A 57175-nucleotide genomic window follows, 5' to 3' on the forward strand; every position below is an offset into this window, starting at 1 on the left:
ATTTTTCACTCCGAGAAACCCTCAGCAAGCGAATGTGTCCCACTGATTATCTGGGTGAAAAAATAAGAGGAGAAGAATTGTCCTGTGTTTTTGATATGGCCTTCTGCAAAGGCCTGGATTACATGACAATGTGGAGGATTTTATCTGCTGTTTTATGGCAGCCAGTGATGATCATCTTCAGTTCAGTTATTTTAGATTTCTCCTTGGATGTTTGTGAATCTTATCTTTAATCACCTTTTCCTGTAATGTAGAGTGTCTCCTGAAACATCACATGATCATAATCATGGTTCATAGAGCATATAGTTTCAGAGATTGCTCTTGTAATATTCCTTATTATTTATATATGTATATCTATCCTATCTGTATACTTTTAGCACAGTATTAATCTTAGAAGATTGTTTTCTCTTGTTTTGCACACATTAAATTTCAGTGATTTAAGAAGTTGACCCTTAATGTATATCAACTTTCAATCAATGAATGTATATATATAAAGATATTACACTAATAATTTCTGTATTAATGTCTTCTAGTAAATCCATTTTGAAGACATCTTTTATATGTTGAGAAATAATCAAGAAGAATAGGAACACAACATAACCCAAACAATTGCATTTTAGTGAAAGCAGCAAACATTTCCTAAAGCCTTGTATTGGCTTTTTTTTTTTTTTATTAATTATGCCCACCTATTTTGTCATTTAAAACCACACACATTATCTCATCGTTTCTGTGCTTCAGGATTCCAGGCACAGCTTTGCTGGGTCTTCTGCTTAGGATCTTTAATCAAGGTGGGAACTGTGTTGTTTTCTTAACTAGAGGCGAATCTGAGAAAGGATTTGCTTCCAAGTTCATTTGGGTTGTTGTGGGAATTTACTTGATTATACTTGTAGGCCTGAATCTTTGTTCCATAATCATGGTGTATCTATCCATTTATTTAGATCCTTACAATATTTTTCAACAGTATTCAATAGGTTGCATTATAGAGGTCTCAGATTTCTCTTGTTGTTTTTTTTCTTAAGTATTCAGTATTATTCGATGCCATATTTAAATTAACTTTCTGATTATTGCATTTTATTGACCCTGTATCTCTTAAATTTATTAAAATAGTTACGGTAGTATTTTTGAGTAAATTATTGAGAATTTTCTATATAAATAGCAATTCAGTAAATTCTAAGGACAGTTTTGTTCCTTTCCAATCTGGACTTTTTTCTTGCCTCATTACATTGGTTAGAAACTCTAGTGCAATAATGAATAGAAGCAGTGAAATTAGACATTCTTATCTTGCTACTGATTTTAGAGGAAAAGGATTCGGTAATTTACTTATGAAAATGATGTAACTTGTATGTTATCTGTGTCAACTTTAATCCTTCATTATAATAGATTATCTGATTTGATATATACAATGTTAAAATTTTTTAAAATTTTGAAAGAAGTTTCTAGTACCTACTTTAAATACCTAGAACAAAGTTTTTTTTTTTTAACTTTAGTAAAAGATTGAAATTAGTAAATGTACTCTTTTTAAAAAATAGTTAAAATTTCAGCAGAATTTAATAAGAACTAGCCTCAAGTAATTTTTATCTTGAATAGTCTCTTCAGGTTAATGTGGCTTTGTCCAAAAATGAATGGCTGCTTGTACGTGAATGTGGGCAGGCTGCGCTTGTGATGACTCAGCCAAATAGCACTTATGAGACTCTCTCCAAACTTTAGGGATGATGTCTTACATTCATGGCCCCTAAAATAATTTAGCAAATGACGGGCAGTAGTAACTCAATAAATATGGCCTACCCAGATTTCAGTTGCTTTAGGGAATGTATTTCTGGGGATGAATTTTGAATTGTACATATACAACTTTGGGAGCTGTAAATAGGTCCATTTTTTTTTCTTTCTTTTGGTTTGCCTTTTCTAGGGCTGCTCCCGTGGCATATGGAGGTTCCCAGGCTAGAGGTCTAATTAGAGCTGTAGCTGCCGGCCTATTCCAGGGCCACAGCAATACAGGATCTGAGCCACGTCTCCAACCTACACCACAGCTCATGGCAAGGCCGGATCCTTAGCTCACTGAGCAAGGCCAGGGATCAAACCCACAACCTCATTGTTCCTAGTCAGATTCGTTAACCACTGAGCCACAACGGGAACTCCGTTCCATTTTTTTATGGCACGTTGAGGTGAGATTCTAGACTCATAGGAATTGGGAGGCTGAACAAAATTTTCCTGTAAAATGGCAAGGCATTTGTTCTCCATTTGTTATAAAATACTGTTGTGTTTTATATATAGGATTGTGAAGAGGAAGAGAGTAATAAATGCACAGGCATTTCAATTAGTGTCATATTTTCAGGTAATGCATTTTTGAATAAATAAATTAAAATTATGTCTGCTTTATATACCAAACAAAGGTGTTTTCTTTAAAATGATTTAGCAGGTCTTTAGAATGACCTTTAAGAAGATTTTAAACATTTTTATATGTCTAGTCATAATGTTGAACTGATTTTTTGTGATTGCCTTGAATGGAAAGCAAGTATTTCTCTGACTCTATTGCTTTCCTATGGCTGGATGAGTAGTAAAAGGAAGGGGTTTTTACACAATCTCTGCTATAAGAGTGCAGTGTTCACACTGTGCCTTTCTTTCTTAGCCTCGGTTTTCCCCCTAATTTCTAGTTCATGGAATTATTGTGTTGATGAGACAATCCATGCAGAATGCCTGGTAGATGGTATGTTAAAGCCACCACCCCTACTTCTTTCTCTCCTTCATTTTCTTCCTCCTGTTTTTCTTTTTGCTCCACAATTTGCTCTGACACTTATGCTAATGTACGAGGCCTTAATCTGTGGCCATTGCAGCTATTGTGTTCCTTTCTTGCATTTTTATGAAGCTGATGGACTTTGGTGTCTCTGGCAACCTGTTCAGTGTTCTGTAGAGAAATACTAAGGGAAGAGTTCAGAGACTACACTTTTGGACACAAGGTAATAGGTATTCCACTGTTCGTTCTCAGCTATCTTTAAGTAATTAATTGGGCAGCCATTTCCTTTTGTAAACGAAGAGTTTATGTCTTTACTTTTCCTCCAGCCTAAGGAATAAAGGAATTTTCCATGGAAAAACTGATTAGTTTTATATGAATTTTTTCGCTTAGTTTTTGCAGTTTCTCTAATCCACAAAAGACCAAAAGGTGTGTTCTCCTAACATCTGGTGCATCAAGGCATGCTATTTCTGTCAAGACAGTAGCAAGTAATGGCATCTGACTACAATCGAAAGGCTATTTAACATGGTTAATAGGAATCTCTATTAGAAAAAGGGCACTAATCAGTGCTCAAGGGAAGAAATAATTAACTGATGATCGAATACTGTTTAAGATAGCATCATAAAGGGAATTCAGCCTTCTGAACCAAACTGAAAAAATTCTGTTGCTCTTAGTGTTTCGTTGTGGCATCCTAAGTCAGAGCACTGTTCCTGATTCCCAAACTCTCCTCCCTTTCTGACCACCAGTTCTTATCTTCTGTGATACTGAGATATTATGTGAATGTTTTGGTAAACCACTTTCATTCAGGTGTATTTTCTGTTTAATATTTTTCAAGGGATATTTTGTATTTATAATTAGCTCACTATCATCTGATGTCAGTGACACCATTGCTGATAATTTGCCACTGTAATGAAGTCTGTTGTAGTTCTGTATGGGTATAAATGTGTATTGACTCAGAAGAGTGACATTGTAGGGTGGGTTACTTCTGTTTATTGCTCTGGTTCTTGTGAGTACTCGTGAATTCATTCAAAACATATTTATTGAGAACCTAGGATATGGCTGGTTCTGCTGTAGGTACTAAGGATAAAAAGAGTGAACAAGTAAACCTGTTGGTCTCTGTTGATAATGTAATAAATATTTCCATGAGTGGAACCCCTTCACATTTCTTTCTTCTAATAATAGACAACATTAGAGGTAGTATTTTCTTTTTCAGAGATATTTAATTAATGTATTGCTATCACAGATGTTTAAATAGATTAGTTTGATATCTTTTCTGAGACCAAGGATCTGGAATGTTGAATGAAGAAAAAAACTGAAATTACCAAAGAAGAACATACTTACTGTAATGGAAGGTAATCATGGCTTTAATTGATTGTATAATCCTGAGAATCCCAAAGATGAAACTGAAAGTTTAAGTGGACTCAAATACGGGCACATATATCCCTCTTGTGAAAACATACATATTCACTGGTAGTTTTCTATGGTAGATAGTGCCCTCTGAGTTGCCAACAGACTCCCATTAAAGAGTCTATTCCACTTTAAACCTAGGAAACAACTTCTTATAGCTCCAAGCTGCAAACAAAGTCATTATTTTAAATGTCTGAGAAATATAAGGTAAATTTTAGAAGATATTGACAAAAGTAATTTCTGATTTCTCTTGATTAAGATAGATGTTTACCCATCAAATAAGATGAATATTTCATTATCTCAGACTTATAGATGAGCAGAAGCTCTCTGTGTGGATAAATATAGTCCTTTGTGACTAAAGTTCAACCATGACGAAAGATTCTAATATGCATTGAAGTTTGGCAAAATACCTAATACAGGCAGCAGTGGGAATCATGTCCTTGAAGAAAATAAGTGGCAAAAATTTTATGGACATATGTGTAGTACAAAATAATAACTTTCTGATGAAATATATTTGTGGATACTCTTCAACTCATAGATAACAAAGTGTTAAGGAAACACAACAAAGTTTCTTTATATCTATGTTTTAAATTGAAAAAAATATGTACATATATATTTAAATATATATATATGTATGTATTTAAAAATATATACATATATTATAAAAATATACACATATATATAGTTGCTATGCCAATAACTGTAAATATTTGCATGGTAAAAATATAGGTTTGTATCATAATTTTTCTGTATTATATGCTTTATGAGTAATCCATTATTTAATAAAGTTTCTCATACTGAACTTGGGAGGTAGCTCTGCTCACCACTATACCACCAATGCTCTCTCTCATATTTAACATGTAAAATTATATGTTAAATACTTTATATATGCATCATTTGTTTCCTTAGTTTATATTATCATAAGAGGAATTCCTGAGGCAAAAGCCACTTAGATTTTTGAGGTACATTGTCACACTTTACTTCCAATTTATAATACCACTTATAAATACAGAAGTGTTTGGGTCACTCATTGACATCTTGGGATTATGGGACCTGAAGGAATTCCACCTTGATTCCTTACTTGAGTTCTGAGTCAAGTAGAGAGAGAAAGTAGGCAAGTAAATATGGAGTAAACTACCTGCTTTATTACAGAGGTATTAAAAACATGGCTTTGAACATCCCAATAAGAATATCTTGAATTGGTGATAGCTATCAGAGAGGCAGTGCTAGAAATCCAAGTCTACTTCAGCACCTTAGACAGACCCTTTTACTGCAAGATTTCCAACGGTGTGAAATGTGTAGAAAAGCTAGCATATAAGAGGAAAGGGAATAGGATGCATCCAATGTATCATATCCTTGTTCAAAATCCACCCATTAAGGGGGCAGACACCAGAAGTAGAAGAGGCTACAACTCCATTATCTGTAAGAAGGTCACCACACCAAAAACCTATAAAAATGAGAAGACAGAGAACCATAACTCAGATGAGGGAGAAAGGAAAAACCCCAGAAAATCAGCTAAGCAAGGAGGAGATTCTTAGCCTCTAGGAAAAAGACTTTAGATTGTTGATGCTGAAGATGATGCAAGACATTGGAAATAAACTGGAGGCAAAGATGGATAACTTACAAGAAACATGAAGCAAAGAGATACAAGATATCAAACTTAAACAAGAGGAGATGCAAAATACAATAACTGAAATAAATATTCACTAGAAGCAGCTAACAGCAGAATACAGGAGGCATAGGAATGAATAAGCGAGGTGGAGGACAGATTAGTGGTAATTATGGATGCAGAACAGAAAAGAGAAAAAAAGATTGAAAACAAATGAAGAGAGTCTCAGAGAACTCTGGGACAGCATGAAACGCACCACCATCCGTATTATAGGGGCATCAGAAGGAGAAGAGAGAGAGAAGGGGACAGAAAAAATATTCGAAGAGATAATAGCCAAAAATTTCCCTAGCATGGGAAAGGAACCACCAAATTTAGGAAGCACAACGAGTACCATATAAAATAAACCCAAGGAAGAATGCCCCAAGACACATGTTAATCAAACTAACCAAAATTAAAGACAAAGAGAAAATCTTGAAAGCAGCTAGGGATAAAGCAGCAAGTAACATACAAGGGAACCCCAATAAGGTTACTGGCAGATTTTTCAGCAGAAACTCTGCAGGCCAGAAGGGAGTGGCATGATATACTTAACGCGATGAAAAGAAAAAACCTCCAACCAAGATTCCTCTACCCAGCAAGGCTGTCATTCAGATTTGAAGGAGAAAGCAAAACCTTCACAGATAAGCAAAAGCTAAGAGAATTCAGCAACACTAAACCAGCTTTACAACAAATACTAAAGGAACTTCTCTAGGCAGAAAAGCAAAGACAGCAACAGGTAACAAAAATACCACAAATGACAAGGCTCACCTGTAAAGGTATATATACAGTAAAGATACGAAATCATCCATGTACAATTATACCACCAAAACCTGAAATCATGAGAAGAGGTGGGTACAAATGCAGGCACTGGAGATGAACTTGCAAATAAGAGAACATCAACTTAAAACAGTCTCATACACATATAGACTCATATATCAAAACTCCAGAATAACTGCAAACCAAAAATCTACAATTGATACACAAACATAGAAAAATCAGCTCAAATATAACAATAAAGGTAGTCATCAAACCACAAGAGGAGAGAACAAGAAAAGAAGGAAAGGAAAAAGAGCAGCAAAAACAAATCCAAAGTAATTAATAAAATGGCAATAAGAACATACATATCAATAATTACCTTAAATGTGAATGGACTAAATGCCCCAATTAAAAGACATAGACTGGCTGAATGGATACAAAAACAAGACCATATATATGCTGTCTTCAAGAGACCCACTTTACTTCTAGGGACACATAAAAATTGAAAGTGAGAGGATGGAAGAAAACATTTCATGCAAACGGGAGTCAAAAGAAAGCTGGAGAAAATGGACTTCAAAATGAATAGTTTGAGAGACAAAGGAGGTCATTACTTAATGATCAAAGGATCAATCCAAGAAGATATAACAATTTTAAATATCTACGCTCCCAACATAGGTTCACCACAATAAATAAGGCAACTGCTAACAACCTTAAAAGGACAAATCAACAATAACACAATCATGGTGGGGAACTTTAACACCCCACTTACAGCAATGGACAGATCAACCAGACAGAAAATCAAAAAGGAAGCACAGGCCCTGAATGATACATTAAACCAAATGGACTTCATAGATATTTATTGGACATTCCATGCAAAAGCAACAGAATACACATTCTTCTCAAGTGCACATGGAACATTCTCTAAGATTGATCACATCCTGGGCTACAAATCCAACCTCGGTAACTTTAAGCAAATTGAAATCATCAAGCATCTTTTCCAAACACAACACTATATGACTGGAAATCAACAACAAGAAAAAACTGCAAAAAAACATAAACACGTGAGGACTCAACAACATGCTACTAAACAACCAATGGATCACTGAAGAAATCAAAGAGGATATTTCAGAATACCTAGCAACAAATGACAACGAAGATACGACACTCCAAAACCTATGGAATGCAGCAAAAGCCATTCTAAGAGGAAAGTTTATAGCAATACAAGCCCACCTCAGGAAACAAGAAAAAGCCCAAATAAACAAGCTAATTTTACATCTCAAGCAGCTCGAGAGAGAAGAACAGACAAGACCTAAAGTTAGTAGAAGGAAAGAAATCACAAAGATCAGAGCAGAAATCAGTGAAATAGAAACAAAGAAAACCATAGAAAAGATCAATGAAACGAAAAGCTGGTTCTTTGAAAAGATCAACAAAATTGATAAACTCTTAGCCAGACTTATCAAACAAAAAAGAGAGGGGACTCAAACCAATCAAATTAGAAATGAAAAAGGAGAAGTAACAACGGATATCACAGAAATACAAAGGATCATGAGACTCCTATATGCAACTATATGCTAATAAAATGGAAAACCTAGAAGAAATGGACAAATGCTTAGAAAAGTACAATCTTCCAAGACTACACCAAGATGAAAGAGAAAAGATGAATGGACCAATCACAAGAAGTGAAATTGAAACTCTGATTAAAAAACTTCCAACAAACAAAAGTCCAGGACCCAGATGGCTTCACAGGCAAATTCTATCAAACATTTAGAGAAGAGCTAACACATATCCTGCTGAAACTATTTCAAAAAAGTACAGAGGAAGGGATACTTCCAAACTCATTCTATGAGGCCACCATCACCCTGATACCAAAACCAGAAAAAGATACCACAAAAAAAGAAAACTACAGGCCAATATCACTGATGAACATTGATGCAGAAATCCTCAACAAAATACTAGCAAACCGCATCCAACAATACATTAAAAGGATTGTACATCATGATCAAATGGGATTTATCCCAGGGATTCAAGGATTCTTCAATATCCGCAAATCCATCAGTGTGATACACCACATTAACAAACTGAAGAATAGGGAGTTCCCATCGTGGCGCAGTGGTTAACGAATCCGACTAGGAACCATGAGGTTGCGGGTTCAGTCCCTGCCCTTGCTCAGTGGGTTAATGATCTGGCATTGCCGTGAGCGGTGGTGTAGGCTGTAGACGTGGCTCGGATCCAGCATTGCTGTGGCTCTGGCGTAGGCAGGTGACTACATCTCCCATTTGACCCCTAGCCTGGGAACCTTCATATGCCGCAGGAGCTGCCCAAGAAATAGCAAAAAGACAAAACAAACAAACAAACAAACAAACAAACAAAAAACCTGAAGAATAAAAACCATACGTTCCTCTCAGTAGACACAGAAAAAGCCTTTGACAAAATCCAACATCCATTTCTGATAGAAACCCTTCAGCAAGTTGGCATAGCAGGAACCTACCTGAATGTAATAAAAGTCAAAAAAAAAAAAACCCAAAAAATCAAAAAAACACAAATCCGCCCATCAAGGGAAAGATAGGGAGGAGTGAATTTAGAAGATTGTACAAATATTTTATTGAAAAAAAGTCCATATCTTAGTAATAAAGGAGAAGAGTACCTGCCTGTCTTTACAATCTAATTGTAAATAGGTTCATCTAAAATTACTTAATTATAGATTGTGTATTTTCTCTATAGATTATAGGTTTTTAAATAACTAAAATTGTTTAATTTAGTATTGTAAATCTTACTGGTTTCATTGTTTAAATTAGTTAAGAACATTTTGCTGTATTCATTGAAAAGTTGCATGAATCCTGTATTTTTTAACTTTTGAGGAATTAGTCTATAATAAAATGCACCTCTGCTTGGAGAGAATATGAAGAGTAGGGACTCTATATTTCTTCCTTATATTAACCACATTTCTAATATTTTTTCTAAACCAAATTGGCTTAAATTTAAGTCTGTGGTTATCAAAGCATATGACTATCCCACTCAAGCAAGATGATCAGTTCTCCTTAAAGACAGACAACTTCCACTTTTCCAGTTTTCTTTTTATTTTACTTTTTTGGCTATGTCCAAGACATGTGAAAGTCTAGCACCAGGGATCAAGGCCACAGCAGAGCAGCCACCCAAGCCGCAACAGTGTCAATGCCGGATTCTTGACCCTCTATACCACTAGGCAACTCCTAGAAAGACACTGTTGAATGGCCGCCCTAAACCTGTAATTTAAAAGTTACCTCCTAATATTTTTCCAATACGAAGTTCTTAGGTAAGGTATCTAGCACAGGCCATCTAAGATCAAATGACACTATATATACTCTGGTAATAAAATATCATACCTTAGGGATATTCAAGATTTAGATGGGTAAAAATCTTACAATATATAGGTTTTTACAATATACAGGCTCAGAGGTCTTAGAAAATAGTTCTAGAATGTTAATTTGTGAAGTAAAATTCTCTAGCTCTTGTGCTTTAAATGTATAAAAAGTTGACAGAGTCTTCCTCCCCAGGTTTTCATACTGCCTATGTTTTTATCAGCAGCTTTACTGGACACATAATTGGTATACACAAATGCACACGTGTAATGGAGACAGTTCTCTGAGTTTGTAACTATGCCTACATCTGTGAAACCCTAGCCACAAGCAAAGACAAATGAACACATCCATCCTGTTTAATTTTAAGTAGAGTGTAGTTGATCTTTGGATAGAATTTGGATTTTTTTCCCCAAAACTAGATCCTGAATTGACATTTCTAAATTGACTGAATTCCTTCAAGGACTTAAATGATGTGAGTCTAGCTTGGCCAAAAGTTTCTGAAGTGTAATAAAACATTAAATATACTATGACACTCTCTTTATTCTTTATGCTGGCATACAGATAATTTATTACTGAAACTTCAAACTTTCTAGTAATTATGGCAAAAATATTAATTTTCCAGAAGTGTTTGTTTTGCAAAATCTCTATTTACCTGAAAGTTGTTTTTTTTTTTCTTTTTCCAGATGACATGTATTTAACTTTCCAATTTATTCTCTCATCCAGTGTTCTTCATTACTCTTGGCATCTTCAAGAATACACAGCATTATTTTTTCTAGTTTTAAAAAGCACTCTGTTACTATTATTTGTGTGTGTGTGTGTAGGTATACTGGCGAATTCGCTTAGGTTTTGTTTTCCTGGAAATTTCTCGGTTTCACTTTAATAATCTATTGATATTTAACTCATAACATGTAACAGCAAAAGTGTAGTAAGGGCAGACATTTAAGTTATACTGGTTAACTAATCTTTATAAATATATACATCCAAATATCAGCCCCCAGATAAAGATATGGACTATTACCAGCAATCAAGTGAACTCTCTTTTACCCTCTGTCAGTCAAGATTCTACCAAAGGTAGCCACTCTTCTAACTTCTGTTATTCTGTATTAATGTGGCTTGGTTTTGAGCTTGGTCTAAAAGAATTAATACACTATGCCTTTGTGGCCCTCTTTTTTTGTGCAGCATTTTTTGGAGTGTTTGTGACACCCAAAAACTCTTGGGATATAGCAATAGCTTGTTCTTTCTTAATGCTGTATATTGACTCCATGTATAAACATGTCAAAGTTTATTTGTATTGCTGGTGATGTACATTCAAGTTGCCAGCTCTTGCTTATTTTCAATAGTCTCAGGGTGAAGGTATTATACATAATTTTTGTTTCCATAGGCATAGATTTCTGGTGGTAGTATACCAAAGATTTTAATTGATAGCCATGTGGTATATATTATAAAGTGTGTGCACCAGTTACCTTCCTGTGAGTAGTGTGTAAGAATTCCACTTCTCCTTTGGACTCTGTGTAGATGCCTGTGTGTATCTGCAGTGATATCATTTTCATGTGCTTAATTACCATTTGGATTTCTTCATGTGATGTTCCTGTTGAAGATATTTGGCTCATTTTCTTTGCATTTTAACTAACATCATTGAAGTATCATTTATAATAAATACATCCATTTTTATTATAATATTTGAGAAATAGTGAAGAATATATCCATTCAAGTGCTTATCAAACCACAGGTTATATGAGAGGTCTCTTCCACCCCAAAACATTCCCTCATGATGATTTTCAGAGAGTACACTGAACAGACGGATTGTAACTAGACTTACTGTGGTGATGATTTCATCAGGATTAAGAATATGATGGTGTTGATGTGATGATCATTTTTTCATCATTTCAAAAATATTAAGTGACTGTGTTGTACACTTGAAACTCATATTGTGTGTCAATTATAATTCATTATGAAAGAATGACAGCTCTACACCAATACTGTAAAATAAGTGAGAAAAACATCTAAAAGTTGAAAAAGGAACGAATTAGGTAGATTCTAGGTAAAGGATTAAAACTGATATATTTGGTTCGTCACAATGCAGTGATCAATAATTAGTTGCTAAGTATATGAATTGAAGGGAAAATGAAGGATTAAATGCCAGTGACGTCAACCTGATTGGTGTAAAAGCTAAGAAACTATAATATTGGTTATCAGCTGTATGGAAAAATAAGGTAGATGTGCATCTTTTGAGTGCCTTTATCAAGAGACACATTTTACTTTCTTGAAAGAAATGCAATTTTTTTGAGTGAGTCCTGAAAGGCTAGTTTAACTTGCTTATTCCTCAGAGTATATATAAAAGGATTCAGCACTGGTGAAATGGAAGAAATAAGCAATGCCACTCCTTTATTGAGATTTACCTCTTCCTTGGCAGATGGTTTGATGTAGATGAAGATGCAGCTGCCATAGCTGATGGAAACGACAATCATGTGGGAAGAACAGGTAGAAAAGGCTTTTTTTCTTTGTTGGGCAGAAGGGAATTTCAGAATCGTCCTTATGATGTATATGTAGGAGAGAACTACACATATGAGAGTGGTGATGAGAGTGAGCACAGCACAGGCTATAACCATCTGCTCAATTAACCAGGTGTCTGAGCATGAGATCTTCAGGAGAGTAGAGGCGTCACAGGTAAAATGATCAATGACATTAGAATCACAGAATTCCAGATGAAAACACAAGCTGAATGGAGGGAGGATAATCAGAAGTGCTGCCCCCCAACAGCAGACAACCATTGTTTTGCAGAGTGTGTTGCTCATGATTGTCATATAATGCAGGGGTTTGCAGATGGCCACATAGCGATCATATGCCATGGCTGCCAAGAGAAAGAACTCAGTTATCCCAAAAAGATCTGTAGAAAATATTTGAGTGAGACATGCATTATAAGTAATTGTTCTGTCCCCAGTTGATATATTGTATAGGAATCTTGGAATACAGGCAGTTGTAAATGAGATTTCTAGGAGAGAGAAATTTTGGAGGAAAAAGTACATGGGGGTTTTAAGGTGGAGATCCAGCAGGGTGAGGGTGATGATGGTCAGATTTCCGGCTACACTCAATGTGTAGGTGAGAAAGAGGAAAAGGAAAAGCAAGAGCTGCAGCTGAGGATCTTCTGTCAGTCCCAGAAGGATGAATGTTCTTATTGCAGTGTGGTTTCTCATTATTGACTCCTGGATTTTGCCAACCCTACATGTCAATGTCAGAGAGATTTGAATGCAGAGTTCAATGACACCATCATCCAGTGATGAATACTCTCTTGTATATTCAACTCCTCCAACATCCATCAGTTTTACTTGTGGATCCGAGGAATGCATTTCATATTTTACAGTGAGCAGACCTTCCCCAATCTATTTATATATAATGACAAGTAAAATTATTTTATACCTATTAGTTGTTGACTTACAGTCTAACTGTTCCTTTAGTAAACTCCTAAATTCAATTCATATTGAATTAAGTATTTTTAGCTCCTACCCTGAGTTTTTTATTTTTATTACATTATGTTAATATTTCATTTTCTATATTGTAGCTAGGTTTTAATACTGCCCAATGTTTTCCTGCAGTTCCTTTTTTTTTTTTTTTTTTTTTTTTTTTTTTTTTTTTGTCTTTTTGCCTCTCTAGGGCTGCTCCCGTGGCATATGGAGGTTCCCAGGCTAGGGGTCTAATCGGAGCTGTAGCTGCTGGCCTACACCAGAGACACAGCAGTGTGGGATCTGAGCCGAGTCTGCGACCTACAGCACAGCTTATGGCAACGCCGGATCCTTAACCCACTGACCAAGGCCAGGGATCGAACCTGCAACCTCATGGTTCCTAGTCAGATTTGTTAACCACTGAGCCACGATGGGAACTCCATTTTCCTTCAATTCTTAAGTAATGTTTTAAAAAATATTAAGTTCTGTTTTATTCCTTTGCTTTAAAGTTTGCACCATTAAAATACTAAAATAAAGTTTTAGAGCAGGACCCAAAGAAGACATTTCAGCTCTCTTCAATTTTTTGTTTTACTTTCTAATGAGTGGGAGTGGTCATTCATTTTAAGGGCAAAATATGTTTTGACTCAAAAACATCCAATTTGTTGTTTTGCGGTTCTAGTCAAAGCTTCAGTTCCTATATTGTGTTACTTCTATAAAGATGACACTGTGCATTTTTTTATTATATAACATTTATTTCTCATTTCATATATTAATATAATTTTTAGTACTGCCAAATGCTTTACTCAATTCATAAGCAAAATTTAAAAAATATTAACTGTAGTTTAATTTCTTTGCTGTAAACTTTGGGAATTATTAACATCATAAAGTTTCATACCAAGACCCAAACTAGGCATTTCAATTCTCTCTTAAATGAATATATATATTTTTTGCTTTCTAACATTTGATCATTCATTATTTAAAACATGTATAGTTTTGAGATTCTAGTGGAGGCTTCACTTCTTATATCTTATGTGACTTCTTGGATAACACTGTGCAAGACAGCCTGGTTACTTTATTGCACTTTCATCACCTTGTGAGGTTATGCTGAGTGTAATTAATTGAGTTCTATAGGATATAAATCTATACTTTGATGCCTCATTTTACCACTCAGATTGAAACATATTTACATACCATGTGATGGAGAAAAAGTCCAGACAAAATTTGCTGAGTATCCTTTCCTTGAAAGTTTCTGGCCTCCATTCTATTTCTTTCAAGTCAACATTTTTGCCTCTATTTTTATATTTTGCATTTATTTCTCAATTGCTTACTCTCTGGGTTTAACCTCAGCATTATCAAGAAGTACTTTATCATATATCCTATGAATTAATTCAGTATCAGTCATAACCTAAATATATTTTGATATAATCATAATAATAATGCCTGCTTACTAGTCTCTTCTTATGCTCCAGGCACTGGTCTAAGTCTATGACAGACGTCATCATATAAGCCTTTTGATGTCTGGTGAGGTAGAGGTTTATATGTGCTCCACTTTAACAGTGGGAAATCTAGGGTGCAGAGAAATAAAAACTAAGTCCACTGTTTCCTAGATATTCAGTATCTACCCAGAAAGGCTCCAGAGTCCTGGCCGGAATCACTGCACTCTGGTCATTAGCGCACATTTACCTGAATATCTTGGTTTCATGATGACAGTATTTGTATGAATGATTAAAACAAAGGTAGTATTAATATATAATTCTTTCTCAAACAAGATACTTGAGAAGCAAATGGGGCAGGAGTAATAAGTAATTATGGTGATGCATCTGATGCAAATGTGCACTTGGAAAAATCTAAACATGTGCAGTCACTCAATTCATGTGGCTGATGGGGCTGCCCATCACCAAAGTGCAGCTAGCTAATTTTCTATTTTGTTCTTTGTTCCTGTGTGTACATTGACCCTTCCATGTTGGCTTAATATTTCTTTCAGTGAAATATTAAGTCGAAAGAGTAGGGACTATATTATTCTGGCTTAATAAGATCAACGTAGGTGGGAATCATTTCTCAATTATCCTCAATTATTCTGATTGATAATCAGTTTCTAACCTATAAGTAATGTCCTCAGGGCTCTAGTCCCTTACCTTTGCTAAATGCAAAGTGGATCTCCTAGGAATATGCCATTTTCTCGTGTTTTTAGAATATTTTTCTCAGAAAATACTGATACATGTACTATGAGAGCTTTTTTTTTCCAAAAAATTATTTCCCTTCATTTACTAATTTTTAAAAATATTTCTTCCACTAGCATCATCCAGATATGACCAAGGAGATTTTTTAAAAATAATGCATAATTGACATTTAACTTTATATTAATTTCTGGTAAACAACATAACAAGTCAGTGTTTGTATACGTGGTAAAATAATCTCCGCATTATGTCTGGTTAACATCCATCACCTTATATAGTTATCCACCATTTTTTTCTTATGATGAGAACTTGTAAGATCTACTTTCTTACTTTCAAATATGCAATACGTTACTATTAACTGTAGTCACTATGCTATAAATTCCATCCCCATGAATTTGTATCATTTGAGCCCCTTCTACCATTTCTCCTACTGCTCCCCACTCCCCACCTATGAAACCACCAATCTATTCTCTGAATCTGTGAAACTGGGTTTCTTTTGGTTGGTTGTTTTTTGTTTTATAGAGTTCACATAAAAGTGAGATCATACAGTGTTTGTCTTTCTCTGTTTAACTTATTTCACAGCGTTTTGAGCAACGTCTTTCTCTCTTTCATCTGAGCAAGGAAACTCTGTCTTCTGATACTATTGGCTCAGTATACAGGATGAAGTCTCCATGGTAGACAGATGCCATCATAGGCAGGGGTGTTGATTGAGGCTCAGGGTAGATAAAGTTTGATGGAAAGCTAATACCCTCTTAAACAGTGCATTATCATACACGGTGACCATAGCTCACATGAGAAGCTCTGTCCTGTTTTCTTCTTTTTCATGAGCTAAGTTCACCTCCCAGTAGTTCTCTTGGAATTTGACTCAGCTTTGCTTGGGTCTGGAAACGATTTCATTTTTAATAATCACCGTATTGTTTTTCCCTTATTCCAGTCTAACACAAATATTAAATATTTAACAATGCCAACCTATTCAGATTGACCAAGTCCTGCTTTAAGTATTTAACTTTCACAGAGGATTTTATTTGTGCAAAAGATGAAAAAAATGAATAAAATTTGAGTATGTGAGTCTGCAGTTGATGTGTGTGTGTGCACATGCGCAGTTGGATTTTATTTTTTGTGTGTTCGTGTGTGTTTGCAGGATGTTTTATTTCTGAGTGTTCCTCAGCCAGGCCTGCTAATGATTTCTAGGGCCATCATTCTAGAACAGAAACTGTATCTCATAAATGACTGTAGGGTAATCCCTTCAAATGCTGACTGTATTGGCTGTTTATGTCTAACATTTTGGTTAAAGAGAGAACTCTATCATGACATTTCCCATCCACCTCCTACCTTCTGCCAGAATATATGCAGACGTACAATGAAAATAGGTGAGGCACCAAACATTTTCATACTTACCCTTTAAGCTGTAAGTTATTTCATGGTATCTCTTGACAGTCTATTTGAGCATATTCTTAATGAGACACAGGCTGAACAGGAGTATGCTAGTGGAGACCTGAATGCCAGGTTTTCTCAGGAAACTACCTCAGCTAGAAATTCCCTGGAAATATCCATAGCCCTCCTATATCATATACCATGCCATATGCTTTCTATACCATAGAACATCTTCTATTAAGAGGTTCTGTGCCATTTTATATCAGGAATGCATGTTCTTCTCTGGCTAGCTAAAACAAAGTAATGCCTACTTTAAAGGGCTGGGTATATCAGGCTATTGAGTGATCAGGGGTAGGTAATCTTCTAAACTCATTGGTCAGGAAAACATATTTGGCACCAAATACTGTGGCTTGTTAATTTATGTATTCTATGCATAACAAGGATCATTAGACTCAACAAACAAAAGAGTCCTTGGAGACCCAGGTTTGAGAGTCACCAAGGAATATTAATATAAAGTTTTGACAGTGAAGCTGACAGAATGGGGACAGTGCCCTTATGGACAAGAAAGTGCAAGAATTATATTAAATACACTGTGATGGTGGTGGCTAATATAATCAAACAATAAAATGTTTAATTTTTTTCTTGTATTTTCTAAAGCAATGAAACTGGCAGATAAAAGCTTTCTCTACTTTCCTTATGTAACTCATAGGTATTATGAAGGAGAATGCGAAGGTAAAGAGACAAATAATGACATAGAGATTACCATTGTAAAGTATCTTATAAAAGTATTGTCAGAGTTTTTCTCACTCAAACATAAATACAGAAGTAAACTTGCAAAACACTGTTGTAATCTACTGTTTTCATGCAGCCTGTTATGGGTGTCTGTACTTAGTAACATATGGAGATTTACAGCAGTTTTTAATGACTGTATTTATATAATTTTATTATCTCTTTTATAATAATTACCACCAGTTTGGAAATGTATGTTTACATTTCTTTTTTTATAATGCAAAATACTATCTAAATGTTTTATATAAATATATTTGCACACATGACTGCATAAACTCCAGACAATTGCTCTATGAGAAATTCTTAGTTGTAGGTAGACAACTTTGTAAATTTGTATGGCTTTGATATAGATTTGTCATCAAATGAATTAAAAGCATATGTAGTCCCAATCTAGGAAAAGAAATCATTAGTCATGAATGTAGTTGGGTAGATAATCTTAATACATTGTCTTAGAGAAAGACTCAGCATCTTTCTTTGTACTGGAGAGAGTTCTCTGCAACTGCACAAATATGGAAGATCAGTAGACAGTTTGATTCATAATTTTGTTTTCCTCAGTTTACGGGGACATCAGGAGAGGATTCTGGGGAGAATTGCTTCCCATAAGCATTAGAGATGTCAGAGAATAGTGAATGAAGAAACTCCGTTCCTATTGCAGTAAACACTTGAGAGGCTGCGTGAGACCTTAAGCAACATGTTGGGAAAGTGCACCACAGCAGGAACTCCTCAGCTTAATTTTTCACTCCGAGAAACACTCAGCAAGTGAATGTGTCCCAGTGATTATCTGGGTAAAAAAAAAATTAGGAAGAAATGTGCTTTTGATGTGGCCTTTAAAGGCCTGGGTTCCACAGCAGGGTTTCTAGAAGCCTTCGTCTGCTGTTTTCCAGCGGCAGCGAGGATCATCCTCATTTCAATTACTTTAGATTTCTCCTTGGATGTCTGTGAACCTTCTCTTCAATCACTTTTTTCTGTAATGTCTAGTCTCCTAAAAAAAATCGCATGAAGGTAATCATGGTTCATAAAGCATAGAGTTGCAGAGGTTGCTGTTGTAATATTCATTATTACTTTATACATGTGTAACTATCCTGTCTGTACACCATTAGGATAGTTGTATTCTTGAAGATAGTTTTCTCCTGTTTTGGTTCCATTTTTATATTTTTCTCTGACTTAGGCATTTGAGCCTAAATGTATATCAACTTGCAAACAATGAGGATATGTAAACAAAGAAAGGTTTCAATATTAAAGTCATGGAATTAGTCCATGTTGAAGCCTTTTTTATATGCTGAGAAGTAAGCAAGAAAAATAGGAACATAAAATAATCCAAACGACTGCATTTTAATGACAGCTATAGACATTTCCTAAAGCCTCATATTAGTTTTTTATTATTGTATAACCCATGCCGACCAACTTAGTTGTTTAAAAGTGCATGCTTCTTTTTTTTTTTTTTTTTTTTTGTCTTTTTGCCTTTTTGCCTTTTCTAGAGCTGCTTCCCGCAGCATATGGAGGTTCCCAGGCTAGGGGTCTAATCAGAGCTGTAGCCACCGGCCTACGCCAGAACAGCCTACACTAGAGCCACAGCAATGCAGGATCCGAGCCATGTCTGCAACCTACACCACAGCTGACGGCAACGCAGGATCCTTAATCCACTGAGCGAGGCCAGGGATCAAACCTGCAACCTCATGGTTCCTAGTCAGATTCGTTAACCACTGAGCCACGATGGGAACTCCCAAAACTGCATGCTTCTTATCTCATAGTTTCTGTGCATCAGGATTCCAGGCACAGCTTTCCTCTGTCTTCTGCTTAGGATCTTTAAACAAGGTGTGAGCTGTGTTGTGTTTTCATCTGGAGGCTTAACTGAGAAAGGGTTTGCTTTCAAGTTCATTCAGGTCATTGTGAGAATTTATTTCATTATACTTGTAGGCCTGAATCTTTGTTCCATAATCATGGTGCATCTATCCATTTATTTAGATCCTTAAAATAATTTTCAGCAGTATTCAGTGGGTTGCATTAGAGAGGCCTTAAGTATCCTTTGTTGTTTTTTTGCCCTTAAGTATTCAGTATGATTTTATGCTATATTTTAATTAACTTTCTGATTATTGCATTTTATTGACCTTGTGTCTCTTAAATTTATTAAAATATTTCTGGTAGTATTTTTGAGTAGATTTTGAGAATTTTCTATATAAATAGCAGTTCAATGAGGATAAAGTCAGTGTTGTTTCTTTCCCATCTGAACTTTTTTCTTGCATTATTACATTGATTAGAAGCTCCGGTACAATAATGAATAGAAGTGGTGAAATTAGACATTCCTATCTTGCTACTGATTTTAGAGGGAAAGAATTTGGTAGTTTCCCTATTAAAACAATGTAAACTCTATGCTGTATGTGTCAACTTTAAGCCTTCATCTTAATAAGTTCTCTGACTTTGATGTGTACAATGGTAAATTTTATTTTACTTTTGAAACAGAAATGTCTAATACCTACTTTAAACACCTAGGGCAAAGTCGTTTTTTTAACTTTACAAAAAACGTTAGAGTTAGTATATGAGCTCTTTTATAAAAATAGTTAAAATTTCCAGCAGAATTTAATAAGAACTAGCCTCAAGTAAGTTTTATCTCAGATAGTCTCTTCAGGTTAATGTGGCTTTGTCCAACAACGAAAGTCTGCTTATATGTGAATGCAGGGCAGGATGCACTTGTGTGGACTCAGCCAAACAGCACTTATGTGACCCTCTACAAACTTTAGAGACAATGTCTTATGACACCTCAAATAATTGAGCGAAATGATGGGCAGTAGTACCTGCAGCAGAACCAGCTGTATCGTGGTTTCTCAATAAATATGGCCTACCTAGACTTCAGTGGCTTTAGGGCGTGTATTCCTGGGGCTTAATTTTGAATCGTACATATACAACTTTGGGAGTTGTAAATAAGTCCATTTTTTTCAGGGCAGGTTGAGGTGAGAGTCCAGATTCATAGGAATTGGGAAGCTGAACAAAATTTCCTGTAAAATGGCAAGGCATTTGTTCTCCATTTGTTATAAAATACTGTTGTGTTTTATATATAGGATTGTGAAGAGGAAGGGAGTAATAGATTAATTTTGAACTTCAAATGCACAAGCATTTCAAATAATGTCATATTTTCAGGTAATGCATTTTTTTTGTTATTTCTCAATGAATTTATTACATTTAGAGTTGTTACAGTGATCATCACAATCCAATTGTATAGGATTTCCATCCCACACCACCACTGCATCCCCCCACCCCCCAAACAGTCTCCTTTGGAAACCGTAAGTTTTTCAAAGTCTATGGGTCAGTATCTGTTCTGCAAAGAAGTTCATTGTGCCCTTTTTTCAGATTCTGTGTGTCAGTGACAGCATTCGATGTTGGTGTCTCATTGTCTGACTTCACTTAGCATGATAACTTTTAGGTCCATCCATGTTGCTAAAAATGCTGGTGTTTCGTTCCTTTTAATGACTGAGTAATATTCCATAGTGTATATGTACCATCTTCTTTGTCCACTCCTCTGTCAATGGACATTTAGGTTGTTTCTATGTTTTGGCTATTGAAAATAGTGCTGCAGTGAACATCGGAGTACATGTGTCTTTGCGAGTCATGGTTTTCTCTGGATAGACGCCCAGGAGTGGGATTGCTGGATCAAATGGTAGTTCTATGTTTCATTTTCTGAGGAATCTCCGCACTGCTTTCCACAGTGGTTGCACCAATTTACAATCCCACCAACAGTGTACTAGGGTTCCTTTTTCTCTAGACCCTCTCCAGCACTTCTTGTTTGTAGACTTTTGGATGATGGCCATTCTGGCTGGTGTAAGGTGGTACCTCATGGTGGTTTTGATTGGCATTTCTCTAATAATGAGTGATGTTGAACATCTTTTCATGTGTATTTTGGCCATCTATATGTATTCTTTGGAGAACTGTCTGTTTAGATCTTCTGCCCATTTTCGGATGGGTTGTTTGTTTTTTGGTATGGAGCTGCAGAAGGTGTTTATGAATTTTGGAGATGAATCCCTTGTCAGTGGATTCACTTGCAAAGATTTTCTCGCATTGTGTCAGTTGTCTTTTTGTGTTGTTTAGGGTTTCCGTTGCTGTGCAGAAACTTTGAAGTTTGATTAGGTCCCATTTGTTTATTTTTGTTTTTATTGTCAGTAGTCTGATAGGTAGATCTGAGAAGATGTTGCTGTCGTTTATGTCAGAGAGTGTTTGGCCCATGTTTTCCTCTAAGAGTTTGATAGTGTCTGGTCTTATATCTAGGTCTTGAATCCATTGGGAGTTTATTTTTTGTGTATGGTGTTAGGGAGTGTTGTAATTTTATTCTTTTCCATGTGGCTGTCCAGGTTTCCCAGCACCACTAATTGAACAAGCTCTCCTTTCTCCTTTGTATATCCTTGCCTCCTTTGTCATAGATGAGTTGGCTGTAGGTGCATGGGTTGAATTCTGGGCTTTCTGTCCAGTTCCACTGATCTCTATTTCTGTCTTTGTGCCAATACCATGCAGTTTTGACGACTGTTGCTTTGTAGCATAGCATGAAGTCCGGGAGCCTGATTCCTCCAGCTTCATTTTTCTTTTTCAGGATGTCTTTGGCTACTCTGGGTCTTGTGTGCTTCCAAACAAACTTGAAAATATTTTGTTCAAGTTCTGTGAAAAATGTCCTTGGTAATGTGATAGGGATTGCATTGAATCTGTAGATTGCCTATACTCTGATCTCTCTTGGCAAAGACAGGGTTTTTTCCCCCCATGAAGTAAGATGAATATTTCATTATCTCAGACTCTTATGGATGAGCGGCAACACTCTGTGTGGATAAATATAGTCCTTTATGAGCAAAGTTCAAACATGACTAAAGAATCTAATATGCATTGAAGTTTGGCAGAATACCTAACACAGGAAGCAGTGGGAATCATGTCCTTGGAGACAGGAAGAGGCAACAATTTTAAGGACTTATTCCTAGAGTAAAATAATAACTTTGTGATGAAAAGATATTTTTGGATACTCTTGAACTCATAGGTAGCAAAGTGTTAAGGAAATACAACAAAGTTGCTTTATGTCTATGTGTTCACTTGGAAAAAAGTATATATACATATGTATTTGAAATTTGTGTGTATATATTTGTGTGTGTATATATATATATGTATATATACATATATATATATATATAGTTTCTGTGCCAATAACTGTAAATATTTACATGGTGAAAATATAGGTTTGCATCATAATTTTTGCATTATGCTCTTTATGGAGAAAGCATTATTTAATGAAGTTTCTCATATTGAACTTGTTAAATTATATATTAAATATTTTATATAAGCCTCCTTTCTTCCCTTAGTTTATATTATCAGAAAGGGAATTCCTGAGGCAAAAGCCACTTACATTTTAGAACTTTGAGGTATATTGTTACACTTTGCTTCCATTGTGTAATATCACTTGTATACACAGAAATGTTTGTGTCACTCATTGGCACACTTGGGACCATGGGACCTGAAGGAATTCCGCCTTTGTTCCTTGCCTGAGTTCTGAGTCAAGTAGAGAAGGAAAGTAGGCAAGTAAATGATTAAATTACCAAATTTATTACAGGGTTATTGAAATCATGGCTTCGAACATCCCAATAAGAGTATCTTGAGTTAGTCATAGCGATCAGATAGGCAGTGATAGAAATCCAGATCTACTCCTGCATCTTGGACAGACCCTTTTGCTGCAAGATTTCAGTTGGTTTGAAATCTGGTCTGTAGAACAACAACCATATGCGAGCAAAGGGAATAGGATGCATCTAGCGTATCATATTCCTATTCAAAATCCGTCCATCAGGGGAAGTATAGGGAGGAGGGAATTTAGGAGATTGCACAAATAGACTATTGCAAAAATGTCCATATCTTGGAAATAAAGGAGGAGAGGACCTGCCTGACCTTACAATCTAATTGTAGATATGCTCCTGGAAAACTATTTAATTACAGGTTATATATTTCTCTATAAGTTATAGATTTTTAAATAATTTAAATTGTTTAATTTAATATTATATATCTTACTGGTATCATTGTTCAAATTGATTAAAAATATTTTGCTGTCTTTATTGAAAAATTGCATGAATCATGTATTTTTTAATTTTGGAGGAATGAGTTTATAATAAAAAGCACCTCCAGTTGGAGAGAATATGAAGAGTAGGGACTCTATATTTCTTCCTAATATTTACCACATTCCTAATGTGTTTTCTAAACCAAATTGGCTTAAATTTCAGCCTGTAGTTATCAAAGCCATGGGGGCTATACCACTCAAGAGAGAGGATCAGTCTCCTTAAGAGAGTACAACATTCACTTTTCCCGTTTTCTTTTTTTTTTCTTTTTGTCTTTTTGCCTTTTCTAGGGCCGCTCCCATGGCATATGGAGGTTCCCAGGCTGGGGGTCTAATTGGAGCTCTAGCCACCAGCCTACACCAGAGCCACAGCAATGCAGGATCCAAGCTGCATCTGCAACCTACACCACAGCTCACAGCAATGCCAGATCCTTAACCCACTGAGGGAGGCCACGGATTGAACCCGCAACCTCATGGTTCCTAGTTGGGTTTGTTAACCACTGAGCCACGACAGGAACTCCTCTTTTCCTTTGTTTTTGTCCATTTTCAAGATGTGAATGTTCTAGCACCAGGGATCAAAGCCACACCAGAGCAGCCACCTGATCTACAACAGTGTCAATGCCAGATCTTTGACCCTCTATGTTACTAGGCAACACCTAGAAAGACACAGTTGAATGGCCCCCCTAAACCTATAACTGAAAATTAACCTCCTAATATTTTTACAGGAGAAAGTCCTTAGGTATGCTAACACAGGCCATCTATGATCAAATGACACTGTAGTTACTCTGGTAATAAAACTTTGTATCTTAGAGATATTCTTAATATAGATTAAAAATCTTACAGTACACGGGTTCTTACACTATACAAACTCAGAGGCTTTAGAAAGTAGTTCTAGAATGTTAATTTGTGAAATAAAATTCTCTAGCCCTTATGCATTAAATATATAAAGAAGATGACAAAATCCTCCTCTCCAAATTTTAATCTTGCTTTTTCTATTTTGTCAGCAGCTTTACTGGGACACATAATTAATATACAAAACCACACATATATAATGTAGAAAGTGCTCTGAGTTTGTAACTATGCCTACCTCTGTGAAATCCTAACCACAACGAAAGTAATGTATGAGTCCATCACCTTTATTTTTAAGTAGAGTGTAGTTGCTGTTTGGATAGAATTTGGATTTTTTTTTTCAAAAATTAAAGCCTGAATTGGCATTTTCTATTATTTTTTTTCTCTTTTTTTTTTTTGTCTTTTTTTCTTTTGAGGGCCACATCTGTGGCATGTGGAGGTTCCCAGGATAGGGGTTGAATCGGAGCTATAGCTGCCAGCCACAGCTGCAGCCCCAGCAATGTGGGATCCAAGCCGCATCTGCAACCTATACCACAGCTCAGTGCAACTCAGGGTCCTTAGCTCACTGAGCAAGGCCAGGGATGGAACCTGCATCCTCATGGATGCTAGTCAGATTCATTAACCACTGAGCCACTAAGGAAACTCCTGAATTGGCATTTTCTAAATTCAGGAATTCCTTAAAGGACTTAAAAGATGTGTGAATCTAGCTTGGCCACAAGTTTCTGAAGTAGTAATAAAACAATAAATATATTATGACACTCTCTTTATCCTTTATTCTAGCATGCAGACAAGTCATTAAAAATCCTCAAACTTTCTGGTAGTTCTGTGAAAAATTCTAATTTTCCAGAAATATTTGTTGTTTTAAAAAATCTCGGAGTTCCCGTCATGGCCCAGTGGTTAACGAATCCGACTGGGAACCATGAGGTTGCAGGTTCGATCCCTGGCCTTGCTCAGTGGGTTAAGGATCTGGCGTTGCCATGAGCTGTGGTGTAGGTCGCAGACTCTCCTCAGATCCTGCATTGCTGTGGCTCTGGCGTAGGCCGGCAGCTGCAGCTCCGATTGGACCCCTAGCCTGGGAACCTCCATGTGCTGAGGGAGCAGCTCGAGAAATGGCAAAAAGACCAAATTAAAAAAAAAAAATCTCCATTTACCTGAAAGTTGTTTTATTTACGCAGATGATATGCATTTAAATTTCCAGTGTTCTTCCTTACTTATGGCATCTTCAAGAATACACATGATTGTTTTTATTAGCTGTAAAAAGCAATCTATTATAATTATTTAGTGTAGGTATACTGTTGATGAATTTCCTAATTTTTTGTTTTCCTGGAAACGTCTGTTTCACTTTAATAATATATTGATATATATAACACAAGAAAAAGTGTAGTGACGGCACAGAATTAAGTTATACTGGTTACCTAATCTTTATAAATATATACAGGCAAACTGACCACCACCCAGATTAAGATCTAGACTATTAACAGTCATTAAGTTTAACTCTCTTTTACCCACTGTCAGTCAAGATTCTACCAAAGTAGCCACTATTCTAACTTCTGTTATTCTATATTACTCTGGCTTGTTTTCGAGTTTGATCTAAAAGAACTAATACCTTTGTATCCCTGGTCTTTTGTGCAACATTTTTTGGAGTGTTTGTGACATCCAAAAACTCTTGGGATATAGCAATAGCTTATTCTTTTTTAATGCTGTATATTGACTCCACGTATAAACATGGCAAAGTTTATTTGTATTGCTGGTGATGTAAATTGAAATTGCCAGCTCTTGCTTATTTTCAGTAGTCTCAGTATGAAGATATTGTATATGTTTTTTGTTTACATATGCATGTATTTCTGGTGGTAACATACCAAAGATTTTATTTAATAGTCATGTGGTTTGTTTTTCAAAGTGCGTGTACCGATTACATTCCCGTGAGTAGTGTGTAAGAACTCCACATCTCATTTGGACTGTGTGTGGATGCCTGTATGTGTGTCTGCAGTCATATCTCATTTTCATGCGCTTATTTACCATTTGAACATTTTCTTTATGTGTTGTTCCTATTGAAGTTGTTTTGCTCATTTTCTTTGCATTTTAATTAGCATTATTGAAGTATAATTTAAAATAAGAAAATGCACCCATTTTTAGTGTAAATTTTGAGAAATATTGAAAAACATATCCATTCAAGTACTTACCAAAATGCATATTACATGAAAGGTCTATTTCATCCCAAAACATTCCCTCATAATGTTTTGCAGACAGTACACTCAACAGACAGTATGTAACTAGACTTATTGTGGTGATCATGTCATCATGCATAAAAATATTGAGCCACTATGTTGTATGCTTGAAACTGATATTGTATGTCAATTATAATTCATTATGAAAGAATGACAGCTCTACACCCATATTGTAAAATATGTGAGAAAATCATCAAAAGGGAGAAAAAGGAATGAAGTAATTAGGATAGGTTCTGGGTAAAGGATTAAAAATGATGTATTGGGTTTGTCACAATGCAGTGATCAATAATTAGTTGCTAAGTATATGAATTGAAGGGAAAATGAAGGATTAAATGCCAGTGACGTCAACCTGATTGGTGTAAAAGCTAAGAAACTATAATATTGGTTATCAGCTGTATGGAAAAATAAGGTAGATGTGCATCTTTTGAGTGCCTTTATCAAGAGACACATTTTACTTTCTTGAAAGAAATGCAATTTTTTTGAGTGAGTCCTGAAAGGCTAGTTTAACTTGCTTATTCCTCAGAGTATATATAAAAGGATTCAGCACTGGTGAAATGGAAGAAATAAGCAATGCCACTCCTTTATTGAGATTTACCTCTTCCTTGGCAGATGGTTTGATGTAGATGAAGATGCAGCTGCCATAGCTGATGGAAACGACAATCATGTGGGAAGAACAGGTAGAAAAGGCTTTTTTTCTTTGTTGGGCAGAAGGGAATTTCAGAATCGTCCTTATGATGTATATGTAGGAGAGAACTACACATATGAGAGTGGTGATGAGAGTGAGCACAGCACAGGCTATAACCATCTGCTCAATTAACCAGGTGTCTGAGCATGAGATCTTCAGGAGAGTAGAGGCGTCACAGGTAAAATGATCAATGACATTAGAATCACAGAATTCCAGATGAAAACACAAGCTGAATGGAGGGAGGATAATCAGAAGTGCTGCCCCCCAACAGCAGACAACCATTGTTTTGCAGAGTGTGTTGCTCATGATTGTCATATAATGCAGGGGTTTGCAGATGGCCACATAGCGATCATATGCCATGGCTTTGGTTTTATGCCATATGCCATGGTTTTAAGGCGGAGATCCAGCAGGGTGAGGGTGATGATGGTCAGATTTCCGGCTACACTCAATGTGTAGGTGAGAAAGAGGAAAAGGAAAAGCAAGAGCTGCAGCTGAGGATCTTCTGTCAGTCCCAGAAGGATGAATGTTGTTATTGCAGTGTGGTTTCTCATTATTGACTCCTGGATTTTGCCAACCCTACATGTCAATGTCAGAGAGATTTGAATGCAGAATTCAATGACACCATCATCCAGTGATGAACACTCTCTTGTATATTTGACTCATCCAACATGCATGAGTTTTACTTGTGGATCCAAGGAATACCATTTCATATTTTACAGTGACTGAGCTCTCCGGTCTGTTTATACATAATGACAAGTAAAATTTTTATACCTTTTAGTTGTTGACTTACAGTCTAAGTGTTCCTTTAGTAAACTCGTAAATTTAATGTATAATGAATTAAGTATTTTTAGTTCCTACCCTGAGTTGTGGATTTTTTATTATATTACATTTATTTTTCATTTCCTATGTTGTAGCTACGTTTTAATTCAGCCAAATGCTTCCTTCAAATCTTAAGTAAAGTTTTTAAAAAAAATAAACTTCTATTTCATTTCTTTGCTTTAAAATTTGGGGATCATTAAAATCATAAATAAAATTTTAGAGCAGGACCCAAATAAGACATTGCAATCTCTTCAGTTCAATTTTTTGGCTTTCTAATGAGTCATTCATTTTAAGGGCAAAACATGTTTTGACTCAAAAACATCTGATTTGTCATTTTGCAGTTCTAGTTAAAGCTTCATTTCCTATATTTTGTGTTACCACTTTATAACACTATGCATTTATTATTATATAACATTTATTTTGCATTTCATATATTATAGCTTTTTTTTATTCTGCCAAATGTTTTATTTCAATACATAAGCAAAATAAAAAATATTGACCTCAGATTTCATTTCTTTGCTGTAAGTTTTGGGAATTATTAAAATCCTAACAAAGATTCATACCAGGGCCAAAACTAGGCATTTCAGTTATCTCTTAAATAATTTTTTTTTTGCTTTCTATTGTTTGATCATTCATTGTAAGGGTAAAAGACTACAAAACGTACAGTTTTGAGGTTCTAGATTCTTCCTGTATCTTATGTTACTTCTTGGATAACACTGTGCAGTACAACCTGGTTACTTTATTGCACTTTCATCACCTTGTGAGGTTATGCTTATTATAACGAAGTAACTTCTGAAGGATATAAAAGCTATACTTGGATGCTTCATTTAACCACTCATACTGAAACATATTTACACACCATATTATGGAGAAAAAGTCAAGAAAAAAGTTGCTGATTAGACTTTCCATGAAACTCTTTCCTCCATTGGCATTTCTTTCAAGTCCACATTTTTGCCTCTTTTTTTTTTTTTTTTTTTTTTGCATTTTTTTCTCAATCGCTTACTCTCTGGGTTTCAACCTCACCATTCTTGATAACACTTGATCATGTATCCTTTGAATTCATTCAGTGTAAGTCATAATATAAATATATTTCAATATAATTATAATAATGCCTGCTTACTAGTCCCTTCATATGGTCCAGGCACTGGTTAAGTCTATCATAGACATCATCCGTATAAGCCTTATGATATCCTGTGAGATTTATATGTGCTCCACTTTTAACTGATTGTAGGATAGTACCTTCAAGTGCTAATTGTATTGGTTTTTTTAAGTCTAACACTTTGCTTAAAGAGAAAAATCTATCATGACATTTCCCATCCACCTGCTACCTTCTGCCAGAATGCACACATACAAACCATTAAAATAAGTAAGGCACCAAACATTGTCATACTTACCATTTAAGCTCTAAGTTATCTCATGGCATCTCTTGACAGTTTATTTGAACATACTTTATTTATTTTATTTTATTTTTTTATTTTTAGGGCTGCACCTGCAGCATGTGGAGATTCCCAGGCTAGGGGTCCAATCAGAGCTACAGCTGCTGACCTATACCATAGCCACAGCAACACCAGATCCGAGCCTTGTCTGCAACCTACCCCACAGCTCACAGCAACACTGGATCCTTAAACCACTGAGCCAGGCCAGGGGTTGAACCTGCAACCTCATGGTTCCTGGTCAGATTCATTTCCACTGTGCCACATCGGGAACTCCTGAACATACTATTAAACAGAGTGAACAGGAATATGCCAGTGGAGACCTGAATGCCACGTTTTCTCAGGAAACTACCTCAGCTAGAAATTCCCTGGAGACACCCAGAGCCTCCTATATCATATACCATTTCATATACTTCCTATACCACAGAACTTCTTCTCGAAGAGGTACTTTGTCATTTTACACTAGGCGTATATGTTCTTGGCTTGGTAGCTGAAATAAAGTAATGCCTATTTTAAAGGGCTGGGAGTATATCATAGGCTATTGACGGATCAGGGATTGTTCATATTCTAAAATCATTGGTCAGGAAAACATATTTGGCACCAAATATTGTGGCTTGTTAATTTATGTATTCTACCCATAACAAGGATCATTAGCGTCAACAAACAAAAGTCCTTGGAGACCCAGGTTTGAAAGACACCAAGGAATATTAATATAATGTTTTGAAAGTGAACCTGACAGCAGTGTGGACAGTGCTCTTAATGACAAGAAAGTGCAAGAATAATATTAGATACAGTGTGATGATGCTGGCTAATATAAATCCAACAATAAAATGTTTAATTTTTTTTCTTGTATCTTCTAAGGCAATGACATTGGTATTGATAAACACTTTCTTTACTTTCCTTATGTAACTCATAGATTTTATGAAAAAAATGTGAAGGTCAAAAGGAAAAAAATGACTTAGAGATTACCATTGTAAATTGCGTTATAAAAGAAGTTTCAGAGGTTGACTCACTCAAACTTAAGAGCAGAAGTAAACTTGCAAACACTGTTGTAATCTACCATTTCATCCAGCCTGTTATGGTGTCTTTAATTATTAACACATGGAGATTTATAGCAGTTTTAATGACTTCCTTTATAAAATTATAACCTCTCTATGATAATAATTACCACGTTTGGAAACTTAAGTTGTTTACATTTCTGTTTGTATAATAAGAAATACTACTCTAAAGGTTTTATATAAATATCTTTGACATATGACTGCTTATACTCCAGACAATTCCTCTATGAAAAATTCTTAGTTGTAGGTAGACAAGTTTTTCTATTTGTATGGCTTTTGATTTCCTATCTGATGTATTAAAAGTATATGTCACCCCAATCAAGGAAAAGAAGTTATTAGTATGAATATGATGGGTGGCTAACCTTAATGCATTGTCTTAGAAAAAGACTCAGCATCTTTCTTTGTACTAGAGAGGGTTTTCTGCAACTACGCAAATACAGAGATCAGTCGACAGTTCAATTCATAATTTAGTTTTCCTCAGTTTAAGGGGACATCAGGAGAGGGTTCTGGGGAGAATTGGTTCCCATAAGGATTAGAGATGTCAGAGAATAAGGAATTAAGAAACCACCTTCACTGCTGCCGTAAACTCTTGAGAGGCTGAGTGAGACCTTAAACAAAAAGCTGGGAAAGTGCACCACAGCAGGAACTCCTCAGGTTAATTTTTCTCTCCAAGAAACACTCAGCCAGTGAATGTGTCCCAGTCATAATCTGGGTAGAGAAAATTAGAAAAGAAGAGCTGTCCCGTGCTTTTGATGTGGGCATCTCCAAAGGCCTAGAATACATGACATTGTTTCTATAAGACTTCGTCTGCTGTTTTCTGGCAGCAGTGAGGATCATCCTCATTCAGTTGCTTTAAATTCCTCCCTGGATGTCTGTGAATCTTATCTTTAATCACCTTTTTTTCTGTAATGTATAGTCTATTCTAAAAAATCATATGATCAGAATCGTGGTTCATAAAGCCTACAGTTGCAGAGGTTGCTTTTGTAATATTCATTATTACTTTATGTGTGTTTATCCTATCTGTACACTCTTAGGGTGATTATAAACATAAAGATTGTTTCCTCCTGTTTTGTGCACATTATAGTTTCCCCAACTTAAAAAGTTGAGCATAAATGTATATCAGCTTTCAAACCATGAAGATATGAATACAAAGAGAAATTTCAATATTAGCAAATTCATGTTGAAGCCATTTTTACATGCTGAGAAATAGGGAAAAAATAGGAACCTAGCATAGTCCAAACAATTGCATTTTAATGAAAGCAGTAAACATTTCCTAAAGTCTTGCATTAGGTTTTTATGACTACATCACTTCTGACCACCAACTTAGTGGTTTAAAACTGCACACTTATTATCTCATAGTTTCTGTGCATCAGGATTCAAGGCACAGCTTTACTGGGTCTTCTGCTTAGGCTCTTTAATCAAGGTGTGAACTGTATTGTATTCTCATGTGGAGGGTTAGCTGAGAAGGGATTTGCTTCCAAGTTCATTCAGGTTGTTGTGAGAATTTATTTGATTATACTTGTAGGCCTGAATCTTTGTTCCATAATCATGGTGCATCTATCCATTTGACAGTTTTGTGACTTTTTTTCCATCTGGACTTTTTTTCTTGCCTTATTATATTGGTTAGAAGTTCCAGTAGAATATTGAATAGATGTGGCGAAATTAGACATTCATATCTTGATCTTAGAGGAGAAGAATTCATTAATTCACCATTGAATATGATGTAAACTCTGTGTTATGTATGTCAGCTTTAAACCGTCATTTTAATGTGTCATCTGACTTTGAGTATATAATGTTCAGTTTAATTTTAATTTTTTAATGGCTGCCCCTCTGCTATATGGACGTTCCCAGCCAGGGATTAAATCTGAGCTATGGCTGCAACCTACATCACCGCTACTGCAACATCGGATCCCTTAACTCAGTGTACTGGGCTGGGGATTGAACCCATGTCTTCTCAGCAACCCTAGTCATTGCAGTCAGATTCTTAACCCACTGTGCCTCAATGGGAACTCCCTTATTTCAATTTGAAAACAGAAATTTCCAATATGTACTTTAAATACCTTGTACATAAAGGGTTTTTTTAAAAACATTAGACAAATTATAAGAATTAATAAATGTACTCTTTTTAAAAAATAGTTACAGTTTCCAGCAGGATATAATTAGAAGTAGTCTCCAATAATTTTTATCTTGGATGGCCTCTTCATGTTAAGGTGGCTTTGTCCAAAATTAAAAGGCTGCTTGTATGTGAATGCAGGGCAGGATGCTCTTGTGATGACTCAGCAAGATAGCACTTATGAGACACTATGCAAACTCGACAGTATCATACATTTATGGCCCCCAAAATAGTTTAGCACACTGATGGGCAGGCCAAGGAGATGGCCTTACCTGGACTTCAGTTGCCATAGCGAGTATATTCATATTGCTTGATTTTAATTATACATATGCAACTTTGGGAGTTGTAAGTCTAGTAAGTGTGTTTTTTTCAGGGAAGGTGGAGGCGAGAGTCCAAATTTATAGAAATTGGTCGGCTGAATAAAATTTCCTGTTAAAAGGCCAGCAATTGAATTCTCTATTTGCTATAAAACAGTGTTACAGTTCTACCTTTAGCTGTTATTATGAGCTCTAGGTGGATAGAATAGGCAGTTTCCCAAGACCTCATCCTTAGAAATTCTCTTTTGAAGCCCATTCAGGGACAAAGGGGAAGATTTCAGAAGGATGGACAAATTGAATTCTTTCAGCTAGCCAAGTGTGAGAGCTATCCCTGGAGTCATCTGGGGAGATGAAGAGAATGTTATTTGCATAGCAACCTACCTCTCATTATTTTTTCCCAAATGATCCAAAATTGTAAAAATGGCGAAGTAAACTCTACAGTAGGGGTTTGCAAACTTTTTTTCAGGAAAAGGCCAGTTAGTAAACATTTTCAGCTTTGGGAACCATGAGGTCTTTTTTAAACTACTTCACTCTGCCGTTAAAAGCAGCTATAGACAGTGTACAAATGAGTGGGAATGAATGTGTTCCAAGAAAACTTTATTTATACGAACAAGTGATGTGTGTATGTGTAACAGAATCACTTTGTTGTATAGCAGGAAATATCATGACATTGTAAATCAACTACACTTCAAGAAAACTTTAAAAAATGAAAAAACTAAAAAGAACTGGTGGTGGATAGATCTTACTCTCAGGCCTTAATTTTTGATTTTTGATCTACAATGGGGTCCTGACTGCTAAGGTACTTCTAGGTGACTTTCCCAAGTATTCAGCGGGAGGCCTGTGGTGGAAGAGATGTTGACAAGGTCTCCTTATATTTATTGGCTGTGCCCAAACTCCTGCCCCTCAGAATGCTCGACCTCCAGTATCTCTGTTGACCTCTCAGCCTTATCACTGGTGAGCATAGACTACCCTTGCCCCAGTGTCTTCAGCCAATCACTCAGGCAAGGGTATATGGGGAACTTTGCCCAGATCCTGGTATAATGTAGCCATCACTGGCGGATTCTAACCATTTCAGCCGACCTGTTGTCTTCCAGACGACCTGATGTTTTCCAGCTGACCTCAGTGAGACAGTCATGTTGAGCTTCGTCTCTAGCTCATAGGATGGGCTGAGCCACTGCTAACTGTGGTGTTATAGGTACTGAATTTCTCTTTCTTTTGAGCTGCTTGTCAAAAGTTTCCTCATATAGGTGATTTAGTTTCATGATATAAGGGAGAAAACCAGTGGTCTCACACTGGTTATTCTGACAGAGCTGGAAACAAAAGCACTTTTGTTTTTAACGTTGTTTATTGTTTTGTTTCCATGAGTGCTTGCATGCTGTTGTCATGCAGGTGTGGTTTCAAGTTCTCTCCTGTTTCTTGATATTAATCTGCTAAATATTCCAGCTCTTGTATCTTTTTCATATCATATTTGTTTCTATATTCCAGGTATTTATTTTCTTATTGTTTTACAATATCTTTTTAAAATTTATTATTTTTATTAAGGCATAGTTGATTTACACACACACACATATATTCTTTTTCTCACACTATCTTCCATCAGTATCTTTTAATTTTACTTGTCATGCTTTGAGTACTTTTATTTTGTATTTTGTCATACTAGTACCTTAAAACAAATATGAAATGTTTCTTCCTATATTGAAAATGTTTTAGTATATTTACATATGCAAATTAAAGGAGTTCATCGAAACTCTTCCAAAAATTTCTTAGAAATCATTGGTACCATATTTAATGGTACCAATGTTATGCAGTTTCTTTTGGCTAATATTGGAAAGGCTTATTGTGAGATGAAGGGTGATTTTGTTTCTTGGAAATAAATTCTCATCTTCTTGTAATGATATAAATTATTTTGGTTTTGAGAGAGAGGATTTGTTCCATGTAGTTTCACAAATCAAGATATGAAGGATTCATAAGAAGTGTCCTCTTACTGAACTAGTTAGGATTTTTGGAAAAAATATTAAGCAATAAATCTATCATTTTCATTTGATTCAGCTTGCTCTTGTGTAATGTAAATGCAATTTTTTTGATCGTGTCATTGAAAGCTTGTTTCACTTGCTTGTTCCTCAAAGTATAAATAAAGGGGTTCAACAATGGAGCAATAGATGTAGTGAGCACAGATGCTCCTTTGTTAATGTCCACCTCTTCTTTGGCTGAAGGCTTGATATAGATAAAAATACAGCTGCCGTAGGTAATGGAAACAACAATCATGTGAGAAGAACACGTGGAGAAAGCCTTCTGTCTTTGTGAAGCAGAAGGAAATCTGAGAATTGTCCTGATGATATATATGTATGAAAGAACAACACCTATCAGTGTAATGATGAATGTCACGACTGCACAGATTATAACCATCTGTTCTATGAACCACGTATCTGAGCATGAGATCTTAAAGAGAGGGGATGCATCACAGCCAAAATGATCAATGGCGTTGGAGTCACAGAATTCCAGCTGGAGGCCCACACTGAGTGGTGTGATGATGATCATCAACCCAGAGGTCCAGCAGCAGAGGATAAGGATGGTGCAGACTCTGCCGTTCATGATGCTCATGTAATGCAGGGGTTTGCAGATGGCCACACAGTGGTCATAGGACACGGCGGCCAGGAGAAAAAACTCGGTGGCTCCAAAGAGTCCAATAAAAAATATTTGACTGGCACAGGCATTATAAGTCATGATGTTGTCCCCACTTGATATACTGTACAGGAATCTGGGGATACAGACTGTTGTGAATGAGATTTCTAAGAAGGAGAAGTTTCAAAGAAAAAAATACATAGGCTTTTTAAGATGAGAATCTGTGAGTATAAGAATGATAATGGTCAGGTTCCCAGTAACGCTCAGCACGTAGGTGAGAAATAGGAAGATAAAAATCAGAACTTGTAGCTCTGGGTCCTCTGTAAGTCCCACCAAGATGAATGTTGTTATGACCGTGTGATTTCTCATTATTACCTTCGGTGTTCTAGGCGATCTGTGTGTAAAAAGTCAAAGAGAAACTACACAGAAGAAAGGAAATAATGAGTCAGAAATCGGTGAAATAGAAAACAGAAAAAACAAGAGAGATGATTACTAGAATCCAAAGCTGATTCTTGGAGAGGATGACTAACATGGATAAAACTGTGATGGAGACTGATCTGGAAAAAAGAGAAAAGATGAAATTTATCAGGAATGTGAGATTATCCATCATTACATATTATACATTACATATTATAATTATATTATAATAATATACATTACATATTATACATACATCATTACAGATTATTAAAAAGATTAAATACATCATACAGATACTAAAAAGATTAAAATGGAATATTTTGGAAAGCTCTGCAAAGTAGATTTGGCCATTTAAGTGAATGAACTATGTCCATGAAAAACATTATCTACTTAAGCTAATTCAAGATGAAACATCTAACCAGTGTAGCCCTATCTCCAGTATTAAAGTCAACAAATGCATACTTAAATCATCCCGCAAAGAGAACTACAGCCTCAGATGGCTGAATCGTAGATTTCTACCAAACATTTAAATCAAGCGGAAAAATCCAGTTATTTACAAATCCTTTCATACAGTTGTTGAAAGCAAAAATTTAACATTATCTGATGGAATTTCCAATGTGCATAGACAAGATAGAAATGACAACCAAAATAAAAATGGGAAGACTAAAGGATATCCATTTTTTTTTCTTAGATTCTACCCCCCAGTGGTAAAGTATTGTTTCCACATGGCTTGTGAAATGTTCAGTGTGTATACTGTAATTCATAGGCCACACACACTTTCAAGAAATGATATAGTCAAAAACATTGAATTCCAAAGACCATGCCATTGAAATGAAGCTTTGAAAAAATAATAAAATCTCTGGGTGAGCATATATATTCCTTCTTTATCTTTATGCCGTGTCTACTTGTCTTCTCTATCTCCTTCTCTTTCTTCATTACTAAGGCTGCTGAAATCTAGCTTCTTTATCCACGAATCCACGAATCCACTCTCACTGTTCCTACTCAATTCATTATTATTACTCTTCTTCTGGAAGGGTTCCTTCAACCCTGTTGGCCACAGATGGATCCTGGCTAGTCCAGTTAGACCTGTATCCTTAGTATATTATAAAAAAGCCTGTTTCAGAACCTTGATCTCACACTCAATATGAAACAGTCATGTTCTAGCTGGACTTCCTGTCACCTGTTTTGATTATTGTAATCTGTTTCCCTCACTGTATCTAGAATGAGTTCTGAGGTCCCATCTCAGTTCTTCCAGATGAGTCAAGGCACATCTCCATTGTGTTCCTGGATTCATCATCCCCAAATCAGAACTGTCTAGTATTGCTTTATTTATTGTTCATCACTCAGAGTGTGATAATCTTAGATCAGGGTCTGTCTTGTTCTCAATATTATACCCAGATCTTATCACATTTCTGGAATTATAATTGTTGCTCAGTATATGTATAAACACACACACATATACATATATTTATGTATAAAGATGAAGATACATTCTTTACTTGTATTCCAAGATTCTACTTGACTCAAGTTCTTTACTCCTGTGATCCTGATAGAAGATATTACAGATGCTACAATGATGTTGAAGGTACTTTCTTCAGCAGGAGTTCGTATCATGCTTCCTTGACCTTTGCTGCACCAATTTTTGAGCAGTAGAGTGTGGTCACTCAGTCTGGGCATTTCATCAGCTTGACTGCTCACAGCTCCATGACTGTTCATTCAGATTCTTTCTAATATAGATCATTTAAAAAATGGGACTTATAGAAAAATAAGTCTAAGGTAATGAGGCTTTTAAAAAGTTCTAGATATGAGCTAATGATACTTTTCTATTGTGTTATATTTACTTGTACTTTTTGCTAGAAAGTCCCTTAATTGTGTAGGATACTCTTTTTTATTTTACTGATAGTGCATTGGGCAAACTATTTTGATGGTTGTCTAGTTAGACTAGAATTGGCTTCTTTTCTGGGTGTTGAATTATTGGATGGTTAATTTCAACCACAGCTGGCTCCTGAGCGCCTTCTTTACCCGGATTGTCTCCAATGGAAGCTGCATAATGAAAGGCAGTGCTCAGAGTCTAGACATTATCAGGGAGGACAAACACTGATGTAGGCTCATGGACGGATCATTTGGTCTACATGCGGTTCCCTCTCCTGCTTTGCACATCCACCATTGAAGTATTTGCAGTAGCTCAAATTGAGAAACACAGGATTGTTTTCCCCTAGAGCCCACCTTCCTTCCTTCCTGTGATCATCCTCTCTTCATTCCTTGTAACCTGTAGCAAAAGTCTTTGCTCATCCTTGGCATTGTCCCAGGATGCAAAACCACTGTTTTGTCGTTTTGGTCACCTACTTCAGAAACACGTCTCAGAAACATTCTGACAACTTAAGTCATATTACAGCTGTAACTTACTAGATTTTTTTTTTAAACCATTTTTTGTTCATTATGCCTAGACATCAAAAATATTTATGTTTTTTAAAAGACAAGATTTTTGTAGATGAAATGTCAAGCCACATTTTATTAAGTTGGAGAGATATATTTATGTATTTGAAATTGTGCATATCTGTGCACATGCATGTGTGTTGGTGTGGGAACAATAGATGTTACATTATATGCCCATCAGAATTGAGTGTATTATTGCCCACCCACTTAACCAGTGTATAAAATAAGCTTAGAGATTTCCTTATTTGCTCCCATGATTAATATTCTTGAAAACAACATTCAAGAAGTGAAATTAATTTCCCATATCCTTCTGAACTTCTCAAATTAAAAATATACAATGCATACATTACATATAAATGTACATTTATGTATAAATGCATGTTTACATATAATATAGATGTATAGTTAGGAAAGAGATAGGAGCTATTTTAATTATTTTTCTAAATTTCAGAATAGGAAAAGTATTAATTTAAGAAATACGTGCATACGTACGCATTAGTCTGTCATTCAGGCTTCAGTTTTTGTTTTATGCCCGCAGATTCTTGTAATTAAACAAGAATAATTAGTAGTGACATGGATTTAGCCTAGGAATTCTTTCGCTCTTAACTTTCCCTCAAAGATAGCAGTGGAAATGCATCAATAAGTTATCTGAAATTCTATATTCCTGTGTCTAACGTTTTACCATGAATGACGGTATCAGTCTAAATTTGAAAATGGATTATTTCTACATAATCTGAACAGCTAGATAGAAGGAAAGACTGGGAAACAAACAAAAGAAAACCAGAAATTCTGATTCTTGAAAAGTTGATGGTCTGATCCAACAATTTGAACACAAAGTGATTCTCTGAAAAGTTTCACCACAGATGTGGCTGAGGATGCTTTCTTTATATGATCAACCTGAAGCAGGTAAGAGAAACTCAAAAAAAGGGTCCTTGGTGACCCTGCTTCAAGGTCAGTAATGAATGTAAAATATAATAATATAGAAAAAAACCACACAAACAAAAGCTATCTAATGCACCTAGGAATTGGGACAGTGTCCTTGGAGACTGGAAAATGCATTCATAACATCAAGGTCAGGATGTATCATTAGTGTACTAAATCTTTGCCAACATGATGATCCAAATAATATTTTATTCATGTTATCTCACAGTTTGTAATTGCTAATATTATAGCATAATTTCAAATATTTATCTGTAATTTGTGCTTTATTGATGAAAAGAACATGACTGCCTTTCACTGATGTTGCAGTAAAGTGATTCTTTAGGCTTTTCCAGGATCTTTGCACATATTCAGGATATTAAGTCTTCGCAAGTCTTAGAGTTTACAAATCCGTTTTTATGATTTGTTATTTAACATCTCATGCAACTTCTGGTTGGTGGTGATAAATTGGAAATTTGGTTACATTGTAGTAAAATATACTTACCTTTGTTTTATTGTTTCTGAATCTGTTGCCATTATGTGAGAAGCTTTACTGATCCTGATCTTGTCATATACTTCTATTTTATTCCAATTATTTTATTATTTTATTTTATGTTATGTGCATTAACATCTGTATCCAACATGCACCAGTCAACCACATAAGGAGGTTTCCACAGAAAATACCACGTAGAAAGCGCACATAGTGAGGTAGGAGGGACACAGCCCAGGTGAGCATGGGATGGGGGGAATCAAGTGGAAAGGGTTTCATGTGACATGAGGTTTTGAAATGGTGATTGCAAAAATTTTCCACTCTTTCTAAATGAATAATTTGGCATTAGGATGCTTCTGTAGTTTCTCTTTTTCAGTATACATCCATCTTCATGTCCATACCAATATCTGTATTTATAGTGGCATCACTGTGAACTCTTTTTTTGAATGTTATGATCCTTTGTTTTTATGGTAATTTTTCTTTCCAGTGCTCACTGTTTTGCAATTTAGTTCTCAAGAAGGCTTCTGTGTCATTTCAGAATCCCCCTTTGTTTTGGAGCATAGTGATGCTATCAAAATGCTTGGATCTTTCAAAGACAAAGCTAGAAAAAAGCATATTAAGAAATCATTACAGAGTTCCCTGGTGGCCTAGTGGTTAAGAATTTGTTGTTGTCACTGCTGTGGCTTGGGTCTCTACTGTTGCTCGGTTCAGTCCTTGGCCCAAGAACTTCCATGTACCACAAGTGTGGCCCCCCCAAAAAAAAGAAAGAAAGAAATCATCAGTTTAAACTGCTGCTTCTAATTTTAATTTAACACCATTGAATTTTTTTAATAATGATTTTTATTTATTCCATTATAGCTGGTTTACAGTGTTCTGTCAATATTCCACTGTACAGCAAGGTGACCTAGTCACACATACATGTATACATTCTTTTTTCTCACATTATCATTCTCCATCATAAGTGACTAGATATAGTTCCCTGTGCTATACAGCAGGATCTCATGCTTATCCATTCCAAAGGCAGTAGTTTGCATGTATTAACCCCAAATTCCCAGTCAATCCCACTCCCTCCCCCTCCCCCTCGGCAAACACAAGTGTATTCTCTATGTCCATGGTTTTCTTTTCTGTGGAAAGGTGCATTTATGACATATATTAGATTCCAGATATAAGTGATATCATATGGTATTTGTCTTTCTCTTTCTGACTTATTTCACTCAGGATGAGAGTCTCTAGTTCCACACATGTTGCTTCAAATTTCATTATTTTGTGCTTTTTTAATGGCTGAATAGTATTCCATTTTGTATATATACCACATCTTCCTAATCCAGTCATCTGTCAGTGGACATTTGGGTTGTTTCTATGTCTTGTCTATTGTGAATAGTGCTGCAATGAACATGTGGGTGCATGTGTCTTTTTCAAGGAAAGTTTTGTCTGGATATATGCCCAAGAGTGGGATTGCTGGGTCATATGGTAGTCCTATGGATAGTTTTCTAAGGTACCTGCATACTGTTCTCCATAGTGGTTGTACCAGCTTACATTCCCACTAACAGTGCAGGAGGGTTCCCTTTTCTCCACACCCCCTCTAGCATTTGTTTTGTGGACTTATAAATGATGGCCATTCTGACTGGTGTGAGGTGGGATCTCGTGGTAGTTTTGATTTGCATTTCTCTGGTAATCAGGGAATGTTGAGCATTTTTTCATGTGCTTGTTGGCCATCCGTATATCTTTGGAGAAATGTCTCTTCAGCTCTTGCCCATTTATCAATTGGGTTGTTGGTTTTTTTGCTGTTGAGTTGTATAAGTTGTTTATATATTCTAGAGATTAAGCCCTTGTCGGTTGCATCATTTGAAACTATTTTCTCCCATTCTGAAAGTTGTCTTTTTGTTTTCTTTTGGGTTTCCTTTGCTGTGCAAAAGCTTTTCAGTTTGATTAGTTCCCATTGGTTTATTTCTGTTTTTATTTCTGTTGCTTTGGGAAACTGGCTTGTGAAAACTTTTTTAAGGTTGACATCAGAGAATATTTTGCCTCTGTTCTCTTCTCAGAGTTTGATGGTATCTTGTCTTACATTTCAATCTTTAAGCCATTTTGAGTTTATTTTTGTGAGTGATGTGAGGGTGTGTTCCATTACCAACAACAATGAATTTTTTTCCCATTCATTTTTGATTCCCTCCCACTTCCTTTTTTTTTTCCACCTATGGTGATATTCCTTGTTCACAACATCAATATTTGCAACATCAGTATTTCACTAGGTTGTCCAATGCTCAAATTCACAAAAAATGAAATTGGAATTGTTCAGTCAATACCATCAATGATAACACACAAATTATGTGAAGTTAAAGATGTGGTTGTGGAGTTCCCATCGTGGGTCAGTGGTTAACGAATGTGACTAGGAACCATGAGGTTGTGGGTTTGATCCCTGGCCTTGCTCAGTGGGTTAAGGATCCAACATTGCCATGAGCAGTGGTGTAGGTTACAGATGTGGCTCAGATCTCGTGTTGCTGTGGCTGTGGTGTAGGCCAGCACCTACAGCTCTGATTTGACCCCTAGCCTGGGAACCTCCATATGCCGTGGGTGGGAGCCTAGAAAAGAAAAAAAAAAAGAAAAAAGATGTGTTCATAATCCTTTTACCCTTTATACTCTCCCACAGAGTATAAATCCTCAGAGCATGACTTTTTATTTTATTTTTTGGGTGGATCATTTTTTATAAATTGAGGTGTAGTTGATTTATAATGTTGTTTTATATATATATATATGTAATTATATATTATTGTGTATATATGATTATTTTCCCTTAAAGTTTATTACAAAATAATATTGTTCTTACAACATATTGAGGTGTTATAGAGTAGATTCCTGTGTTATACAGTAGGTCCTTGTTGGGTTATCCGTTTTATACATAGTAGTGTGTGTATGTTTATCCCAACCTCTCTCCCCGTCCCTTTCCCCTTTAGTAAACATAAGTTTGTTTTCTGTCTGTGCAACTCTTTTATTTTTGTAAATTAGTTCATTTGTATAAATGTGTTTTTTAGATTTTGCATATAAAGAATATCATGTGATATTTGTCTTTCTCTGACTTACTTGGTGTGATAATCTCTAGGTCTATCCATGTTGCCACAATTGGTATTATTTCTTTCTTTTCTATGGCATTCTTTCTTTCTTTTCTATGGTTGAGTAATATTCCATTATATATAGAAATACCATCTTTATCCATTCATATGTCAGTGGTCTTTTAGGTTGCTTCTCTGTCTTGACTCTTGTAAACTGTGCTGCAGTGAACATTGGGGTGCATGTATATTTTCAAATTAGAGTTTTCTCTAGATATATTCCCAGTAGTGGGATTGCTGGATCATATGGCAACTTTACTTTTAGTTTTTAAGGAATCTCCATTCAGTTCTCCATAGTGGCTGCACCAGTTTACATTCCCACCAACAGTGTAGGAGGGTTCTCTTTTTTACCACACTTGCTACAGCATTTATTTTGTATAGACTTTCTGATGATGACCATTCTGACTGGAGTGAGGTGATACCTCATTGTACTTTTGGTTTGCATTTTGCTAATAATTAGCGATGTTGAGCATTTTTTTTCATGTTCCTATAGGCCATCTGTATGTCTTTTTTTGGAGAAATATCTATGTCTTCTTCCCATGTTTTAATTGGGCTGTTGGTTTTTTGATAATGTGCTGTATGAGCTTTCCGTATATTTAGGAAATTAATCTGTTGTGAGTTGCATAGTTTGCAAATATTTTCTCCGATTATGTAGGTTGTCTTTTTGTTTTGCTTATGGTTTCCTTTGCAGTAGAAAAGTTTTTAAGTTTAACTAGATGCGGCTTGTTTATTTTTGTCTTTATTTTCATTACTCTAGGGGTGGATCTGAAAAGACATTGATGTGGTTTGTGTCAGAAACTGTTCTATGTGTTCCTCTAAGAGTTTTATAGTATCCAGTCTTTCATTTAGATTTTGAGTTTATTTTTGTGAATGGTGTTAGAGAGTGTTCTAGTTTCATTCTTTTACATGTTGCAGTCCAGTTTTCCCAGCATCACTTATTGAAGAAACTGACCTTTTTCCATTGTATAGTCTTACGTCCTTTGTTGTAGATTAATTGACCATAAGTGTGTTGGCTTATTCTGGGCTTTCCATCATATTCTAGTGATCTATATTTATGTATTTGTGCCAGTATCATACTCTTTTGATTACCATAGCTTTATGGTATAGTCTGAAGTCAGGGAGTCAGAGTCTTCCAGTTCCATTTTTTCTTTTCTTTTTCTTTTTCTTTTTCTTTTTTTTTCTTTTTTTTTCTTTTTTTTTTTTTTTTTTTTTTTTTGCTCATTATTGTCTCTTTGGGGCCTTTTGTATTTCCATTAAAATTTAAAAAAAAGTTCTAGTTCTCTAGAAGATTCCATTCCATACAAAATTCTTTTGTATGTCCATTAAAATTTAAAAAAAAGTTCTAGTTCTCTAGAAAATTCCATTGCACATTGAATCTGTAGTGTGCCTTGGATGGTATGGTCATTTTAACAATATTGTTTCTCTTAAGCCAAGAACACGATGTATTTTTCCATCTTTTTGTGTTGTCTTCACTTTCTTCCATCAGTATATTGTAGTTTTCAGAGTAAAGACAGCATTTTATAGTTTTCAGAGTACAGATCTTCTGCATCATTAGGTAGGTTTATTCTTAGGCATTAATACTGTTTTAATTATAAAATTCTTTACTAAGTCCACATGGATCACAAATAATTAGGGAAATATATTACCACAAAAGGAGAAAAATAGTGTTCTAGCAAGTACAGCTAAATAAATGGAGGTGCTCAGAATCATTAGCTTTCTTTTTTTATTTCAAGCTACAATACTCCCACCAATGCCCTTCTTTCGCTTCCATTTTTAAAAGATTGCTACTTTTCAACACAGAGTGAAATTTAAATGCTTCAAATATTAATTACTGTTTATCAGTGTTTTGCATTTATTTATGGATGTAACACTTAAGACTCCCATGTAAAGTTTCATAGCTCCCACTCTTATAGCTTCTCAATTTTACATATTGGTGGCCTAAACCTTTTCTTATTTTAACTTACAGATTTCATAGTGCATTATCCAAATTGAGTAATTAAAATTATTTAAGTCCCATTTACAGATATATTTAGTATAATAATTATATTCCCTATTTATTAACTTATTAACCACACATTTCTAAGTGGCACATAATTACTTTGGTTCAATAATGACTGCTTTAGAGTTTCTTGTGCAGATTTCTTTATTCATGTGTTTCTTAGAGTGACCAGTAATTAAGAGCTCTTTGTTGTATGCTCTTTGAGATCATGTGCATAATATGTTTCAAAAGTTCAGAAAAGTGATAATTACAATTTTCTCTTATGTTCCTTCTTCTTATAAAAACATAAAATCCATGGAGTTCCTGTCATGGCTCAGTGGTTAACAAATCCAACTAGGAACCATGAGGTTGTGGGTTCAATCCCTGGCCTTGCTCAGTAGGTTAAATATCTGGCATTGCTGTGAGCTGTGGTCACAGACGAGCCTCAGATCCTGTGTTGCTGTGACTCTGGCAAAGGCTGGTAGCTACAGCTGCAATTAGACCCTTAGCCTGGGAATCTCCATATGCCATGGATGCAGCCCTAGAAAATACAAAAGACAAACAAACAAACAAAAAACCAAAAAAAACAAATCATAAAATCCTAAATATGCTACAACAGGATGAATTGTGCTATAAAAATCTATTTCATAAATTCTGAAATGTTTAGATAATCCTCTTTTTTTCTTCGATGTCAATTAAGCAATTTAACAAACAGAGGTAGCAAACATATTGATAACATGAGAGTATTCTTGCAGAGAGAGGTCTCTTTTACTGTGTTGGCTTATACACTTTCAATTACAGGGTCTTTTCTCACCCTTTCCCCACCAAACGTACACGACTGCTTGATAGGTAGTGTAGTGTAGCAGACTGAACATGACTTGAAATCAGAATTCAGGCTCCATTATTTCTGCAGTGATGTATTGGTTAATTTACTCAATCTCTTTCAGATTGTGTCTGTTGACACAACTACACCATATTGGTAGGATTGGGAAGAGCATGTCTGAAAAGAGTTTGATGTATGATTGGTAGTTCAAAAAAGGCAGTTATTTTTGAAATTATGCCCAAAGAGATAATTTAAAAGAATCTCTAATAGCTATTTCAAATCCCATGTTAAAATAAATAGTTCTTGACATTTTAATGTCAGCCATATTTTTTCAGTTTTTTAAAAGAATTAATTCTTTGTTCGTTTTTTTTGTTATCCAGTAGAAGGTATTATTTACTTCCAAAGAAGATAATGAAAATGGTGGGGCTATTATCAGTGAGGAGTAGTTATTTTTCTTTCTTTCTTTCTCCCTTCCTTCCCTCCCTCCTTCCTTCCATCTTAGAAGTCTCATTTATCACTCGCTGTCCTAAATTCCTGTACAGTTTATCAACAGGGAACAATGCCATTACCTACAGTGCTTGTGCAATTCAATTTTTTTTTGGTTTTCTCATTGGAGCTACAGAATTTTTTCTCCTGGCATCCATGTCCTATGATTGCTGTGCGGCCATCTGTAAACCCCTGCAGAACATGACTGTCATGAACAATAAAGTCTGTGCCTTAATAGTCCTCAGCTGTTGGGTGACTGGCTTCTTCTAAGAATGAAAAATTTTGGAGGAAAAGTACATAGGAGTTTTCAGATGGGAGTCCACCAATGTGAGGCTGATGATAGTCACATTCCCTGGTTCCTATTACGCTCAACGTGTAGGTGAGAAATAGAAAAATAAAAATCAGGATTTGCAGTTGTGGGTCATCTGTCAGTCCCAGCAGGATAAAATTTGTTATTGCTGTGTGATTTTTCATTTTTCATGAATTTTCATTTTCCAGTTATTTTATCTATAGTGTGAGGAAAGGTTGTGTTCAAGATACTTGCAAAAGGAATATTGTTGTGTGCATTCATGTTATTTTTCAGGTAATTGGCAGTGGTTTCTGAAGTTCTGAGACAAAACTATATATAATATCACTAAAAATATTCTTCCAGGCTCCTGCTTCCTTCATTATGTTTGTAATTCTTTGCAAAGACGTTACTGTCTTCACCTTCTCGATGTACCCTCACTCCGGTTATACTTTTAGCTTCTGCAACCTGACTTTGACGTCCAGCCTCCCACTGCTTCTCTAACACCTACTAGAACTTCATTACTGCTGAAGCCAATGGCACATTTTTGGTATTTATTTTGCGTGGTATTCTCACTGTGTGAGTATATATTACATACATATAAATATACATATTTCAGTTAAATTTCATTCTTTAAATGGATCCCATGGCCTCTTCCTGACTTTTCTCCTGGCTTCAGATCTCTTTTTTTTTAGTGTGCTACACAGACTCCACATTCTCTATTCATCAGTGAAATATTGTTATTCCCCAATATTTTATATTGAGACATCTCATTTTTTTCCTGTTTCAACTCCTTATTGCCAAGGTTGATATCATCAGTGATTGGTTTGGTTGTCATTGATATGATGGACTCCTAAGGCCAACACTTTCCCAAATACAAATCATTGCCAAGTACACATCAGTGAGTGGGATATTTCACGGACATCTCACATACTATATGCTGAAAGTGAAATCATGCTCTCTGTCCAAGCGATCTCCTCATTGAGGGTTAACTGTTTCTTGATAAAGGTTAATGTTGTTCCTGTGGCCTGCAAGGTTCTTCATGGGCAGGATCTTCCTTATTTTCTCACCTCATCACAAATTCCTTACCTTTCTTCCTCATAACTTAAGTTCCACCAACCTTGAGTACTTGCAGTTCTTTGTATTTTCTACAGGCTGTCTCCTCTACAAGGACAATCCTTTGACTACTTAATGCCCGTTGGTCCTTCTTATTCTCCTTAGGTGTCACTTCTTCAAGGAAATCTTCATTTACTCACCCAGACAGACTATGTGAGATTGTATTGCTGTGTTATTTCAAGCACCTCTTTCTTACCCTGCCTTGGAATGTATCCCATTGAATGCTTAAGTGTCATATTTCTCTTCTTTGTTTCTCCAAACTTCTCCAAAGTAGAGACTATGTTTTATATACCATTATATTCTCTTATATTGGAACATGTTGAGTGTTATGTTCACGTGAACTGAAGAAACAAAACAGAGTTGTCTATGAGCTGAAACTCAGCTATATTCTTTAATGCCTATTCTGTCAGTTGGCCCAGGATTCTTATTTTCACGTGTGTTTCAAGTTGCTCTGTCATTTCAAGTGTATTCTTAAATAAAAGACTTGAAAAATCCCAAACCTAAACTTTATAAATCTTCCTTCTCTGGACATTTTCCTCTGGCTTTTCAACTAGTGTTTACCTTCAATATTCTAATTCTCCATTTTCTGTTTGTTATTTATTTCTAGTGATCTTTCTGGACCTCCTGCATGTTAGGTGCTTAGATTTTTTTTCCCTACCATCCAGGATTTGCTTTGTTGTTTGCTGTTTGTTTTCCAGGAAAGATGTGTCTTATCTTCAAAGAAGCCTTTGAAAGTAACCATTGAAGAAAATTCATGCACACATGATGTAAAATCATCTTTTTTCTCCTAACTCATTTGTAAATCCAGTCCTGGTCAGGAATTACAAATAAGCAACTACATTTGTAAATACTTAGGGGCAAAGAATTATCATAGAAGATGGATTGTTTTATAATAACATAAATCCTGAAGGAATATCCCCTAGGCTTGACCATGGACCCTAGGAAAAGCAGACTCCCCATCTCCCTCTCCCCACAACTTCTCCATCTGTCTTCATATGACCTCACTGTGTGGCCCCAGGTGTCATGTGCTTTTCAGGACCTGTGAGAAATAAATTTTTTTTTCCAAATTTTCTTGATGGTTGGAGTCTTGCAATCATAAGAACCATGGGTCCATTCGCAGTGCGGTTTATCCATAGGCTGAAATCTGTGCAAAACATGTATAAACTGCTGTGCTCTGATATTCTCCCAGGCTCATTGTTTCCAACTAATGGTGCAATTCTGGACATTTGTAAAGCACAGGGCTAGGCTCTGTGTCATAAAATTCACTTAACTTATAAAAAAATTCTCACCACAGTTATTTATTAATATTTTACCTCTTTTTCCAGAAATGCTTGCATTTTACCTCATTGTTTAATGTGTGTTATTCCAAAGATTCATCAAGGAAGCTTTCACAGTATAGGTTCCTGAACTCAGGGAGACCTAAAAATTTTCAGCCAAGCAGTGAGGTTGAAGGATTAAGTGCCAGTGGAAAAAAAATTGTTGATATTATTTGTTACGACTATGTATATTCTTCAGCAAGAGGAAAAGACACTGTTCAGAGAGCAATAGCTAGGCTTATTCCCTACCCAGCATTAATGATGTATAATGGTAGTTAAGAAAATATGTTCTATCTGAAGACAGTCTCCAGGGCTCCTGCTGTTTCTCCATCATTGAATTAAATGGTATTTCCCTGGAGACATCAATTAGTTTGTCATATGAATGATTTTTCACTCATTTGGCTTTACAGTATTTCTTGTACGATGTTTCCTGCAAATGACATGAGCCCCTTGAGTCTGGAAGAATGAAGTCCTCCATTTCTTATGCACCTGTGCCTTATAAAATCCTAAGTGGTATATACGGCCAGGCCAGTCTTGCTCTAAATGAACCATCATAGGAAAATGGACATTCATGCAGGGAAACAAATGAAAAACTGCAGTAGGTGAAATGATGTGGACCTGGAACAACTAAGCTGAAGGAGCTAACAAAGCTAATGGCCACCATTCTAAAATGACAGGCTGTCACGGACACTTACTCACACTTAAATTCTCAAGGCTTGTCTTTTTTTTTAGGGCCATACTTGTGGCACATGGAGGTTCCCAGGCTAGAGGTCAAATTGCAGTTGCAACTGCTGGCCTGTGCCGTAGCCACAGCCACAGCAACACCAGATCTGAGCTGCTTCTGTGATATACACCACAGCTCATGGCAACGCTGGATCCTTAACCCACTGAGTGAGGCCAGGGATTGAACCCAAATCCTGGATATTAGTTGGGTTCATTACTGATGAGCCACGATGGGAACCGACACTCACGGCTTTTCAGGACATCCATGAATAATGGAAATCCTTTCCTTCAGTGACCCTTTGACCCCAAAGCAGTGATCTCTTTGTGAGCTCCACATCCCAGTCAATAGCTTATCTAAAGGGAAAAAAAGAAAGTTGTTTTCAGAGTTCCCTCATGGCTCAGTGATTAACGAACTGAGCTGGTATCGATGAGGATACAGGTTCCATCCCTGGCCTCGATCTGATTAAGGATCCAGTGTTGCTGTGAACTGCGGTGTGGTCTAGTGTAGGTTGCAGACTCGACTTGGATCCTGCATTGCTGTGGCTGTGGTGTAGGCCGCTAGCTACAGCTCTGATTAAGGATCATTCCTGGCCTCGATCTGATTAAGGGTCCAGTGTTGCCGCGAACTGCGGTGTGGTCTAGTGTAGGTTGCAGACTCGACTTGGATCCTGCATTGCTGTGGTGTGGTGTAGGCCGCTAGCTACAGCTCTGATTTGATCCATAGCATGGGAACCTCCATATGCCGCTTGGGGGGCCCTAAAAAGACAAAAGCAAGTTGTTTTCAAACTCTGAGCTTTTTCTTTTCCCAAAGTTGAAAACAATTTTTTTTCAAGTAGTCTTAATTGTAATAAATTGTTATTTCCCCAATACATTTTTTTTCTACTGTACAGCATGGTGACCTAGTTACACATATATGTATACATTTTTTTTTCACATTGTCATGCTTCATCATAAATAACTAGGCATAGTTCCCAGTGCTACACAGCAGGATCTCATTGCTAATCCATTCCAAAGGCAATAGTCTGCATCTATTAACCCCAAGCTCCCAAACATATATCTGGACAAAACTTTCCCTAAAAAAGACACATGCACCCGCATGTTCATTGCAGCTCTATTCACGATAGCCAAGACATGGAAACAACCCAGATGTCCATCAACAGATGATCAGATTAGGAAGATGTGGTATATATACACAATGGAATACTACTCAGCTATAAAAAGGACAAAATGATGCCATTTGCAACAACATGAATGGAACTAGAGACTCTCATACTGAGTGAAGTAAATCAGAAAGAGAAAGAAAAAAAACCCTGAGATGTTTCATATCTCCTCAGTCCTCTTTCTCTATGTAATTCCTGTTTTGTCTTAGATAAGATCAATTTATTCAGTTTCTCTTATAAGCACATAAGTGTATACCAATAGTTTATGATGACTTCTCCTTTGATTTTGGTTTATCTAAGAATTAATTCTCTTTCAACTACTTCAGGATTGCAAAAAAACTAGGAAGGAGCTAAAAACTGACATCCTTGTTGTCACCTCCTTTTTCTTCTTCTCCCTCTGAATATACTTCAGGTCATAAACTCTTAGTGAAACATTCTCCCTAGTCTTGTTTTATCCTGTGTAATGCCTCATAATCAACAAAAATTGTCTCTCTCTCTTGAGTCATCCAATTATTGTCTGTTGCATAACTTAGATATTAAAGGAACATTTTCATCGAATATGTAGATCTGTAGGAAAAAACTTTTTTTCTGCTTAAATTTTTCATCATAAAATAAAAATTACAACTTAGAGAATGCTGACATTTTAAGCCATATTATTTTCTTTTGGGGTAAAAATTCCAGGGATTTGGAATTCTGTATGTTCTTGGAATTACACTGCGTGGGTGACTACATGTGGATGTAAAAATATAGCCCTGGCTGTGACCATAGTTTTACAAAGGGCTATTGGATGATTCATACCATGTCTACTGTAATTTTTCATATTACAAGCTGAAACAAGTGTAACCACATCATAGCAGAAAGTGACATCAGATATTTCTTTCTCTTTTCTCTCAAAAGAGAAACTGGTTCTTCTCTCTACCTTGTGGTACTTACCCTTTTGATAAGCTTTTGATGTTTTTTCCTGGGTTCAGCTGGCAGCTGAAGTATGCAAATTTTGATCTGGGGCATAGATAGAAGTTAAAACACTATATTTCACTAAAATTTATAAAAATTATGACTTTATATGGGGGATTTGCTGAAGAGAAATAGTCATACCAAGAAAGTAATATTATGAAACTACACAGAATTAGTCCTAGATAGTTAATTATTTTTTTAAATGTTAGATCATTGTTTTTCAAGTTTTTTTTTTTGTGGGATTTGGACTCCAAATATGCTGCTAATCATCACCTTTTTTATTTATCCCACAAATTTCATACTTCATAACTTCCTATGACATATCATTTTTCTAATATTGTTGTGATTTATTCATTGATGAATATTTTGTTTCGTTGCTATTTAAAAATTTCCAAGTGTATGATGATTTTCAATTAAAATTTTTTTTTCTTTTTCAGTTTTTTTATTATTATTTTTTTTGTTATTTCCCTAATACAATTTTTTTTTCTACTGTACAGCATGGTGACCCAGTTACACATACATGTGCACATTCTATTTTCTCACATTATCATGCTCCATCATAAGTGATTAGACATAGTTCCCAGTGCTACAAAGCAGGATCTCATTGCTGATCCATTCCAAAGGCAATAGTCTGCATCCATTAAGCCCAAACTCCCCGTCCACCCCACTCCATCCCCCCCCCCCCTTGGCAACCACAAGTCTATTCTCCAAGTCCATGATTTTCTTTGCTGTGGAAAAGTTCACTTGTGTCGTATATTAGATTCCAGATATAAGTGATATCATATGGTATTTGTCTTTCTCTTTCTGACTTACTTCACTCAGGATGAGAGTCTCTAGTTCCATCCATGTTGCTGCAGATGGCATGATTTCATTCTTTTTTATGGCTCAGCAGTATTCCATTGTGTATATATACAACGTCTTCCTAATCCAATCATATGTCGATGGACAGTTGGTTTGTTTCTATGTCTTGGCTATTGTGAATAGTGCTGCAATGAACATGCGGGTGCATGTGTCTTTTTCAAGGAAAGTTTGGTCCAGATAGATGCCCACGAGTGGGATTAGTGGGTCATATTTTTTTTTTCTTTATTGCCATTCTAGTCAGAATTTATACTTTGACTAACTTCACTTTTTTGTAATTTTTAATATTTGTTTTATGGCCCGACATAAGGTTATTTTCAGTAAGTACTTGCATAGAATACCAATTCTGGAGTAGGAGGATGCAGTGTTTTTGTATATCAGTTAGTTCCAATTTGTGTATTACACTTGCCAAGTTTTTTCATTATTAAAGAATACTTAACCTTATTGACATTGGTATACCCTCTTTGTGTTTTTTTTTAGTGTATGTATTATGTATGCTTTCTGTGCTTTTACTTGAAATCTGTACACATATTTAGAAGTGTCTTTTGCAAGAGAACATATAGACTTAAAAACCTATTCTGACAAGGCTTGTATTTAAATACAGCATTTATTTTACAAACATTTATGAGTTTGTAAAAAAACGGTTTTAACACAAAATTTTTTTCCTCATGTACAGGGAAAATAAACTGTGTATTACACATCTTAACTCTGTGTTTTATACTTCTCTCTGATAAAGGTAACATATCAGCTGTTATTCTAGGCTGCATCACTTATAGTAATTCCAATCCTGATTGTCATGTGTACTGGGACAAGTGTGAATGAACTAAAAATACAAATTGGGTGACCTTGGCTTTGGACTTTGCTGAGTGTGATAACTAGAAACTTGCCATGTCTCTTCTAGGTACCGTGGATGCTATGCTCACAGATTATTATGAGACACTTTAATTTCCTGGAAGCATGAGGCTTCTAAACTTAAATGGATCTATTTGCACTTATCCATGAAAATTATGATTCTCTTAAACTTGGAATTCCAAAGGAGGCTTGTTTTGAATGCTACAAGGACTGGGAGACACCTGATGTTACTGTTCTGACATGGTGAGTTTCCTGCACACAATACTTGTGAGTTAATACTGTTAACTGTTCTGGTTTTGTGAAATGCAGTATCTGTTTGAGCCTCAGAAGAGTCACTGTGTGTTTTGTTCTATTTAAAACTATTACTGATATATTTGAATTTACATCTACAATTTTATCATTTGGTTTATTTATTTATTTTTGCTCAGGTGTGCAGTTGCTGGATTGTAGGGTAAGTGTATGTTTAAATTTCTAAGATATCACCAAGCTCTCTTCCAAAGTGGCTATATTATTTTGGATTCATATAGTAATGCGTGAGATTTTCTGTTACACATCCTGGTCAGTATTTGGTGTTGTCAGTGTTTCAGATTTTAACCTTTCTGATAGGTTTTTGGTTTTTTGTTTTGCCTTGTCTTCTGTAAAGAAAATATGTAAGTTTCAGGTGTACAGCATTATGTTCAGTATCTATATACACTATAGATGGAGGTGTATATACCTCCATCACCGTAGAGTTGGCCCCCCTCACTCATTTTACCCACCCCCTACCTCATGCCTCTGGTAACCACAAGTGTATTCTGTGTATCTGTGAATTCAGTATTTTTCTGTTTTGTTTTGTTTTGATTTTAGATTGCGTATGTAAGAGAGATCCTATGGTAAATTTTCTCTTTCTGAGTTATTTCACTTAGCATGATACTCTCAAAGTCCATTCATGGTGTCGCAAATGTCAGGATTTCATTCTTTTTATGGCTGAGCGGTATTCCTTTGTGTATATATGCCATGTCTTTTTTATCTGTTCATTCATTCATGGACCCTTAGGTTGTTTTCATATCTTGGCTATTGTCAATAATGCTGTGAATATAGGGTTGCATTTTATTTTCAAATTAGTGTTTTCATGTACCTGATGCTAATTCAAGTTGGTTATAAGCCCATATTGCTACCAAGCAAAGCTGTTGTTTCTTGTGTTGCAAAACAGTATGTTAAAATTTTTTTTCTTAAGATTTTTGCCTAAGATTTTTTTGAATAGATTTTTTTTTTTTTTTTTTTTTTTTTTTTTTTTTTTTTTTTTTGCTTTTTGGCCACACCATGACATATGGAGGTTCCCAGGTAGGGGTCTAATTGGAGCTGTAGCTGCTGGCCTACACCACAGCCGCAGCAATGCAGGATCCGAGCTGCGTCTGCGACCTACTCCACAGCTCACAGCAATACCAGATCCTTAAGCCACTGAACAAGGCTAGGGATCGAACCTGTAACCTCATGGTTCCTCATCAGATTCGTTTCCACTGTGCCACAATGGGAACTCCTGAATAGATTCTTAATTAGTACTTCGTTATTTATAGGTTTTCTAATGATGCATGATGTTAAACATTTTTTAATGTGCTTATTGGCATCTGTACATCAGTATTTGTGAGGTGTCTTTGTCCATTTTAATTGGGGTGTATAGATTCTTATTGTTGAATTTTAAGAGTTATTGTATATTTTGGTTAACAGTCTTTTATCAGATATGTCTATAGCAAGTATTTTTTCCCCAATCTTACTAATCTCTTGGTGGGGTCTTTCACATAACAGAAGGTTTTTATTTTTAATAAAAACCCAACTGATAATGTTTTATTTTCATAAGTCATGCCTTTGCCGTTAGTATCTAAAACAATGTGAAATTTTTACTAATGCAAGCTATTGTAAAATCATTGCCAAATACAAGATCGTTTATATTTCCTCCTATGTTATCTTCTACTTTTGTACAGTAGTTTTGCATTTTCAATTTATGTTTATGATCCATTTTCAGTAAATTTTTGTGTAGGGTGTAAGGATTGGGTCTAGATTTTCTCTTTTTTTGCATATGGATATCCAGTTTTTCTTTGACTCTTTGTAGTCAATTCATGGTATTTCCAGTTCAAAGCCTGGGAGGATTACCTAATCTTTGCCTCTTGGATTCCCCTAATCCAAATTATATAATTTTTTTCACAATTCCATGGTTATGTTATAAACTGTATTTAGCTTCTAAGCTTCACAACAATCTCTTCCAGTATCTCTTCCATGTCTCAGGGGAAAGGTAGCCTTAAATGATGAGAACTCTAATCTGAATAACAATATTGCTAGTTTTTCAGTTAATTAACGCTACTTAAAAATATATTTATCCATCTTTTTTTCTGATTTTCAGTGTAATTTTAGATATAAACCACTTAGCCCATCATTGTCAGGAATAGAATAATATTTCATTCAACTTTTCCTTGACTTCATTCCTCAAGAAAGCTAAATTTCCAAAATAATTGGATGCCACTTTCTTCGTTTGTTAAGTGACTTTTTTATCCTTTCTGGATGAAATGGCAGTTAGTGTTTTTTGTTTTTTGGTTTTTTTTTTTTTGAAATTCACATGCATGTGATAAATGGTATGGTGCCGAAGAGATTATGGAGAAAAGGCATGTTTTTCAGAGTCCTGAAGAAGGAACAAAATAAGATAGACTAAAAGAAGTTTGACTCAGTAATTTATGACCTTTTAATTCATTGCGGTTCTTTTTCATCAGTTGTCCATTAGCAGAAGTAGTTTTTCTCACAGGCTCCTAATATGGCTGTGAAAAGTCCCCAAACACTAATATCCCACAAGCCAGTGCTTAAGAAGCCAATTCCAGAGATGATGCTCTTTCACAAGAAAGTCCTAAATGCATTTATAAAGGGGCTTTAACTGATCTTTGCTGTGGTAGTTCTATGCCTGTGAGAGTAGCTATTGTGTTTACCCAGGTAAACATCTGGGGTACAGTAAAATTATATGTCACTACATATTGACAAAAAACAAAAGCAATGTGTTTCTAAAACATTGAAGCCTCAAGCCATAATGTGGAGCGTTGTAGAACTTGAAAGCAGAGATAAAAGGAAGACAGCACTGACTGAGCAAATATTTCTTAAACGCGACATGGTAGAGAAGGAGTAGAAAAAATTTAAGAAGTTTTAAATTAAAGAAGAAACTCAGTTGGATTCATTTCAACATATTATGAAAGCAACAAATAGGAACAAAATAAAGAAAGAATATTGATCAGGAGTTCCCCTTGTGGCTCAGTGGAAATGAACCTGACTAGTATCCTAATGATGTGTGTTTGATCCCTGGCCTTGCTCAGAGGGTTAAGGTTCTGACTTTGACTGAGGTGTGGTGTAGGTAGCAGATGCAGTTTGGATCTTGTACTGCTGTGGCTGTGGCATAG

General features: G+C 35.7%; 2 protein-coding genes and 1 long non-coding RNA gene across 3 annotated transcripts; 1 reads left to right on the top strand and 2 right to left on the bottom strand.

Annotated features, from left to right (window-relative positions):
- Positions 1–11838: 11838 nt before the first annotated feature.
- On the bottom strand, positions 11839–13455 carry LOC110258126 (olfactory receptor 6C68-like). Its single transcript, XM_021081284.1, has one exon. It carries the CDS (start codon positions 13216–13218, stop codon positions 12127–12129), a length of 1092 nt encoding a protein of 363 aa, XP_020936943.1. The 5' UTR covers positions 13219–13455; the 3' UTR covers positions 11839–12126.
- Positions 13456–26760: 13305 nt separating this feature from the next.
- On the top strand, positions 26761–54985 carry LOC110258130. Its single transcript, XR_002340985.1, has 3 exons — positions 26761–27472; positions 53812–54005; positions 54191–54985. It is a non-coding gene; the product is annotated as an uncharacterized LOC110258130 (long non-coding RNA).
- Positions 35054–36464, bottom strand: LOC100512534 (olfactory receptor 6C2-like). The gene has a single exon (XM_003355452.2). It carries the CDS (start codon positions 35942–35944, stop codon positions 35210–35212), a length of 735 nt encoding a protein of 244 aa, XP_003355500.2. The 5' UTR covers positions 35945–36464; the 3' UTR covers positions 35054–35209.
- Positions 54986–57175: the final 2190 nt, after the last annotated feature.

Source organism: Sus scrofa, unplaced genomic scaffold (assembly GCF_000003025.6).
Source record: "Sus scrofa isolate TJ Tabasco breed Duroc unplaced genomic scaffold, Sscrofa11.1 Contig1293, whole genome shotgun sequence".
Taxonomy (NCBI): Eukaryota; Metazoa; Chordata; class Mammalia; order Artiodactyla; family Suidae; genus Sus; species Sus scrofa.

Excerpts from the sequence above, each read along its gene's own strand:
- LOC110258126 (XM_021081284.1), bottom strand. The coding sequence starts at position 13,218 with ATGCATTCCTCGGATCCACAAGTAAAACTGATGGATGTTGGAGGAGTT.
- LOC100512534 (XM_003355452.2), bottom strand. The coding sequence starts at position 35,944 with ATGACTTATAATGCCTGTGCCAGTCAAATATTTTTTATTGGACTCTTT.